Source organism: Nicotiana tomentosiformis, chromosome 4 (assembly GCF_000390325.3).
Source record: "Nicotiana tomentosiformis chromosome 4, ASM39032v3, whole genome shotgun sequence".
NCBI classification, from domain to species: domain Eukaryota; kingdom Viridiplantae; phylum Streptophyta; class Magnoliopsida; order Solanales; family Solanaceae; genus Nicotiana; species Nicotiana tomentosiformis.
In genome coordinates this window covers 49,754,817-49,826,905 of record NC_090815.1, presented here as the reverse complement: position 1 = coordinate 49,826,905, position 72,089 = coordinate 49,754,817, and the positions used below count along the sequence as shown (strand labels likewise).

Here is a 72,089-nt window from a genome sequence, read left to right as displayed (position 1 = left end):
CAGCAGATAAATGTTTTTCTCCGCGATCGCGAAGCACTACCCCGCACCAGCAAATCAGAAACTATAAAACATAAGAAATTGGCCCAAAACCATTCTGAATCACACCCGAACCCCCCGAGACCCCGTCCAATCATACCAACTAGTCCAAATAAATAACACAAACTTATCCAAGGGCTTGAAACACCACAAATAGCATCATAACCAAGAATCAAAGATCAAAATCCTTCTCTTAACTTTTAAATATTCCTACTTCGTCGCACGCGTCTGAATCACACTTAGACATTTCGGAGCATAACCAAACTTTGCACACAATTTTCACTCAACTAAATGAACCTATCCAAGGTCTAAAAATAATAATTAGAGTCCTATAACACCAAAATTGACTCTGGTCAAACTTAAGAACTCCCCAATTCTTCACATTACTAACTTTCGGCAAATAGAGCCAAAACCTTCTAGGAACTTTGAATCCAAAATTCGAACATACGGCCAAATTAATGTACTAACTTGTTGAAGCCATAAAACCCCAAATTAATATACTGGGTTTGTTGTTGTTGTTATTGTATTGCGTGTGGATATAGATCTATCCCTCATGAGTCACCCTCCCATGTCTCTCTCTAGGTAGCGTACATGCAGTTTTGGTTATGATACTATTTGTTGAGTTTGAGCATCAAGGTAGAAGCTTTATATGGTTTAAGTGATCTTTGTGCTTAATTATGCTTTCTTTTATGCTTTACTTATAATCTATATATGTTGATTTAATGCTATTTACATGAATTAGATTGTTTTAGTCGAGATAGGTTATTTGTATCGCATGCTTTATTTGTGCACATCCTATTATGATGTTTCTATGTATCTTCTATATCACTGTTATGTATATGAACTACACTAATAATTAAAGTGAGTATCTTTGAACTAAATCATCACTACTACTTCGTTGGAGTAAGTGTCAGTGACAGTTACTGAGTACTATGTCGGTATACTCATACTATACTTTTACATAATTTTTATGTGCATATTTATCCAGTATGGGCAGTACTTAGGAAGGTTCTTAGGAGCAGTCCGTGACTATCAGGATGAGCTACTTGGATTATATTGTAGTTCTTTGGGGTCATCTTACTATGTTGTTATTGTTTCATGTTTCGAACGGTGAAGTACTTATTTAGACTTATGTAGTATTTGATTGTAGTAGATTATGGCTCAGTAATACCAGTTTGATATTTTGCACTTATTTATTGTTAGTCCTAGACTCATATTATTTTATTATCCATGTTTTAGACTTATTTATGTCCTTATGGATTACAGATTATGCTTGTTGGTTTACCTAGTGGGTTGCGTTAGGTGCCATCACGACCTTGGTATAATTTCGGATCTTGACAAAGTGGTATCAGAGTTCTAGGTTCACTGGCCGTACGAGCCATGCGCAATGTCTAGTAGAGTCTTGCAGATTGGTATACCAAAGTTTATAATTATATTCGAGAGGCTACAGTACATTTAGGAAATATCCCTTTCTTTATTTCCTTATCGTGTTTGTTTTAGCTTAAACTTTGAATTTCTTTTCACTCTCTCACAATAGGGAGGACACATGCATTAGTGACTAGTGAGTAGGAGATAGTTCTCGAGGTTACATCCGTATTTCGAGGTAGACTCAAGGGCAGAGGATGGGCTGGAGTTCAGGCTAAAGCTTGCATAGTTTCACCCACTTAGGGTGGATCACCTACAAATGATCGTAGTCTAACACTAATTCTTGAGGGTTTCACTGCTACCCTTGTGCTTCAGGAGACTTGGTTTGTATTATGGGGTTCTTAGACAGCATGACTCCGGCAGGAGTGATTCCTAAATTTTCGTCTACTTTCAGGCTAGAGGGGGAGCCCAAACGTCAGCTACTCCAACTCCAAATTATTAGCATGCTCCTATGTTTCAAACCTAGGAGTCGAGCCTATTGTAGCACTGCAACCTATAGTTTTCCCACAGACTATTAGTGCACCACAGTCAATAGATCAAGGTGGTGTGACTAGGGAGATAAGGGGGTTTATTTCGGGGCACAATTATTATTAGTCTTGGTAGGACTCAAAAGACAGAGGCTAGAGTAACCCTTGCTCGAGCTATGGAGAAGCCTAGGAGTGTAGAGCACAGATACATCTGTAGGTAAGATAAGAAGGAGTGTAGGGACTTGAAGCCTAGTGGCTCCGGTGGACTCAGGGATGCATTAGTTTGTGGTAACGTCTATCATGGTAGAGGCCATCATACCAGGCCAGTTCAGTCATCTCTCTAGACTTCTCATGGTTCTCCAGCATGTTAGAGTACTTATAGTGCTCCCACAGGATATATAACCTATTACGAGTACCCTGGGTGCCAGGGGAAGTCCCAACTGTCTTGTCAACATATAAAGGAGGTTCCCCGACTAGTAGAGGATGTGGCAGAGATGGAAGCCATGTGAAGGGGGTTGTGCTCTCCTCTATGATTTTCAAAGCAAGCAAGAGGTGGTAGCATCTAATGCAATTATACAAGTATGGTTTCAAGTATATAATCAAAGTGGTTCTATATTATATTATTTGAGTTCTACTTATTCCTATGTCTAATATTATTTTTCATGAAATTTGGGTATGCTTCATGATTCACTTGATATTAACATTTATGTGTTTAGGCCAATCAGGGAGTCAATTATTATGGATTGGTTTATTGGTTTTGTATAGTTACCATAAATGGATATGACACATTGGTTGATCTATTATTATTAGATATGATGGATTTGAGGTTATTCTTGGCATGGACTAGCTATCTCTGTATCATGTTATCTTAGATTGACATGATAAAATTATTACATTGGCTATGCTAGGATTGCCTAGGTTGTACTACAAGTGGACACTTAGTAACTCCACAAGTAAGGCGGTCTCGTTCTTGAAGGCATATCATATGGTTGAGAAGGGGTATTTAGCTTACCTAGCCTACATTTGAGATAATAGTGGAGAGGTCCCTACTGTTGACTCCATACCGGTTATAAGAGAATTTTTGGATGTGTTTCCAATAGATTTTCCGTAGATTCCAGCATACAAGGATATAGATTGGAATTACCCATATCTATTTCACCATATCGTAAGGCACCAACAGATTGAAGGAGGTGAAAGCACAACTACAAGATTTGTTGAGCAAGGGGTTCACTAAACCAAGTGTTTCCCCATGGGGTGCACCGGTTGTTTATGAATAAGAAGGATGGGTTGGTGCAGATGTGTATCAACTATTGATAGTTGAATAAGGTTACCATCAAGAACAAGTATCCATTTATTTCCATGCATTGATAATTTATTAGATCAATTTTCGGGCGCCAAGGTGTTCTCAAAAATGGATTTGAGATTTGACCATCATTAGTTGAAGATTAAGGCTTCTGACATTCCTTCGACAACTTCTAGGACTCATTATGGGCATTATGAATTTTTAGTTATGTCCTTTGATTGACTAATGCTCCAGCGGCATTCATGAAATTGATAAATTAGATGTTCAAGCCTACTTTGATTCTTTTTTCATTATGTTCATTATTGAAATCTTAATTTACTCACGTTTTACAAAGGAGCATGAGCAACATTTGAAGATTGTACTTCATATTTTGAGGGAACACAAGCTCTATACTATGTTCTCCAAATGTGAGATTTGGTTGGATTCAAATTCTTCCTGGGGTCATGTTTTGTCTAGTGAAGGTATTAAGGTTGATTCTAAGAAGATTGAGTTGGTTCAAAATTAGCCTAGACCTACTAATGCTACTAAGATTCGGAGTTTCTTGGGTTTGGCAAGTACTACTGTGGTTTTGTTGAGGGTTTTTTGCTATTGCATTAATATTGACTAAGTTGACTCAGAATGTTGTTCCTTCTAGATGGTCTGATGAGTGTAAGGAGAGCTATCATAAGCTAAAGACTGCATTGACTACATCTCCAATGTTAGTGTTACCACGGGTTCAGGATTACACATGGTGTATTGTGATGCTTCGTGCATTGGTCTTTGGAGTGTGTTGATGCAAGATGGTTGAGTGATTGCTTATGCGTCACGGCAGTTAAAGATTTATGAGAAGAACTATCCTAACTATAATCTCGAGTTGACAGCAATTGTGGTTACATTGCAGATTTGGAGGCAGTACTTGTATGATGTGTCCTGTGAGATTTACACTAATCATCATAGTTTGTAGCATTTATTCAAGGAGAAGGATTTAAGTTTGAGATAGTGGAAGCAGCTTGAATTGCTTAAGGATTATGATATCACTATTTTGTATCATTCGAGGAAGGCTAATGTGGTAGCTGATGCTTTGAGTAGAAAGGTAAAGAGTATGGGTAATTTGGAATAGATTCAAATTGACGAGCATCCTATGGTTATGGATGTTCAAGCCTTGGCTAACAGATTTATGGGATTAGATATTTTTGAGCATAGCAAGGTTCTTACTTGTGTTGTTGTCCAATCCTCATTGTTTGAGAGATTAAGGTATGTCAATATGATGATCTACATTTGCTTTTACTTAAGGATATGGTGTATCAAGATGGTGCCAAGAAGGTTGTCATAGGTGATGTTGATGTTATGCGACTTTGTGTGCCAAATGTTGATGTCTTAAGAGAGTAGATTCTTGAGAAGGCTCATGGTTTGTAGTTATTTATCTAGTGTTTACAAAGATGTTTCATGAGTTTAAACAACACTATTGGTGGAGTAAAATTTAGAAGAACATTATTGGGCATGTATCACGATGTTTGAATTTCTAGTAGCCCAAGTTTGAACATCAGAATTCGGGTAGTCTGACTCGGACGATGTTGTACCGAAGAGGAGGTGGGGGTATATAGCTATGAACTTTGTGGTAGGCTTACCACGTAACTTGAGGAAGTTTTATGCAGTTTGGGTTATTATTGATAGGTTAACTAAGCCCGCACAATACATACCAGTCTTGACTACCTACTCGTATGAGAAGCTGGCTCATATTTATATCCGTAAGATGGTTATTTTGCATAGAATGCGTATTTTTGTCATTTCAGATTCAAGGTATACAATTTACATCTCACTTTTAGAGAGTTGTGCAGACAAGAGTGGGTTGATCTAGTGGTTAGTACCCTCCACTTCCAACCAAGTGGTTGTGAGTTCGAGTCACCCCAATAGCAAGGTGGGGAGTTCTTGGAGGGAGAGAGCCGAGGGTCTATCGGAAACAGCCTCTCTACCTCAGGGTAGGGGTAAGGTCTACGTACACTACCCTCCCCAGACCTCACTAGTGGGATTATACTGGGTTGTTGTTGTTGTTATTTTAGAGAGTTGTGTAGCGTGACTTAGGCATAGGTTCAGATTAGTTTTCACCCACCTACTAATGGCCAGTCCTATCAGACTATCTAGATTCTAGAAGACATGTTGAAAGTATGTGTGATTGACTTTTAAGGTCATTTATCACGACCCAAAATCCTACAAAAGATCGTGATGGAACCTAATATGTCGGCTAGGCGAACAAACTGTTGTGACTACCCAATATTTAGTGACAATAGAAAGAGCTACATAAATACTCTAAAGTAGATTCATGTTATAGATAATAAATCCAAAACTGAAGTAAAAGTACGGAACAACATACAACCCCTAGAACTAGTGTCATTGATTACATGAGCTCTAAAGAGTGCTAAACACAAAGGTCTGACGTAAGTATAATACTGTTTGAATCAAGTTACAGTAATAAAGATAAAAGAGGTGACTCCACAGCCGACGAACAAATGTACAGCACTATCTCGAGTCTCCAATATTCATAGCTAAGCACCTCTCGGAACTCTGCCTGCACCAATACCTGAATCTGCATAAGAAGTGAAGAAGTTTAGTACGAGTACAACCTATCCAATATACTCAATAAGTATTGATCCTAACCTCAACGAAGTTAGTGACGAGGCTTTTAAAGAACTTTTGTCCAAAAAGATTAATCAATCAATCGATGTTTGGCCGAATCCGAATCCGAAGCCGAAGCCGAGCCGAGCCGAGCGAGCGACGATGATGAGGCAATTCTTGCTTTCTTTCCAACCCATTTAACACCAAGAGAAGTGCTTTCTCAATATAAGCGCATTCACTTTTCTTTCCACCACCAATAAGGGACACTTTTCTCTTTTCAAAGAAAAAGGGAGTTCACTTTCCCTTCACTTTCTTCCTTCCATTTCCCATTCACCAATATTTTAATCCCAACAATCCCCCACATGAATGGGGAATGGCTATAAGACAAAGGAATGCACGGACGAGTGTTTGATTTACATGCAAGGATTAATTGCATCTGGATAAGTAGGTTTCCCTTTGAACTTTCCGTAGTGAACTTATATCGGATATACTCGGTCAATCGGTAGATTTGATATCTTTGAACTGTAAAGCTTTGTTGTATACATAAACAACATAAGTCACACAATCAACCCTTAATCATCTATGGTTCTCATGGTTGTGTTCGTTTCACCCATGAACACCGCCTGGTTTCATGAGTGCTTAGAGAATGGGCCTTTACATTCATTCCCCTTGAAGCGGCTTACACTTCACACTCACATAGGTGATTTCTAGTCGTGTAATCCTAGAGACACACTATCTGAACATTTCCTGCCACACTTAGCAAATCATTAAAAAGCTTTAAGTTTTATTGACTCGTCAAAAAGCCTTAATGCTTTACCTTGATTTTTGAACATTGTCTTCGTCACCAGAATGGGTTGAGTTATTTGACAATGTTGAACCGTCATTCATAACTTTGTTTGATCTCTTTGAACCTAGCTCTTGGGATCTTCAGTCTGCTAGGTAGAGTTACCGCTATGATGACTTGTCCTAGGCCTTAACCCCATTCCCTTCGATGATCTTTCAACTGCCTCTCTAGATAGGCCTTTTGTAAGTGCATCTGACACGTTATCTCTTGACTTTACGTAGTCAATCGTGATAACACCACTAGAGAGTAGTTGTCTAACGATATTGTATCTCTGTCGAATGTGACGAGATTTTCCGTTATACATAATGCTCCATGCCCTGCCTATTGCCGCTTGACTATCACAATGTATACATATAGGTGCCAAAGGTTTGGGCCAAAATGGAATATCTTCCAAGAAATTCTGGAGCCATTCAGCTTCTTCACCGGCCTTGTCTAAAGTTATGAATTCAGATTTCATTGTAGAGATGGTGATGCACGTTTGTTTGGATGATTTCCAAGACACTACTCCACCCCTAATTATGAAAACATATCCCCTCGTGGATTTAACTTCAGATGATCCGGTGATCCAATTTGTATCACTATATCCCTCGATCACTGAGGGATAATTGTTATAATGCAAAGCATAATTTTGGGTATGTTTCAGATACCCCAAAACTCGTTTCATTGCCATCCAATGTATTTGATTTGGATTACTTGTAAACCGACTCAATTTGCTAATAGCACATGCTATATTTGGTCGCGTACAATTCATGATATACATCAAACTTCCCAATACTCTTGCATAGTCCAGTTGTGAGTCACTTTTACTTCAAAGTTCCCAATACTCTTGCATAGTCCAGTTGTGAGTCACTTTTACCTTCATTCTTTTGAAGTGCATAACTCACGTCAATTGGAGTCTTGGCAATCTTGAAATCCAAATACTTGAACTTGTCAAGTACTTTTTCAATGTAGTGAGACTGTGATAATGCTAGACCTTGTGGAGTCTTGTGAATTTTGATTCCTAAGATCACATCAGCAACTCCTAAGTCTTTCATGTCGAATTTGCTAGCCAACATGCGCTTAGTAGCATTTATATCTACCATATTTTTGCTCATTATCAACATGTCATCAACATATAAACAAACAATGACTTCATGACCTGGAGTGTTTTTAATGAAAATACATTTGTCACACTCATTGATTTTAAACCCACTTGCCAACATTGTTTGGTCAAATTTGGCATGCCATTGTTTGGGTGCTTGTTTAAGTCCATAAAGCGACTTAACCAGTTTGCACACTTTATTTTCTTTACCCTGAACCACAAAACCCTTAGGTTGTTCCATGTAAATCTCTTCCTCCAATTCTCCACTTAAGAAAGTTGTTTTAACATCAATTTGATGGATTTCAAGACCATACACGGCCGCCAGTGCCACTAACACCCTAATAGATGTTATCCTTGTTACTAGCGAGTAAGTGTCAAAGTAATCAAGGTCTTCCTTTTTGTCACGCCCCGAACTCGGGGAGCGCGACTTGCGCTCAACCGAGTGGACCCGACCGAGCAAGCATATTAGATTTTCTTCTACCCAAACTCATCCATGAACAAAGAGAGTACATATTTTCGTTAATTAGACAATAAGGAGACCATCTATCCAATTTCTTACCATTAGTTACTTCATTTTAAAGTCTCAAATTTCACGCACATTTTTCATAGTCTGAAGTGGAAATAGTAATTCAAACATAACATAACTAGTTTGACTTCCCCAGCACTAATATACAACCCACACTATATCTACGAAGCCTCTATAGATACAGAAGAGTACTATGATAATGCCGGCAACAAGCCCCCGGCTATACCTCAAACACAATACACAAGGAACAAAAGATACATGACCCCGAAATGAAGTGGGGCTCACCAAGTATGCTGGGAAGAGAGTGTACCGCTATCAGTGATCAGTGTCTCCTGCTGTGGAACCACCTGCATCCATTGAAGATGCAGCGCCCCCGGCAAAAGGGATGTTAGTACATATGGAATAGTACTAGAATGAATGATAAAATACCTTCCCAATAGAATAATAAATAATACGAGAAAGTACAATCATAATATCAGTGAAGCCTCAAACAACATCAAACCTCAAATTAGGATCAAGACAATGTTCAAATAAATTTCCATATTTTAAGTTGGGAGGTCTTTAGTACCAATATGCCACCATTCACGATTCCAATATTCACAATACCAATACCACCGTATTTTTAGCACGGAGTCCGATCACGACCCGATCGGCTAGGCCATCTCATTAGAGACATCAACCACAATCATAATTTCCAGCACAATCACCACCATGTGTGTGGCATGGCATCCGATCACGACCCGATCATCTAGGTCGTCTCAATAGAGACATCATCCATCCTACACCAATCATCTCATTTCATATTTCTTTCATATCTTTTCATTTCATTGGCACTAGTGCCCACAATAATAAAATCATTATTGGCACGTCGGCCGTATTTAATATTTCATGCTCACCTTATTCATTTTCAAACATCATCATCATCATCCACAACAAGGAATTTCAAATCAATATTTCTAGTACACCTGTGAGCAATTAAGAATCTTAGGCACATAGAGAATTTTCACAAAAATTGGCATAATAGCCTTCATTTGAACTTGACTTGAAGTCGCGACATTATTATTGCACAGCCCACACTTTGAACATATTCCCAATGATAACATAACATGATAAAAGCATTTTGGGATACATATTGAACATATATCTTTCAACACAAGCTTATTCGGAATAGCAAATTTTATAATTAACAACTTGAAACTTACAAGGATAATGTGGGGTTTAATCCTAAGAGAAAGGTTTAGCCGACATGCCTCAAGGGAGCTTCCTTAAACTCTAAAATATTTCGAAATTCTTAGCAACTTCAATCTATTTGATAAACATAACAAATTGAACCAAAATTAGGAAGATGTTCATGGTTCTAGCTCATTCGAGTATTTTATCAAACCCTAGGTGTGTATGAAGGTTTCAAAGTCCTTTTATGGAGGATTCCATCATCCCATAACCCATTCTTTACTATTTTTAGCTCAACAATCTTCCTACACCCCTTGATAATACATGCATGCAAAATTATCAACTCTCAGACCCAAGAATTATCTAACTAATTACCCAATTCCAGATAAAATTCGAGATAGAGGGTTAGGGTGTAGAATCTTACCTCTAGGATGAAGACCTTGTGAGTTTTCCTTGTGAATTTCCCCAAATATTAATCAAAGATTGATGAAAAATTAGCGTATGGTTTCCTCTCTCTCTAAAACACTCTCACTTCTCTCTAAAATATCAGATTTTAGCTCAAAAATGGTCTGTTGCGTCTATTTAACTAAGTAGGGTCGGGTTATAAGAACCCAAAAATGAAGCTCCAGAATAGGATATGTGGTCGCATATGCGACCGCAGAATGGATATGTGGTCCGCATATCGTCCGCACAATTTGGCCCCTAAGCTATTATCGGTTGCCTGGGTCTGCGGTGATTATGCGGCCCGCAGACCTGTTCTGTGGTCACATAATGCACCGCATAACTGGTCTGTGGTCGCATAATGTACCGCATACTTCCCCTAGATCTTGCCCCGCATCTGCTTCACTATACGACCATTATGCGGTCCGCATAGTGATTCTGCGACCACATAGTGGGCCGCAGAAATGCCCTCTTCTACCGAAAATTTTCTTTACTCCTCAGTGCATTGTTTAACCCTAAAATCCTCAAACACATAAGCTTACTCTGGCACCACGAAACGTTAAATTCCTTATGCAAAATTTTATGGGGACTTACAATTTTGTCCATAACCTTTGACAACAAGTCTTGCTTTATATTTGTCAATAGTGCCATCAATATTCATTTTCCGTTTAAAGATCCATTTCGAACCTAAAAGCTTATTTCCTAGAGGAAGATCAACCAATTCCCATGTATGGTTATCCAAAATTAATTGAATCTCAGTATTGACTGCCTCTTTCCAAAATGTTAAATCAGAAGATGACATAGCTGCTTTGAATGTTTGAGGCTCATTTTCAAGCAAGAATGTCACAAAATCTGGTGCAAAGGAAGTAGATGTTCTTTGACGTTTACTACACCTTGGATCTTCATTACTTGTAGTATTTTCCTTTGGTTCTTCTCGTGGTCGTTTAGGTCTTTCACTTAAACTCACATTTAGTTTTATACGGACAAAGATTTCAGCATTATCTGATTCAATTACCGTATTAACATGAATTTCGGGATTATCAAATTTATGAACCAAAAACGACATGCTTTACTGCTTGTAGCATATCCAATGAAAACGCAACTCACAGTTTTTGGTCTGATTTTTACCCTTTTGGGTAAAGGTACTTGTACCTTTGCTAAACACCCCCACACTTTGAAATATTTCAAGTTGGGTTTCTTCCTTTTCATTTTTCATATGGAATAGATTGCGTTTTGCTGTGGGTTATTCTATTAAGTATTCAGTTAGCTGTAAGGATAGCCTCCCCCCCCCCCCCCCATACAAACTCTGCAGTAATATGAAACTTATTAATAAAGAATTCATCATTTTCTTTAATGTCCGATTTTTCCTTTCCGCAATTCCATTGGATTGAGGTTAGTAGGGGACAGTAGTTTGATGGATAATTCCATATTCCAAACATATTTATGCAAACGCAGATTCATATTCTCCACCCCTATCACTTCTAATTATTTTGATCTTTTTATTTAATTGATTCTCCACTTCATTCTTGTATTGCTTAAATACTTCAATTGCTTCATCCTTACTATTAAGCAAATAAACATAACAATATCGAGTACAATCATCAATAAAAGTTATAAAATACTGTTTTCCATCTCGAGATGGTGTCGACTTCATATCACAAATGTCAGTATGAATTAAGTCTATAGGATTTGAATTCCTTTTAACAGACTTATAAGGATGTTTTACAAACATAGATTCAACACATATTTTATATTTTGATTTATTACACTCGAATTTAGGCAATACTTCTAAATTAATTAACTTCTGCAAGGTTTTGTAATTGACATGTCCTAAACGAATATGCCATAAATCATTTGACACCAATAAATAAGAAGAAGCTGAAATTTTATTAATACTGTCAACAACCATTACATTGAGTTTGAAAAGGCCCTCTGTGATGTAGCCCTTTCCAACATACATTTCATTCTTGCTTACAACAACTTTGTCAGATACAAATACGCATTTGAATCCATTCTTAACTTGTAAAGAAGTTGAAACTAAATTCTTCCTAATAGTAGGAACATGAAGAACATTGTTGAGCGTTAACACCTTGCCGGAAGTCATCTTCAGGAATATCTTCCCATAACCCTCAATCTTGGTTGTTGCAGCATTTCCCATGGAAAGCACTTCTTCGAGACCAGCAGTAGAGTAAGTCGCAAATGCTTCTTTCACAGAACAAACATGTCGAGTGGCTCCAGAGTCAATCCATCACTCCTTCGGATTTCCAACTAGGTTGCATTCCGAAAGCATTGCACACAGATCATCGATGTCATCATTCTTCTCCACTATGTTGGCTTGTCCCTTTTTCCTATCCTTTTTCAGGAGACGACAATCAGGGGCTTTGTAACCAGCTTTTCCACAATTGTAGAAGTTGCCCTTGAATTTCTTCTTATTCTACTCCTTAGTCTGTCCAGAAGACCTCCTCCTCTTCTTACTTTTTGGAGCAGTCTCCTCAACGATATTAGCTCCCATATTCGTTGAATTTTCATGAGACTTCTTCTCGACTGTTTTGTTGTCTTCCTCAATCTTGAGACGAATCACAAGATCTTCCAACTTTATTTCTTTGCACTTGTGCTTAAGATAGTTTTTGAAATCTTTACACGAAGGAGGCAATTTTTCAATCATTGCAGCCACTTGAAAAGCTTCATTCACTACCATACCTTCAGCAATAAGGTCGTGAAAAATAAGTTGAAGCTCTTGAACTTGGGTTCCTACAGTTTTGTTGTCTATCATTTTATAGTCTAGAAACTTGGCAACCACAAACTTTTTTAAGCATGCATCTTTAGTCTTGTACTTCTTCTCAAGTGCGTCCCATAATTCTTTCAAAGTTTTCATAAAACTGTAGACATTTTACAAGTCATCCTTCAAAGCACGTGGGATGTATCCTTTGCAAAGAAAGTCTGCATGTTTCTACGCTTCAACAATCATAAACTTCTTATTGTCCGACATGTCAGCGGTACGCACTGGAGGGTCTTTACTGGTGAACTTCTGCATACCAATCATGGTAAGCCAGAAAAATACCCTTTGTTACCATCCTTTGAAGTTGGCTCCAGAAAATTTCTCCGATTTCTCGGCCGGTGGCACAGCAGTTCGACTTGACGAGGCTATCGTCGTTGCCACAACAGTCGCAGAACGATTTCCATTATCAATTGCCATTTCTCACTGTCAACAACAGAAGATTCCAATTAATGGCAAAAAATAGAACAGTAAACAATACTGTAATTAATGATAAATAATACGTTTAATAAATAAAAATCGAAATTTTTATATATTGTTTCACAGTAAACGATGAAGTTTTTATATCTTCAAATCAAAATAGAAAAATTCAGAAGGAGTAGAAAATCACACAGGTTTTAATCTCCAAAAATAGAATACAGATTATAATTTAAAAACTAATTTCCTTAAGATTGTTAGTCAATCTGCATTACTATAATAAATAATGAAATAGTAAACTTTCTTAAATAGAAAGTTAGCAGCAACAGAATATCGAAATAATATCTGAAAATAATTTCGGAATAAATCGAGCCCACTGAATGCACAGTGTGACCTTAAGAAAATTATTTTCCTCAAGTACCCGAGGTGCTGGAATATTATCCTCCCAGAATAGAACGATTTAGCTCACCAGTGTATTGGTACCAAAAACTCGGATGAACTGCGAACCACTCAATGGTTGTAAAACACACTCGAATTTTTTTGTGCAGAAGAAGAAGAAGAAGATTAGAAAATTTTGGAAGGAAAGATTCTGGGATCAAGCCATATTTATAGCCATTTTCTGGCACTGTTTCTGAAAATGTTTGCAACCTTTCAGAAACAACCATGGTTGTTGGAACAGGTGGGAACATTTCACGTTTGAAATATTCTGGGAAAAAGGATTTAAATAATCCGGGAAAGAACCGGAACGGGTCGGGTTGCGGGTCCTGAGTTATTCCGGGTTGAATTTTCGTTAATTAATTAAATAATTGAAAAATATTTTGTCCAAAAAGATTAATCAATCAATCTTTGACCAAATCCGAAGCTCAAAAGCGAGCGACGACGGCGCTAGGCCTACTTTTTTTCAACTCATTTAACACCAAGAGAAGTGTTTTCTCAATATAAGCACATTCACTTTTTTTCCATCACCAATGAAGGACACTTTGCTCTTTTCAAAGTAAAAGGGAGCTCACTTTCCCTCTATTTCCCATTCACCAATCTTTTAATTCCAACACTATGGATAGAGTTGGTGAGGTTAGCTAGCTTGCACATATCGAGGGCGATCCAGCAGTTGAGCATTAATTCCAGCTTGTTCAGTCTTATCCAGCTTAAGTGAGCCACCACCAGTCCTGGAGGTTATTTCAGTTTCTATCTTTTTATTCAGTATAATTATGTATTCGGGCTATGCCCAGAGAGATGTACTAGTACTTTAAAGTTTGCTCCATGACATAGTCTCTTTTGCATTTAATGGGATGTTATACCTAGACTGTTGTATTTCCGCATTTATTAGCATGAGACATCTTTATTATTACCTTCATCATGTTCATTTCATATTATCAGTATGTTCAGCTTACTAGTTTCACCTAACGGGGGTAATGGCTTGTTGGATGCCCTATTGCGGTCTAGATACTAGATTTGGATCGTGACATGCTCGATCAAATCCATCGGTTTTTAAAGAGTCATTGACACAGCTAAGTCTCGTTGAAAAGCCGGAGGAGATATTGTTTCATAAGCATCAAACGTTAAAGGGTTAAACTGAACTTTACTCCAATTAAAGATGAAGTGCCAATCAACATAGTGCAAAATGCAAAATTCATTAAATGAATACATAGTAGTTCGTTTTAAACACACACATACGCATACAATATATAGAATAAGACGAAAAATAGCAAACAGCAGTAAAGAGTTTAGCTAGCGTTCAATTACTAGCTAGTACATTTCAGTTGCAAAAGCATTGAAGCGAAAATTATTGCAATTACACTAAACAAATCCATAAAAACAACAAGTTTGATAGAGTTCACTGCAGATTGATGTCGACAACCTAGACAAATTTGTTGTAGTACTCGTCGACGGTTGTGTATTTCACTTTCGGATATAGCTCAGTGGCTTCGACACCTGTAGAAGGTTGAATCTCAAAGTTTGCAGAATCTCCATTAACAAAAACTGAATGGCATATGGCCAAATTGACTCTTAACGGCATAGGTCCCTCTGTGAAACAAGTTAAGATGGATTTTATCAGCACAAGTATTAGAGAGATATAGAATGTAGAAATAGTGGCAGATAAAGCCTTTGGTTTGTACCATATTTGAAAAATATATAATATTACAAAAACTCATTCCTTATCGTTTCAATTTATATTGTAATGTAATATTTGACTGAACAGTGATTTAAGAAAAAGAAAAACTTGGGTTTTTTTTAACAATGTACGTATTAAGAGGTGCTTGTTATGTTACCTTGTACAATGTGGAGAATATCTTCCTCTGATAGATATAACTTCTCGAGGGTCTTCCCAATTTTCTCCTCCCACAAGGACACTATCTCGTTGAAGGATAGGATATTGGCAGGTGGTCTCATGTGAAGAGTCTTATTCAATGTCCGTGGATCATCTACTGCTTTCATAGTGTATGTTGCTATGTCTTCTTCCTTCACATATATTGCTAATTACATTGTGAAATAGAATGAATGAACTCGTCAGCCTCACTATTAGAGTAGTTAATTTTCATTTAAATACAAATCAGATTTTTATCTATTCGATGTCATCAAAACACAGAGGGCTTTAGATTAAGTCAGTACCTTTGGGATTTCCATCGCCAAAAATGACAACTTTGTCTCTAGGAGGGGTTTTGGCCTCTAACTGCCCCAAGTTGGGCAAGAAGAAATCTGCAAACCAATTGCAGATTACATATGTGTATGGAATTCCTTCTGCCTCTATCATCCTCCTAATTTTTACCTTGAGAGCGAAGAGTGATGCAGCTGGCTCAATTGCATGGGCATGATCCACATCGAATCCAAATTCTGAAGGAAGAAATCTCTGCAACTCACAAATGATTTTTGCTATTAAAACAAACTTCATATGTAGAAAGTTGGTTTAGAATATATATGATCATGCACATTTTAATTATTTTTTATATATATAAACATAGTTTGAACCAAAAGCAACATGTTCATTTGATTCATAGAACCTGTCCTAAATTTGTCTCTTTCGTATGGTATATATTTATATCAAGAAGCTATTTCCTTGCCTTGATATTTCCAGCTTCTTTAATTGCTTTGATGATGTTCACTTGATCAGCAAATTGCTGTCCTCCGACAGTGGAAATCACCACATCAACTTGCTTGATTGCCTTGAGTAAGCTTTCTTGATTGGATATATCTCCCTAGTTATCAGCAAGTTAGAATATCAGAATAAAAGTATTAACGTCACATAAAAAATATAATATGTCACGTAAAAGATAATCGCATGTAACTTTCCATTATAAATAGTAGAATTAATAATCTAGAATATACGATAAGTTACTTATTAGTATAACAAGTTATATTGTCGATGTATATAATTTAAATTTTAAAATACAAAAAAGATAGTGCAGAAAAAGAGTAGTTTGTGAGTACATACAAAAAGTAGCGTAACCCCATAACTCTTGAATGTGTCGATGAGTTTTGATTTCTCGGGGTTTACGAGTGTGCTTTCTCTGATAAGAACGAAAGTTGGATGCCCAGATTTTGCACTTGTCTCCACCAAGTATTTTCCTATGTAGCCTGTGCCTCCAATTATTAAGATCTTGCTTTTCTCTGATACAACCATTTTACTCCTTGGAGAAGAAAAAAAGTAGCTTCGGGTTAAGGTGGAGGGGCTAGAAACTAGAAATTAAATCGGATTTTGGTATGAAATGCTGTAGAGAATCTGATATTAACGCGGGTACTTATAGGCAAATTCAGCTAGGGAATTTTGCACAATTAGCCTAACACAAGGAATTACGATATCATAACATTAATAAATTTATGATGATCTGTCCTAGTATGTTCATCCATTCCACGATTATAGTACTTAATTTGCGTCTAAATGTGTCATTACCTACTAGATGAGCATGTAAGAAAATAATTGAAAAATATATTATATATAGCGAGCCGCATATAAGGGGAGGGTTGGATCCCCTACATCGCAAAATTATATTATTTAATATTGTAAAAATAAATGTATTTTATATATATATATATATATATATATATATAAGAATTTAATTAGTTACACGGTTAGCGTAAAGTATTTTGTACACTATCAAGTCACATTTACCTACATAACAGGTAACATACTTTATTTTAAGATTACAAACCTTACTTTTTATAGAGGCTTATTTGTAAATACTCTTTGGGCGATTTTGTAAATTCTTTTTACAATATATAACTTTGATTTTCCAATCTCATGAAATAAACAAAGTTTTTAGAGTAGGGGATAGTGGTTCAAAAATAATACGTAACAATTGATTTTAAATATTTTATCTTGCTGGAAGGTGGTGCTAATATAAAGAATTATATATTGACATAATATAACGAAATGATAGTTTGTCCTATTTGTTTTAATATTAAATATTTATCTCGTGCTGCCAAAGTGGTGCTAGTGTAGAAAATCGAATCTCGTCAAAATATATAGAACTACATTTTGTCATTTTGTTGTTGTATCAAAGAACTAATTATTAAGAATTATATATTGCCATAATATAGAGAAATAATGCTTTGTCATATTTGTTTTAGTATTAAATATTTATCTCTTGCTGCCAAAGTGGTGCTAGTATAAAAAATGGAATCTTGTCATAAAGTGGTGCTAGTATAAAAAATGGAATCTTGTCATAATATAAAGAATTACATTTTGTCATATGGTCTTGTATTAAAGAACTAATTATTAGAGTATTTTTATATTTTTATCTTTCTGTCAAAGTGGGTCTAATATTTCGATCCAATGTTCCCACCTATTGAATTCAGAGGAATCAGATACCGATAAGAGCAAAAGCAAAAACTTGTTGCACTTTTCTTACGTGTAGAGAACAACATTCAGTTTATTTTAAAGAAATTTAATTTTGAAAAGATCTTCATTCTCTTTTTCTTTTTATATTTTATTGCTATTCACTGTAATAAAGATAATGCAGGACGGAAATGTTGAATTCGGTTTGTTATTTATTTAATCCAGACTTCTCACCTACTACATTTAAATAGTAATAAGAAAACAATAAAATAAAAACTTGTTATTTATTCTTTCACGTGCATGAAACATGAGAGTTAGATCTAGATTTAGCCCTGACGAATCAATTGAAAGGAACATAATTGAGGAGGCATGTTACTTACCTAAAATATTAAATAATATAATAAAGTGATTGCGTTAGATATAATAATACTTATTTCATGCAATATGAAAATAGGGCCGTATGAGAGAAATCTGGGACTAGAATTTAAATTAAGTGGCAGCGAAATTACTAAAAGCATTAAAAAAGGAACAGTGACTTTTAAAAGTTTTACATTACTTGTATATAAAAATATCATTTTCTGTTAATATTTTTTTGAAGCAAATCAATGAATTAATCAGTTTCAGATACTTACAAGTTTTAACTTGCGTAAGTATACCATTGAAGCCACTACTTAAATTATCAGTAGTTGAGGATAAATTTATAATTTTCACAGTTTAAAAATCCTCTTATTATGCAAGAAATATTTTTGTAATTAACCATAGTCGTTATCTCTTGGTGAAAACTCGTATTTTTTTCAACAGCCATAATAGTACAATTATATGTTATAATTAGCACCTCTTGTTGGTGGATCCGATACATTAGCAAATTTTCAATATATTTAGTGTGGAAACCCAACCCCTCATTTTGAGTATATGCGTTTCATATCATGCTTTGATACCTTGGATAGGTTGATATTATTTTTGGTACTTCTTGGAATAGTTCGGGTTGGAACGAGACTCGAGTGAGTTTCGGCACGTTTTTTAGCTTAAGACAATGTTATTGCAAATCTGATGTGCTTAAGACAATGTTATTGCAAATCTGATGTTGGTTCATCGCAATCGCAGTCACCAGGTTACAATTGCGAATAGTTGTATCACCTCTGCTAAACTTGCCCCAGTAACATGCCACTCTAAGAATATAAAATTACCTCATTGAGAAAGCGAGGCTAGTCAAATTATAATATAATTAAAATAAAAGTATTTCAAGTATCGAACCTACAGGGATAAAGATGTAAACTTACCTATTTCCTAAAACTAAGCATAGTAGAAAAATATGCAACAAGTAAGGCATGAAGCAAACATAACATAAAGAGGCCTAACAAACTACCTCAGGCACGGATAAATTTTGGCATCCATATATATGCTCGTCACCTAGCATATACGTTACCCCAAATACGTAACACGTACCAACATTCTCATTGTAGAAAAATTTTCTCAAGTCAAAGTTAAACAAGATACTTACCTTTTTCAAACAAGCTTCTATCTTCAAGAACACCTTTATCTAGTTGTGTGGCCTCCAAACATCCACAATTTAGCCAAAGAATGTTTAACAAGGTCAAATATAGCCATGTCTCATTTTCATAAGCAAATAATAGGGCTAGGTCAAAGTAAACAAAAGCTAACGGAAGCCCACATGGTCAAATCCCAAAACGAGAGTCTAATCTTGGTTAATCATAACCTTGTGAGTCCACATATGTAGTTTATTTCTAAATCTGAATTTAAATTGATGTTCAAAACCTCAAAATTTAATTTCTTAAGTTTTAATTCAAAATTCTCTTTTCCCTCTTTGAAATCCTTGATTCTAAGGAAAAATCAAAGATAAATTTATATAATAATCATAGATTCAAGTTATAATTATTTACCCTAATGAAATAGATTAAAAATTCCTCAAATATCACCTCAATTCGAGCTCTCTAACTCCCAAAATGGTAAAATAAACTCTAAGTATGAAAAGTAGCTATAAATAAAAGTGTTGAAAGATGGCTAAAATTACATATACACTACTAGAAAACTGCCTAAAACCGTCCAGAAATACCGACCGAAATCGGTCAAAAAATTTAAAAAACTGACAGATTTTCGATCAACTTTAATCCGTCGAAATTTAGTTGGTCAGTAAAAAATAGCGACCAAAATCAGTCGCAATTTTCGACCGATTTCGGTCAGTAAATTAATTTTCACAAACGACCCAAAAAGAAAAAACTGCCGAAACAACCGACCGAAGTCGGTCGGTATTTTTAATTATGCAATTACAAAATGCACCGTCTAGGACTCGAACCAGGTTCTGTACTATGGCAGGATACTATTCTACCACTAGACTATTGGTACATTTTGATTTATGACTTTCTTTTAATTTATTTGTACTCTTTAATTGTATTTTCGCGCGAAAATAACTGACCGATTTCGGTCGGTTTTATTTAAAATATAAAATTTCCGACCAAAATCGATCGGATTTTAAAAATGACTTACTGAAATAACCGACCGAAATCGGTCGGTTTTTTTAATATTAATTTTAATTTATTTTATATGAAAAAATGACCCATTTCGGTCGGTTTCGTAAAAAATAACTTTCGTGGGATGCTAAAATAGTTTCCCGCATTTTTGCGCCAAAAAAAAAAAACCCGACCAAAGTCGATCGGTTTTGGCCGAATTTCTAGTAGTGATATTTTATTGTTGGATTTTTCCTTAAAACCCTTTCCAAACATCCTCAAACTCACTCGAGCCTCTGGGAACCCTTTCAAACCATCAAAACAAGTCCTAATAGCCTATATGGACTTATCCAAAGGCTTGAAATACAAAGCAAAACGCCAACTCAAATCAACTTAAGAATCTAAAACTTTCAATTTGGATGCAATAGTGCTGAAATGCACCGAGCCCCTCAGGTCCTAATCAGAACGTACATACAAGTCCAAAATCATCATACGAACCTATTAGAAGCTTCAAACAAAATTTTAGCTCATTTACTCAAATTGTTAACCTTGGTCAATTCTATGAACTTTAAGGATTCAAGTTAAAAATCATGTCTCTCAAAATACCTTAGAATTCTTTTGGACCCAAACCACTCATATCTGCAAGTAACAAATTATTAAATGAATCACGGATAGTCTCAAACAAGGAACGAGGTACTAGAACTCAAAATGACTAATTGTGTCGTTACAAGATTCGAGTTAGAATCACTTACTCCATTGCCGTAGATATTAATCTTTCTCAAAATCTCCTAAACTCAAGCTCCCAAGCTCCAAAAATAGTAAAGAATGGACTAAAAAGAGGAGCTATTTATACCAATAGAGAAACAATTTCACTACACAAAGGCAGGCATGCCGCCCCCCTGGGCTGCACCTAGCTTAGGCACGATAGTCAGAGAGTCGCTGCCGAAATTTAGGTGCGATGCCCAGTGCAATACGGCCTTCTTTCATCTAGTGTAGCTTTCCTGATTTGTGTCTACCCCCATCCCCCCTCCCCCCCTCCCTGAATGTGTCAAAACTCACATAAGCCCCTAAGACCCCATCGAGCCATCCCGTTAAGTACCGCACAACCATCAGGAAGGACTGGCTTATGCTTTGGGAGTGTGCTACATATGATGTAGCACAAGGGTTATTCTCTACTAAGTCTAAATAGTTCCAATTCATGATTTTATTTCATTTTTCATCGTGTTAAGGACTTAGAAGCTCGGGTTTTGACCAAGGATTACATCTAAAAATTTTGTGCAAGTAATTTAATCGTAAATTCGAATTCATATGTCATGATCCAAAATCTATCTAGTCATGATGGCACCTAACCCACCCCGCTAGATAAGCCAAATAACAGTCAACACAACTCTAATAAAAATAATAAGAAATTAATAAGTGAAATAACTAAATTTCCATACAATAACCCAAGGAATGGTAGTACAAGTCATGAGCCACTAAGACTTATATTTACAAAACTAGTATGAAATAAATACAACATCTGTTCGACATGTACATAAACAGATTACAAATCTAAAATTACCAAGGAAAAGTGGTAGCTACGTCCGAGAAAACGGGTACATCTTCAATGCCAGCTCAGGCCATGAACAACAACATCAGCTCCAAAACCTGCACGCAAGGTGCAGAAGTGTAGTATGAGTACAATCGACCACATGTATTCAATAAATAAAAAACCAAACCTCAGGTTGAAAGTAGTGACGAACTCGGAAGAAGGTCAGTGCCCAACACCAGTGATCAACAACAATACAGGATATAATAATAACAATAACAGTAAATAACTCAAAAGATATCATGTTCAACTCGTTCACAAATGAGGAAAATTAGACATGCTTTACAAGTGTAATATTTAAAGCCCAAATCTTTCACTAAATTCACTAAAATATGAGTTTATCGGAGAACTGTGATTTTTTCAAACTTTCAACAGCAGATAAGACTTTTCATCTACCAGTTAGCATGAGAAAAATACATCTCTATGCCTACGTGTCAAGTACAGTGTCAAGTCGGTAACACCATATTTCCATCTAGCACGAGCATGATATATCTCTATGCCTACATGTCAAGTCAATACTATCATAGTGAAATCATCAAGTACACTCACTCGCAGCACACTCAAGGTTCCTGGCTCAATTGCCTATCCCCATCACACACCCAATTACTCAGCACTATACGGGTGCTTGGCATAAATGCACATACCAGAGCACATATATATCTGTGCTTGCGCTCACTGTAATATTAGACTCCGAAGGAGCAGATCCTGGCTCAAGCTCTAATTAATAGTCAATATAACCTACTTTACCCGATCTAAATAACAATCCGTTGCGGCGTGCAACCCGATCCAAATATTAATCCATTGCGGCGTGCAACCCGATCCAAATATCAATCCGTTGTTGCGTGTAATCCGATCCAAACATCAAACTATTGTGGCGTGCAACCCAATCCAACGTATCTCACAACAAGACTCTATGGCCCACATCAGTCATAAATCCGCTCAAGTCTCCATATGCCAATATCACACAGAAACATAATCAAATTAAACAACACAGAATATCACAATGTGCCACAAATTCAGCTCAAACTCGCATCACGTACAAGGACACTAATAACATGTGAGACAACATATTAAAAGTGCACAGAGACATTGATATAACATATGGATATAACTATCATGACTGAACAATATGACTACGATTGAGGCAAAAGCTCAATCGTGGAAAAAATAGTTTTATCATGTCGCAAACAATTAAGCAGATAGCCTAGACATGATTTCTAGTATGAATAATACTCATGTAGTCATACAAATGGAGAAAGCACGATATCAGAAAAGAATGATAGAAAAATAAGGCATATATTATCCTAAGAACAACCCGGATTATAAACACCTCGGTGTACGCACACACGCTCATCACTAGCACGTGCGGCATCCCCAACACATCTTAATATCATAGTTTTTAGGAATAAATACCCTCAATTCTATGTTTAGATATGTTACTTACCTCTAACAAGCTAAGACAATATCGAACAAGACAAAACAATACACTAGAAACGCCATCCCGTGTGAATCAAACTCCGAACGGCTCGAAACTAGCCAAAAGCAACTCAAAAATATCAAATAATTCCATAGGAAATAAACTCAAACGATAAAGGTCGAATCTTTAATCAAATACTCAAATTCAACCAAAATGACAATCCGGACCGCACCCCGGAACCCGATAAAACTCCCAAATTCCGACAACCCATACAAACACAAGCCCAACCATACTATTCTCATCAAAATCCGACTCTGAATAGATATTCAAAACTCAATTATTCACTTTTGAAAAGTTTTGACAAAAATCCCCAATTTCTTTTTTAGATTTATCAATAAAATACCAAAATCAAAGATGGAAACATGTAATATAATCAAATCTGAGTAAAATGTACTTACACCAATCCAAATCGTGAAAATCGCCTCCAAAATCGCCCAAAGCCGAGCTCTAGATCTCAAAATATGATAAAATAACTGAACCCTCGAAATATATAAAATCTACCCAGGGATGTCATATCTACGACCCAATATCCGCTTCTGCGGAATCACATATGCGGCCACCAACCCCCTTCTGCGAGATGACTCACCTCAGCCATTGTCGCTTCCGCGACCACAAATGAGCTTTTGCGCTCAAGGATCCATTTCTGCGGGAGCGCAGGTGCGCTTAGGACTCCGTATCTGCGGACAACTCAGCCTCCAGCCATCTTCGCAGGTGAGACAAACCATGCACTTTTGCAAACACCCGCACCTGTGCAAGAACAACCATAGATGCGTAACACTAGAAGCAGACCTGCCAAACCACTCCTAAATGATCTGAAATCAATCCCAGACACACTTGAACCCCTCGGGACCCCATCTGAACATACTAACAAGTCCCAATACATAATACAGACCTATTCAAGGCCTCAATTCACTCATAACAACATCAAATTTACGAATCACACATCAAATCGAGCCTAAAGAACTATTTCAAATTTTCAAACTTACGCCGAACACAACTAAATAACTCGCAATCACCTCAAATTTTGCACAACAGTTTCAAATGATATAACGAACCTATTCCAACTCTCGGAACCACAATCTGAATCCAATAAAACTAAAGTTAACTCTCGGTCAAACCTATGAACTTTCCAAACCTTCAAATTGTCAACTTTTGCCAAATATAACCAAAACCTTTAAGAAGCATCAAAATGTAAATCCGAGCATATGCCCAAGTCCAAAATTACCACCTGGACCTAATGGAACCATCAATATCTAGATCTGATCTCCAATACACAAAAGTCAAACTTGGTCAAGTCTTCCAATTTAAAGTTTCCAAATTGAGAATCATTCTTCCAAACCAAATCTCGAACTAATCGAAACCAAAACCGATAATATACATAAGTCACAATATATCATATGAAGCTACTCAAGACCTCAAACCATCGAACAAAATACAAATGCTCAAAACAACCGATACGAACTGTAACTGCCATAATCTGGAACTGTAATTCAACTAGATCCTTCATAAGCTCACGTAGCACCAACCATAGAATACCTTAAATATTTTGCTAAGTGCATATCCATCATTGTGATAGTCGTGAGAACTTCCTCAAGCGATACAAACTCAAATTTGCAGCACATACACATTCCACTAGGCAAGAAGAAAACTCTTAACTGAAACATCACAAGGATCACACATCCGTAGATCATCCCGCAGGAGATAACCCACCTACTCAGCCTCAAACTGGCATCTCTCTATGACCCCACCATGGTCACAGCCCTATGCAATAGCTAAATTCTCCCGAGTCTGAACTCGTTAACAAAAAATACGAATATACTTCATCCCACAAATGTGCAACTGAAAGATCCCTAACACACTCGAAACTCGAGATAGTACAACACATTAAGACAGAAATAAAGTACCCATAGTCCTTTCACCTCCAAAGCAAAATTCTTCTTGATACATCCAAATCGTCTAAGCACATCCCGTAATCACATAATACTCATCATATAGCTATCCAACCACTTGTTGAGGCATCAATCTCAGTCCTAGGGACACTATCGGACATATAAGTCTAAAAGCACATGCCCACACAACTGAAACTACCAAGCCCAAGCCGCGGTTTGAACCTGGCCTAAAGTCCTCCAGACTGGCCTATCTCCACAACACAAACAACACATCTCGCACCTTATCTATGACATCACAAGTTGTCAATACACAGCTGATATCGAGCGCTCAACATATCATACGAGTGAGTGAAAGGAATTCAAAAAGATACAATTCAAGCTAAATCAATGCCGCACAATCAGGAAAGAAAGATGGGAAATTTCCTAGATGCCTTGTACCCTCTCGAAGATAAGTATGGACATCATCATACCGATCCGCAAGACACTTGCTCATGACTCGTAGAAGCTATGAACCTAGGGCTCTGATACAAAGTGTCACGACCCAAAATCTACCTAGTCGTGATGGCTCCTAACCCAACCCTCTAGGTAAGCCAAATAACAATCAACACAACTCTAATGAAAATAATAAGAAATTAATAATTGAAATAACTGAATTTACATACAATAACCCAAGGATTGGTAGTACAAGTCATGAGCCAATAAGACTTAGATTTACAAAGCTAGTATGAAATAAATACAATATCTGTTCGGAATGTACATAAACAGATTAAAAAACTAAAACTACCAAGGACAAGTGGTAGCTAAGTCCGAGAAAACGGGTACATCTTCGATGTCAGTTCCAGGTATGAATAGCAGCATCAACTCCAAAATATGCACGCAAGGTGCAGAAGTGTAGTATGAGTACAACCAACCTCATGTACTCAATACGTAACAAACCTAACCTTAGATTGAAAGCAGTGACAAGCTCAAAAGAAGGTCAGTGCCCAACACCAGTGATCAACAATAACACGGGATATAATGATGACAGTAACAGTAAATAACTCAAAAGATATCATGTTTAACGCTTTCACAAATACGAAAAATTAGACATACTTTACAAGTGTAACGGTTAAAGCCCAAATCTTTCACTGAAATCACTAAAAATATGAGTTTATCTTAGAACTATGATTTTTCCAAACTTTCAACAACAAATAAGACTTTTCATCTACCAGTTAGCATGAGGAAAATACATCTTTATCACTACATGTCAAGTATACATGTCAAGTCTACGACACCATATTGCCATCTAGCATGAGGATGATACATCTTTATGCCTACATGTCAAATATACATGTCAAGTCAACACTATCATAGTGAAATCATCAAGTACACTCACTCTCAGTATACTCAAGGTGCCTGGCTCAAATGCCCCTCACTATCACACACACAATCACTCAGCACTGTACGGGTGCCTGGCTTAAAGGCCCCACCCAAAAGCACATATATATATATATATATATATATATATATATATATATATATATATATATATATCTGTTCCTGCACTCATTATAATATCAAACTCCGGAGGGGCGGATCCTGGCCCAAGTGCTAATTAATAGTCAATATGACCTATTGCGGCGTGCAACCCGATTCAAATAACAATTTGTTGCGGCGGTCCAACCCGATCCAAATATCAATTCATTGCGGCATGCAATACAATCCAAATAATAATTCATTGCAACGTGGAACTCGATCCAATATAACTCACAACACGGATCTACGTCCCATATAATCTTCAATCCCCTAAAGTCTCCATATGCCAACATCTCACAGAAACGTAATCAAATTATACAATACCGAATATCACAATGTGCCACAAATGCAGCTCAAACTCGTGTCACGTACAAGGACACCAATAACATGTGATATAACATAATCAAAAGTGTACATAGATAGAGATATAACATACAGATATAACTATAATGACTTAACAGTATGACTACGGCGAAGGCAAAATCTCAATCATGGCAAGATTAGCCCTATCATGCCTCAAACAGTTAAGTAAATAGCCTAGATATGATTTTTAGCATGAATAATAACTCACATAGTCATACAAATGGAGAAAGCATGATATCAAAGAAGCATGATAGCAAAACAAAGCATATATTGGCGTAAGAACTACCCGGATCATGAATATCTTGGTGCACGCACACACGCACGTCACTAGCATGTGCGGTAATAAATACCCTCAATTCCAAATCTAGATATGTTACTTACCTCGAGCAAGCCAAGACAATACCGAACAAGAAAAAATAAAACTCTAGAAATGCCATCCCGCGCGAATCGACCTCCGAACGGCACGAAACTAGCCAAAAGCAACTCAAAAACATCAAATGATGCCATAGAAAACAAACCCAAACGATAAAGGTTGAATCCTTAATCAAATACTCAATGTCAACCAAAATGTCAACCCGGGACCGCACCCCGGAACCTGACTAAACGCACAAATTCCAACAACTCAGTCGAACACGGGTCCAACCAAACTAATCTCATCCAAATCCTACTGCGAATCGATGTTCAAAACTCAATTATTCATTTTAGGAATGTTTTGACAGAAATCCCCAATTTCTCTTTTAGATTCATCAATAAAATGCCAAAATCAAAAGTGAAAACATGTAATATAATCAAATCCATGTCAAGAGTACTTACCCAATCCAAATTGTGAAAATCGTCTCCAAAATCATCCAAAGCTGAGCTCTAGATCTCAAAATATGATAAATAACTCAACCCTTAAAATATAATAAATCTGCCCAAGAATGTCGCATTTGCGACCCAATATCCGCTTCTGCGGAATTTCGTATGTGGCCACATACCCGCCTATGCAAGATGCCTCGCCTCAGCCACTGTCGCTTCTGCGACCACAAATGTGCTTCTACGCTCGCGCTTCTGCGCCCTAGGATCCGCTCCTGCGAACGTGCATGTGCGCCCAGGACTCCGCATCTGTGGAAAACTCAGCCTCTAGCCATTTTCGCAGGTGCGATAACCCATGCGCTTCTTCAACCCCCACACATGCGCAAGAACAACTGCAGATACGTAACACCATATGTAGACATGCCAAATCACTCCTAAATGATCTGAAATCAATCTGAAACTCACCCGAGCCCCTTGGGACCTTGTTCGAACATATCAACAAGTCCCAAAATATATCACAGACCTACTCGAGGCCTCAAATCACTCATAATAACATTAAAATCATGAATCACACCTCAAATTGAGCTTAAAGAACAATTTCAAATTTCCAAATTTCAAACTTACGCCGAACACATCTAAACAACTCGAAATCACTTCAAATTTTGCATACCAATTCCAAATAACATAATAAACTTATTCCAACTCCCGAAACCACAATCTGAACACGATAACAATGAAGTCAATGCCCGGTCAAACCTATGAGCTTTCTAAACCTTCAAATCGCCCATTTTTGCCAAATAGAGCCAAAACCTTCTAGAAGCATCCAAATGCAAATCCGGGCATACGCCCAAGTCCAAAATCACCACCCATACCTAAAGAAATAATCAAAACCCCGATCCGAGGTCCAATTCACAAAAGTCAAACTTGGTAAACTCTTCCAACTTAAAATTTCCAAAATGAGAATCATTCTTCCAGACCAAATCCCGAACTACTCAAAAATAAAAATAGACGATACACGCAAGTCATAACACACCATATGAAGCTACTCAAGACCTAAAACCATCGACAAAATGCAGATGCTCAAAACGACCGGTCGGTTCGTTACATCATATCATGAATTTGTCTTTGGATCTATCATTTAAACATAAAATTTGAAGGGTGAAATTAAGCATATAACATAACTTCTAAGATCACTTAATTGATGATTTGAATATATAACTGGACTTCAAATGAAAATCTAAGCATAAACGTAAACTCATAGGGTTGTGGGTAACTCGAGTTTGACTTTGGTTATTAGATTTGACCATGAGAGCTCAAAGGGTTATGGGTAACCCGAGTTTGACTTTGGTTCTTGGATTTGACCATTTATGAAATTGAATCAATTGATCTTGTTTGAAAACATTTAGTATTCTTTTGAATAAATTAGAGTCATTTGGTCGGGTCAAATTCTAAAAAACCTATTCTTGAAGGTTTAGTTTCACTAGGCCGAGGTAAATTAAGACTTTATTTTTCAAAACTAAAAGTATTCTACATATACATAAGGTACTCCATATATATATATATATATATATATATATATATATATAAGCGGATATCAGGATAATATATGAAATATATTAGTTCTACTTGAAGTTGTAACTTCATTTACCTGTGAAATGACTAATTATGCATACTATAGATGCTAGTATAGTATTTATGCATTTTCTACATAGTTTAACATTATGAATTAGATATATATTGTATTACATGGTTGAAGTGATTTAGTCGTGCATTGTACATATGTATGTGTTTATCCTAAAACTTGAGTAACAATTAAACTTATATTGTAGTTTTAAGGATATGTGATTTAAACTAGCACCAATTGATAAAGAACGAATTAAATAGATAAATTGGACAATAAAATAAATCAAACCGGTCTGCAAACAATGCCTCGACCTCGATTAGAGATAGTCTCGAAGTTAGTTAATAAGAACAACAGAGGATGGAACAAGCAGTGATGAATAGTAAGTAAGACAAAGAAAGCAGCGTATATGTATATTCTTATCAGTGAATCATGATCCTCTACAAATGATTGGAACTCCTCTTTATATAGTAGAGAAAACCTAATTATGGTATGTCTCTAATTATAGAAGGAAATCGTATAAACATCTAGTTAACCGCTTCTGATTTGGTCCGTTCTGAGATTCACGCCATGATCCTCGACCAATCACGGATATCCGTTCCGATATTCACGCCGTGATCTTCGATCGGTTACTGATATCTCGCTATTCCGTTATTATGCTCCCCTTGAAGTCGGTCATACTTGATCTTGATTGTTGCTGGCCTCGGTCTCAAAGTACACTTCGATCTCTAGGCTTGATGTCTCATCTTCGAGCTCGGGTCTGATTTATTACGAGGCTACCCCCGATGCAACTCCCTTGTCTCGATCAAACATCAAAATTGGGTAGGCCCGATTTTGACCGTATACAGACAGTCCCCTCGTTTCTTGGAGTGTAACGAGAAGAAACGAACTGAGCCTTTGATTTAGTACCTCGATCAATTATGATGTCAACATCGTGACGTAAGCGACATAAGCGATTGAAGCGCGCATCTGCGTAGTTCCCAAGGTCATTAATTAACGCCAGTTGATGGTCGGCTACCAGTACTTTCAAATCTCCAAAGTGGCTATTATAAATAGACCACCTTCATAATCTTTTCAAACTTTACTTTCAAACTTCTTCTAATCTTCAAAAGCTCTTCTATTCTCTTAAAATCCATCAACTTTGTCGGTTTCCGTTTGCCAATCTCTTATTAAAATGCAAATTCCACCATTTCCTTCCTTAAACCTCATATAGCAATGGCAAAAACATCAAAGACCATTCCTCAAGAAGAAAAAGTCTCCTCATCGCGGCCGGCCGGTGGAAAAACATCGGTGGAGCCACTTATCGAAGAGTGTATCCCCGGGCCATGTGAACTTACTTCCGACTTTAAAGTCGAAAAACCCTCTTCGGTTCCTGGCCGATGCGAGCCCATGTCTAGATTCATCTGTTCGATATCCGAAGGCGATCTCGAGCAGGTGAAAAAGGACTGCCACTGGGAGAATAAAGAAGTGGTGATTCCTACCACCGAAGAGGACATCACCACTTATGTGAAAGGGTTATTAAGTGTGTATACCTACCCTTTTACGCTGGGTTCCATCGATCCCGTCATAATCGACTTCTGCCTCCAATACCGGGTAACCCTAGGCCAAATCTACCCCCCTTTTTGGCGTATTGTCATTTTGCTCACATTCTTCTCGAGAAAGATCGAGGGGATGTCTTTCACCCTCGATCATCTCATTAGGCTATACAGCCCCCGTCTTTATCGGAGCGGACTGATAAGGCTTCAGCGCCGGGCCACAAAGGTGCTATTCTCGAACATAGACGAGGATAAGGACCGAGGATGGATGTTCCGATTTGTTCGAGTCAGGACCTCCGATTTAATCCCCGCCGAGAAGATGCCATTCCCCGAAGAATGGAACATGAAGCGTACGTAGAACTTCACCGATAACATTTGATTACTTGTTATGTTTTCTTTTACCTCTTCTCATCTATATTCTTCTTTATGGTGCAGCTTCCCCTTGGTTTCCTGGTGCAGTCTCGGACCATGCATGTTGGGTTCGACAACTGGTTTCAACCTCTTCGTAGGGTGAGCGCTCGTGGCGTGATTTGGCCAAGGGTCGATGGCAGGCCAAAAATCATGGTAAGTTCCCTTGTTCGTGTTTGATGCTTTCATGTGAAATACTTCCTTTTAACTTGATTTCTTCTCATACAGGTCTTGGAGATAATGTCGTTATGAGGCGCCTGCCTCACCTTGGGTAAGAGGAGGTCCCGAAGATGACCAAAGATAAGAAAAGGAGAAGGGTCTCGCCACCAGATACCCCCAAGGCCCAAGAAAAGTAGGGCTCGAAAGTCAAAGACTGATCTCGTTGTTCTGCCTGCCGATTTAGTCCAAACTCTACGAGATAAAGACGAGTAGGGAGAAGATACCGACTGCCTGCTGGTGGCTCAGAAGAGGGAAAGCATCGAAGCTTCGAAAGCTGCTGAGTCGGTGACGGTCGAAGGGGTTAGGCCGCAGACCGAGGTGTTCTCGGGGGAAGGTTCGAGCAGAGTCCCCAAATCATCGGGTGTTGATGATGCCGCCTGCCGTGATGAGCAACCGGTGGGTATACCCGAAGGGTCTAGTTCTGAGGCCCTTAAAAGAGAAGAGAATGCCCCAAGTGACTCGCTCGGGGAAATTAATATTGACGATTCGCCGCCCGGCCCCACGTTCTCTAAGGGGCAGTTTTGGGATGCCCGGTCCATGGGGACCCCTGATGTGGGGACGGCTCCCAAAGGGGATGATATATTTTATGGTTGCTTTACGGGGGTCGATGATGTTTCCGACCTTGACGCATCACTCATTTTTTATGAGGCTGAGCGGCTTCTGAACCAAGTGAGTTTTAGCCTATGCTACCATGCTTGCGTTTGTTCTTATTTCTCTAAGTCTGATTTCCTTTCTTTCTGTACAGGCTACAACGCTCCATCGAGAAGCGTCTTCCAAGTACCGAGCTGAGCTGGCCCGATGTGAGGCTGATCTCAAAAAGCTTACGGAGGAGAGAAATGCCCTCAAACTCCCTTATGTGCAAAACAAAGAGTAGATCATGAGCATTCGAACCGAGCTGACAAGAACTCGTCGAGATCAGACCGAGCTCATTGAACGGGTAATGTAAATTCTTGGTAGCTTATTATGTATTAACTTGATATTGGCAACTAACACTTTGATCCTGTAGGTTCAGCAAAAGGCCGAATTGGTTGAGCAGCTTCGTGAGGAGGACAAGATGAAAGAGGCAGAGACTTTGGGGTGGAAGCAAAACCTGGACCGTCTCGCCTCGGAGAAAGAAATGGTTCGGTCCTAACTGTCTTCGTTTGAGTGTCAACTCCAAAGTGTGAAGGAGGAGAACTTGGCCCGAGCCCAGAAGGTTGAAGAGCTCGAGACTCGGTTGGCCGCTGAGCTTGCAAGGGCCACATCCGAGGAAGAGGCGCTCGTGGCCTCCTACCGAGCTGACGCCGAAACCGCTAACACTCGGGCAAAGGAAATTTCTGATGCTGCTAAGGTTAGATTATCCCGTGTTGCCGATCATGCTAGGTGCCAGTCTCGAAGAGAGACTCTTGAGGAGGTACATGCTCGTGGCTTCGACCTCACGGCTGATATCGAGAATGCGAAGGTTTTGGAGGATGAGGCAGGAGCTTTGCTTTCCGATGAAGAAGACTCTGCGAGTGGATTCGAGAGTGGAGATGAAGATGAAGCTCCCGAAGATGCGGCTCCCGAGGCGGACTAGGCACTTAGGATTTTTTCTCCTTTTGATTTTTGTGCAAGACCCTGAGTGGTCTTTGTAAATTCTTTGCATATATGAAAGATTTCTTTTCTTTCCGTTTCGTCTCCGATTTCTGATTTATGATATATTCTGTTTTGCCTTTTCCTTGTGAAAATTTTGTTGCAATCAGGTTACTGTAGCCTCTATAATCGAGTGAGCACTAGCTCGAACTCAGAGTAGAACAAACCCTTAGGTTTTTTAGTTAAGCAAGGGCGAGTCCCCGAGCTTAACAACATGTTCGGGATTTTAACTTCGGATGGCTTGATCGAAGCCGTAAATGTACTGCTTTTATAGCCGAGTTCGAGTAAGTTTCGAACTCACAGTAACATACCCCTTAAGGTTTTATATCAAATAATGATGAATCCCCGAGCTATATTTTATTTGACCTCGGAATAGTGGAACCCTTAGGTCCGAATTGAGTGAGAACAAAATCTTGAACTCTAAGAGTATTGGCCCTTAGGCTCTTTAGATTGGGCCGATATGGCCTCTAAAAGATGGCTATTTTTGCCTTTTTTGGCTTAGAAGACTTAGTAAAAAAAGAATTCTTTATGTCTTAACACGTATTCTTTACCCATTTGGTTTGTTGAGGGTTCGATATCGATTGAAACCCCTTTGCTTTTTGTGCCTTAGCACGTTTGTGTTAAGATAATTTAATACCTCTTAAGGTTTTTCGAGGGCTGATTTTATCCAAGCCCTTTTGATTACATGCCTAGGGTGGCCTTTTTTAACCAGTTTTTCAAATAATTTGAAGGCCTATTTTTATTGCGAAATTCGAATGTCTCCGAGCAGCTTTAATTTGGCCTTAGCCTTTGGGTATGCCTCTTGGGCTTATTTCCCAATAACACTTCGAAGTTGTTCGAAGTGTTAGTCCACGAGAGTGATGCCCTTGGCCTATAGATCGAGGGGTGCCTCTTTGAGGTCTTATGAATTTGAGTTAAGATTACTCGAATATGTCGATCGTCGACGGCAGTCCCCGAGTGTACGAGGTATATTTGCACTTGGCCTTTGAGCCATTTCTCATAAAATCATAAGTATGAAGCTTGTATAGTAGAAAATTTTCTTTGAGACACAAGATGTTTGATATAGAAAGAATGCTTCTTTGTATAATTTATACATGCGTGCATGTTTTTCCATCAGGGTTCCACTAATCTATACGGACACGGTTCATTCGACTGTTTGGACCATTACAAAGTTTTTCTATCGAGACCCTTTGACACATAGTATTTTCCTCAAAAATGTAACATCTGAGGTTGTTCCCCCCCAGTATTCGAGGTTGATTGTAAAGAAGCCTTGGATACTGTTGAATCGTCCTCAAGTAGCACATAATTGTTGCCTCGTTAAAAACCTCGCCGGAAAAACTCACATGGGACAAAAACCGATCTAAGAGAAAAAGAGTGCAACGCGTGCTTTAAAACCTGAGGTCTCGATATCTTCGATCGATCATCTGCAGTGAGTTAGTGTCGAATATATAAACAAAAAATGGGAATAAAGTCATACCTTAGTAATAATACCGTTTGAGATGCGATATGTTCCAATTATTTGGCAGTTGTTCGTCGTCCATCGTGCCGAGCCTATAAGATCCCTTTCCGACGATGTCGAGGGCTTGGTAGGGTCCTTCCCAATTTGGGCCGAGCTTCCCTTCATTAGGATCTCGAGTGTTGATGGTGACTTTCCTCAAGAATAAGTCCCCGACTCTGAAGTGGCAAAGGTTGGTTCTCCTATTGTAGTATATTTCGATTCGTTGCTTTTGTGCATTTATTAGAACGAGTGCGACTCCTCGTTTTTCATCAAATAATTCGAGGCTAGTATTCATAGCCTCGCGATTTGACTCTTCTATTGTATGTCAAAACCTGGCACTGGGTTCCCCGACTAAGACTGTAATCAGGGCTTCAGAGCCATATACTAAGGAGAACGGGGTTACCCCCGTACTGGATTTTGACGTTGTTCGATATGCCCAAAGGACTTCGGGTAGAATTTCTCTCCATTTCGCCTTAGCGTCGTCCAACCTTTTCTTTAGGTTTTGAATAATATTCTTGTTCGTCGACTCGGCCTGTCCATTCCCACTAGGGTGATACGGCGTTGATAATATCCTTTTTATTTTGTGGTCTTCGAGGAATTTTGTCACTTTGCTGCCGATAAATTGTTTTCCATTGTCACACACTATTTCGGCAGGTATCCCAAATCGACATACAATGTGATCCCAAATGAAGTCTATAACCTCTTTCTCTCTCACTTTCTCGAACGCCTGTGCTTCAACCCATTTAGAGAAATAGTCAGTCATAAATAAAATGAACTTGGCTTTTCCTGGGGCCGATGGCAGAGGGATGATGATATCCATCCCCCATTTCATGAATGGCCATGGGGATAGGATTGAATGAAGTTGTTCTCCTGGATGATGGATCATCAGTGCAAACCTTTGATATTTATCATATTTTCGAACAAACTCCTTCGTGTCTTTTTCCATGTTGTTCCAGTAGTATCCTGCTCTAATGATTTTGTGAATCAGTGATTCGGTGCCGGAGTGGTTCCCACAAGTGCCTTTATGGACCTCTCGTAGAACATAATCGGTGTCTCCTGGTCCTAAGCATACTACCAATGGTCCATCGAATGTCCTTTTGTATAATATTCCATCTTCATCCAATGTGAATCGAGCAGCTCTGGTTCGTAGGGCCCTCGACTCTTTAGGGTCCGATGGGAGCTTTCCGTTCTTCAAGTATTCAATATATTTATCCCTCCAATCCCAAGTTAAGCTTGTAGAGTTTATCTCGGCGCGACCTTTCCCGATCACGGATCTCGAGAGTTGAACAACAGTCCCCGAGCTGATCTCAGCTTCCTCGACCGATGACCCTAAACTTGCAAGTGCATCGACCTCACTTTTTTGTTCTCGAGGTACATGTTGTAAAGTCCATTCATTAAAACAGTGCAAGGTTACCTGCAGTTTGTCCAAATACCTTTGCATTCTATCCTCTCGAACATCGAAAGTTTTGTTTACTTGGTTCACCACCAGTAAAGAGTCACACTTGGCTTCAATGACTTTTGCTCCTAAGCTTTTAGCTAGCTCGAGACCTGCAATCATGGCCTCGTACTCCCTCTCATTATTAGTCAACCTAAAAGTTTTGATAGATTGCCTAATAGTGCTACCCGTGGGCGACTTCAAAACGATGCCTAGCCCGAACCCCTTCACATTCGAAGCACCGTCTGTGAAGAGGGTCCATACTCCCGATGATGAAATCGATTTTAACAAGAGTTCCTTTTGACTTCGGGTATGAGGGTTGGCATGAAATTAGCCATGAAGTCCGCTAAAATTTGAGACTTGATGGCCATCCGGGGTTGATATTCAATATCGTACCCACTGAGTTCGACAGAACATTTTGCCAATCGGCCCGATAGTTCGGGTTTGTGTAAAATATTACGAAATGGGTAAGTGGTTAATACGCATATGGGGTGACATTGAAAGTATGGTCTTAACTTTCTAGAAGCGCTTATCAGTGCAAGTGCCAATTTCTCCAAATGTGGATATCTAGTTTCTGCTTCTCCTAAGGTTCGACTAACATAATAAACAGAAAATTGCGTACCTTGCTCTTCCCGAGCTATGATACCACTTACCGTAATTTTCGATACTTTCAAGTACAAGTAAAGTTTTTCATCTGCCTTTGGAGTGTGAAGCAGTGGTGGGCTTGATAGGTATCGCTTCAATTTCTCTAATTCTTGTTGGCATTTCGGGGTCCAGGTGAAATCGTTCTTCTTTTTAAGAAGATAGAAATATCTGTGGCTTCGATCCGATGACCTCGAAATGAATTGGCCTAAGGCAGCTATCGGTCCAGTTAGCCTCTGCACGACTTTTACACTGTCCACGACGGTGATGTCTTCGATGGCCTTGATTTTTTTGGTGTTGATCTCGATTCCCCGATTCGATCCCATGAAGCCAAGGAACTTGTCTGAACCGACCCCGAAAGCACATTTCTCGAGGTTGAGCTTCATGTTGTATTTCCTTAAAATCTCGAACGTTTCATGCAAATGTGCCAAATGGTCCTCTGCGCGCATGGACTTAAATAGCATGTCATCGATATAAACTTCCATTAATTTACCTATCTGTTCTTCAAACATTTTATTTACTAGGCGTTGGTAAGTAGCTCCTGCATTTTCTAGCTCGAAGGGCATTACATTATAACAATATGTTCCATACTTGGTGATAAATGAAGTCTTTTCTTGGTCCTCCGGGTTCATTTGGATTTGATTGTACCCGGAATAGGCATCAAGAAAAGTAAGGATCTCGTGGCCGGCCGTGGCATCGATCATGCGATCGATGTTAGGCAGTGGAAAAGAATCTTTGGGGAATGCCTTGTTTAAATCCTTATGATCTACACACATTCTAAGTTTGTTCCCTCTTTTAGGGACTACAACTATATTGGCTAACCATTCGGGATATTTCACCTCCCGAATGGACGCTATTTTGAGAAGTTTAGTTATCTCGTCCTTTATGAATGCGTTCTTTACCTCGGACTGGGGTCTTCTTTTTTGCTTCACCGGTTTGAACCTAGGGTCCAGGCTTAGCCGATGCGTCGTTATATTCGGTGGGATCCTTGTCATGTCTAAATGGGACCAAGCAAAACAATCTATGTTATCAATAAGAAATTGAATAAGATTTTTCCTGAGTTCGGGGGTTAATCCCGTTCCCAAGTATACCTTTCGCTCGGGTAGCTATTCGATCAATATAACTTGTTCCAACTCTTTGACCGTTGATTTGGTGGCGTCAGAATCTTCAAGAACAATAAAAGTTCGAGGGGTCAGAAAATCCTCCTCCTCTTCTTCTATCTCCTGCTTCCCTGATTCGGTTGAGGCTGGTGGCTGTGATAGCTATTTGACTTCCTGTTTACTTTTGATGCTCGACCTTTCCGAGGTTGATAGTGTTGATATCGGCGTTACCTCATCGACCGCAAATATTTCTTTTGCAGCATGCTGCTCCCCGTATACTATTTTAACACCAGCTGACGTATGGAATTTCATCATTTGGTGGAGAGTCAAAGGGACTGCCCTCATATTGTGGATCCAAGGCCTTCCGAGTAGTACATTGTACCTCATGTCGCCCTCGATTACGTGGAACTTGGTATCTTGAATGGTTTGAGTCACGTTCACCGGTAGAATAATCTCCCCTTTAGTTGTTTCAGTGGCCATATTGAAGACGTTTAAGACCCGAGCTGCGGGCACAATTTAGGCCGAGCTACTTCACGAACCTAGATCGGATGATATTCGCTGAGCTACTTGGATCCACTAAAACACGCTTAACTTGAACTTTATTTAATAATATAGAAATTACCAAAGCGTCATTGTGGGGCTGAGAAATGCCTTCTGCTTCTTCGTCATTGAATGATAATGTTCCCTCGGGCACATAATCTCGGGCTCATTTTTCCCTAGTAATTGATACCTTAGTGCGTTTAAATATGGGTCCCTATGGAATGTCGACCCCACCGACGATCATATGAATGACATGTTGGGTTCCTCCTGTTTAATTTTCCTATTGGTGTCCCTTTCTCTAAAATGATTCTTGGCTCGATCGCTGAGGAACTCTCGATGGTGGCCCTCATTGAATAGATGGGATACCTCGTTCCTTAATAGCCTGCAATCCTCAATCTTATGACCATGCGTGCCATGATACTTGCACATCAAATTTGGATTTCTTTGGGAAGGATCAGTTTATATGGGTCAGGGCCACCTAGTATCTTTGATCCTTTCGATTGCCGATACAATACCCGATGCATCGATGCTAAAGTTATATTTCGATAACCGAGGTGCCTCTGTGGGATCAGCATACTTGTCAAAACCACTTTTGCTTATAAGTCCCCGAGAATTCTGTCCTCGATCACGTCTTTGATCGCTCCGGGCGGAATCGCGTCCTGAACCATTGTTCCTTCGTTCTATAGTATATGATTGATATCGGTCTTTGTTCGATCTTGGCTCCCTGTCGACGTCCCTCTGGTTTTTAACTGCCGACCTATTTGCATGTACTGAGCTGGAAGGGGCTCCTAATTGGTTGTCCTCAATCCTTATCTTCGATTGATATCGATTGTGCACATCTGCCCAAGTTATAGCTGGATACTCGATAAAATTTTGTTTCAACTGATGTGATGCTATCGAACTCTGCTCGTTCAACCCTTGGGTAAAATCTTGAATGGCCCAATCATCTGTGACCGGTGGCAACTCCATGCGTTCCATCTAAAATCGGGATACGAACTCCCTCAGCATTTCATTATCCCTTTGTTTTACCTTGAAAAGGTCTGATTTCCACGTTGCGACTTTTATGGCCCCGGCGTGTGCCTTTAAGAAAGAATCTGCTAACATGGCAAATGAGTCGATAGAATTTGGTGGCAGGTTGTGATACCAAATCATTGCTCCCTTCGAAAGGGTCTCACCAAATTTTTTCAATAGCACAGATTTGATTTCATCATCTTCTAAATTGTTACCCTTGATGGTGCATGTATATGAAGTAACATGCTCGTTGGGATCGGTGGTCCCATTATATTTGGGTATGTCTGGCATGCGAAACTTCTTTGGAATAGGCTTCGGAGCCGCACTTGGGGGAAATGACTTTTGTACAAACTTCTTCGAATCGATCCCTTTCAAGATTGGCGGTGCCCCCGGTATCTGGTCAACTCGAGAGTTGTATGTTTCCACTTTTTTTATCGTTGGCTTTGATTCTCTTATCCCCCTATTCAATTCTTTTGGTGAGCTCCTCGAGCATTTTCATTACCGCAGGATCAGTCCCTGATTCGTTACCATTCGACCTTTTCGGTATTGTAAGTAATTTCTGGCTCGACCCTATTCGAAGCTCTATGTTGATTTTGTAACTGAGCCATAGCGGCTTGCTGAGCCTGAAGCATTTCAAATATCACTTGGAGACTGACTCATTCGTCTCCTCTGCCCTGTGTTCCTTGGTCACTAGATCGGCCTTCTTTGCGTATGCTCCCATCGAGACCTGCGCCTAGGTCCGCATTTAGAGCAACCTATGAACTGACATCGACTGGGTTGGAAATCAGTGCTCCCCCGAAATTAGCCTGTGGCACCTTGACTCCTGAAGCAATCACATTTTCATTTTTACCGTGGAATCCAAGGCTGTTGTCACCGTGTGTGGATGCGTTTTGTGAGTTTGACATGTTTTAACTTGAAAGCAAAGATACTTGATAAGAACAAGCGTAAAATAGTACATTTTACCAGAATCAGTACTGAACAATCACTATTATCCTTAGCCCCACGGTGGGTGCCAAACTGTTTACCCTAAAAATTGAGTAACAATTAAACTTATATTGTGATTTTAAGGATATGTGATTTAAACCAGCACCAATTGATAAACAACGAATTAAATAGATTAATTGGACAATAAAATAAATTAAACTGGTCTGCAAATAATGCCTCGACCTCGATTCGAGATAGTCTCAAGGTTAGTTAATAAGAACAACACAGGATGGAAGAAGCGGTGATAAACAGTAAGTAAGACAAGAAAGTAGTGTATATGTATATTCTTATCAGTGAATCATGATCCCCTACAAATGTTTGGAACTCCTCTTTATATAGTAGAGGAAACCTAATTATGGTATGTCTCTAATTACAAAAGGAAATCGTATAAACAGCTAGTTAACCGCTTCTGATTTGGTCCGCTCCGAGATTCACGCCATGATCCTCGACCAATCACGGATATCCGTCCCGAGATTCACGTCGTGATCTTCGACCGGTTATTGATATCTCGCCATTCCGTTATTATGCTCCCCTCGAAGTCGGTCATACTTGATCTCGATTGTTTCTGGCCTCGGTCTCAACGTACACTTCGATCTCTAGGCTTGATGTCTCATCTTCGAGCTCGGGTCTGATTTATTACGAGGATACCCCCGATGCAACTCCCTTGTCTCGATCAAACAACAAAATTGGATAGGCCCGATTTTGACCGTATACGGTATGTTAATTTAGATATGTGATTTGCATTAACATATGAGTTTTGGTGTATAAGCTAACCGCTCAAATTGAGTTTGGGAGTGTGAGTTGGTCACGTTCCGGTTACTGAATATTGGACATGCAAGTTGTCCATGTTTCAATTTTGGCATATGGATCGGATTCATCCTTCATGACTTACTTATCTTGGTGAAGCCCAGGACAGTATGTGTGCAGGTTTGAGATATTGAAAATGTTTATTTATGAGTGAAGTTTCAATTTTTATCACGCATATTGATTCTTGAGATTTCCTTTGTGTATTTTTTATTAAATGTTGTACTTGTACATATTTAATTTATGTGATATTTGTGCGTTGAGTTATTATTGTGAGTATAATACTTGCATAGGTTTGGAAATGAGTGTTTTGTATATTTACTCCAACCATTACTTTGTTGGGAGCGATCTATGATATTTACTTAGTGCTCCCCATAATCACTCAACTTTCCTCCACTTTGTGTGTAGATACGGGTCCTAGTGCTGTCACGATCCAAAATTCTACCGGAATCGTGATGGCGCCTAATACCGCGTGCTAGGTAAGCCAACAATTAATAAAAAGAAATGAACTTTAACAATAGTATGAAATAGTATGAACAACGGAATAACATAAATAACTAAAATCAAAATAGCGGTACAACTGAAAACCATCCCAAAATCTAGTGTCATCGAGTACATGAGCTCCATAGAGTATAAAGTACAAGGTCTGACAAAATACAATAATGTCTAGACGACTAACTGTAATAACATGAAATGAGATAAGGGACTTCAAGGCCCCCAAATGGAATATGTAGTGCTACCTCGAAATCTCCACGTCGATACGGATAACAGCTCTCTAGCAATCACCATTACCAGCAACACATGGATATGCATATATAGTGATGAATGTAGTATGGGTACAACTGACTCATGTACTCAATAAGTAACAAGACTAAACTTAGGCTAAAAGCAGTGACGAGCTTGGCAAGGTCCAAAATGCTCATTTTCAATAGCCAACAACACAAAAAATAACATAATAACGGCAAAAGGAAGAACAACTCAAGTAATATCTAGTTCAACTTTATCACAATAAGAGAAGAGATAAGAACGCTTTTGAACTATATTTGTCAAGGCAACGGTTGTTCCACAGAATCACCTAAACATTGATTAACAATTTAAACTATGATTTCAAGCTTTAAACATCAAATAGAGACATCAAGCACCAGTTAGCATTAGAAAAATACAATCATATGCCAGCATGACAAGTTTACATGCCAAAATCAATGACATCGTAGTTTAATCATCAAGTATACCAAGTCGCATCACATGTATAGTTCTTGGCACAAGTACCCCCCAAACATATCTCTCTCTCACACACACACTCTAAGAACTGTAGGGCTTCCTTGCATAAGTCCCTCATCAAGCACATCTTGTGTACCTGCACCGACATATTAATACTTGACTCCGTAGGGGCGGATCCTAGCCCAAGTGCTGATTGCATTAAAAGTCGACGATCAATACCACTCATCCAAAATGGGGACTAGCACATGTGTCATCTCACTATCAAACCACTCAGCCCGATATGGGGCCTAGCGCACGCGTCACTTCACTATCAATATCAACACGGCTCTAAGGCCCAAGATCAGTCATTAATCTCCTCAAGCCTCAATACGCCAACCTCTCACAGTACTGTAATCAAATATCGCACGGAGTATAACAACATACCATAACTCAGCTCAAACCCGTATCACATAAATAAAGACACCAACAACATATGAGATGACATAAAAAGGGCATGCTAAGATAGAGATATGGTACGTGAATATAATATCATGACCAAAAATATTACTACAGTTAAGGCAAAGAGCTCAATATAGGAAAAATAGACATATCATGTCTCAAATAGATAAGCACTTAGCTTATACATGATTTATATCATGAATAACATCTTACGCAGTCATACAAGTGGAGAACACGCAGTCACAAAGAGGTTGATCTACGTCCAATCCACACTCAATAGTGAGTGAAAACGGTCATTGAAAGAATAGTACCCAACAAGAGTCGGGTTCGATTTCCACATGGAGTTTAATATGGGTGTTAGGGGTATACACTTTACGAGAGTAAATGGAACAACTAAATTGCACTTCCAAACAAACGGTTTTGATTTCTACTTATAAATTAACTCTAATAATTATAAGCTAAGGAGAATAAACTAGAAAGCAAATGATTATTTTTGTTATTTTCCAAATGGTTAAAAAGCCTAGGGATGTGACCTTAACCTAGGTGTTCGCCTAATGGGTTAAATATGTTAACACTTATTTTATTGATCAGGGTGTATTATACCTCTCAACTCTAAGTTACCTACTTAATACCTCTCGGTCAATGAGTGATTTTGCCCAATTTGGCTTTCTCAAGACCAAATGGGTATCAAGCTAAATAGTTGATATGAGCTCAAGTCGAGTTCTCACTATCTCTAGCTCAAACCCTTTACTTAAGCTAATCAAACTCTTAATTAGCCCAATTTCTTGTTAGCCAAGTTTTTCTAGACAATGTCTCTCTTTCTCAAGCAAAGGCCAAGTGAAATAGGCATAAATCAATATTTGCAACCATTAATTCTAAAATTAAAGCATAAACAAGGCTAAATAATCAACACCTAATCATAAATAAGCATTAAATTAAATACCCATAAGGTTTACACACTAGGATTGGGTCACAACCCTAGTAAGAGTCTAGCTACTCATAGTGAAAAATGAAGAAAATAAAGAAGAAATACTAATTAAACTCATAATCTAGGATTAAAATGATAAAATATGATGTTTAAATCCTAAAATAGTTACAAACTTCCTAAATTAGCAAAATACAGTGGCTAAGCAGCTCAAACATCTAAACTTGACCTTAAAATATGATTCTCGTCTATTTATAGTGGCCCAAAATTCGCTGACAAAAATGCCCCTCGGAGGTTCTGCGGCCGCACAATTCCATGTGCGGTCCGCAGATTTCTTCAGCTTGTAAGGACTTGGATTCTGCAGCCGTACAATTTTGTTTGTGGCTGCAATGCATCTTCTGCAGCCGCACAAGTCTTGTGTAGTCTACAGTTCAGGCAAGGCTTCAAGTCTTGGTCATTTGCACACTCTCTGAACTTTGAATTTTTTATCAATGCGGACCTTGTTCTACAGCCGCACAATTCATGTGCGGTCCACACATCTGCTAAAAGTATTATGGGCTACTTAACTAGTTTTGCGGCCGTAGAGAAAATTCTGCGATCGCACTTTCTTTTGCGGCCGCAGAAATACCTCTGCGGACCGCACTTATGTTTTGCGCCCCTTCTTGCCTTGTGAGTCAGATCACTCCTTTTGGAGTCGGATTTCTTCGTGGGAGCTCAGATTTCCAACATTCATGCAATTTGCATACTTTCATTAGTATTGGGAACATAAATCAATACTTTCGGACTACAACAAAAGCAAAAAGGTGCTAATAGGTGGTCAAAATTCACACTTATCATAGGCATGATGGAAAGACAAGGCATACAATAGCATAAAGTCTACCCGGGTCATGAATAACCACGGTGTACACATATACGCTCGTCACCCCGCATGTGCGTCACCCCCAACACATAACAAATATCATGACCAACGGGAAAATTACCCTCAAACAAAGCTTAGGGAAGATAATTACCTCAAATGTGCGAGAATCAATACTCTAAAAATCTTTTGCCTCTAGAATCATCCTTCGAACAGTTCAATTCTAGCAAAAAATAGCTCAATAATGTCAAACAAGGCTATAGAACTCAATTCCAAACAATAAAGCTTCGCTTTATCCATTTACACAAAGTAAACCAAAAAGTCAACCTGGGCTTGCTTTGTGAAATCCAACAAAAATCACAAATCTTGACTACTCATTCGAATACGAGTCCAAATATACAAGTTTCATCCAAATCCGACTTCGAATAGGGGTTCAAATCTCAAATATTTATTTCTCAATCCCCCCCCCCCCAACTCCTCTATCAAATCCCATAGTATATGTTTAATAATCCATGAGAAAACAAGATATAACATTAAAATCAAGTAGACATCACTTACCCTCAAGGTGATAATGAAATTCTCCCCAAATATCGCCTCTAGCCGAGCTCCAAAACTCCAAATGGTGAAAGATAGACTAAACCCTCGAATATAAACCTCTGCCCAACGATTACTGTACATACAGACCAAATTGTCGCTTTTGTGACATTGCATCTGTGGAAAATACCTCGCAGATGCGCGACCCGCTTAAAACACTGACCATTCACTTCTGCGTCCTAATATCCGCTTCTGCGGAGCCGCTGGTGTGATCAATTTCCTCTTCTGCGCAAGTGCTTCTGGGCTGCAAGTTCCGCATCTGCGGACTCCCCCTCCCCCTGGCCAAGTTTCGCTTTTGCGGACTCGTCTACGCACATGTGATCTTGCACCTGTGTCCAAAATTCCGCAGGTGCGACACACCAAAACTTGTTCTATCAACATTCACTCAAATGATCTGATATCTATCCGAAACACTGTCGAGCCTCCAGGATCTCATTCAACCAAGTCTTAAAATATGACATGGACCTAATCGAGGTCTCAAATTGTACCAAGTAACATAAAAATCACAAATCGCCCTTCAATTTAAACTTCATGAACTAATCAAACTTCCAACTTCCAAACCCTTGCAAAACAACGTCTAACCAACTCGAAATGCCACCAAATTTTGCACGCAAATCATAAATTAACAAATGAACCTATCCCAAGACTCGAAATCCCAAATGGATCTCGATAACCAAAAAGTCAACTATGGTTCAAACTTACCAATTTTCCAAACCTTCAATTTTCTAACTTTCGACAATTAGAGTCAAAATATCCTAGGAACCTCCAAATCCAAATCCGGACATACTCCTAAATCCAAAATCAACATTCAATCCTATCAAAACCATAAAAATACCATTCTGAGGTTGTTTATACAAAAGTCAAACCTTGATCAACTCGTACAGCTTAAACTTCGGACAATATAACTATGTGTTCCAATACATTGCCAAACCTTCCCGAAACCAAACCATCCATCCGCACAAGTCACAAAATATCAAACAAACATACGGGAATCATCAAATAGGGGAACAAAGCTCAAATACACAAAACGATCGACTGGATAGTTATATTTTCTCCATCTTAAACAAAATTTTGTCCTCGAATGGGTTTAGAATCATACTTGGGATATCAAAAAGATGAGGATATCTTCTCCTCATATCATGCTCGATCTCCCAAGTCGCCCCCTGGACCGGTTGATCTCTCCACTGAACCTTCACTGATGCAATATCTTTAGACCCCAGCTTCAGAACTTGCCTATCTAGAATGGCCACCTGCTCCTCCTCATAAGCCAGATTCTCACCCGACTGTACAGTATTAAAATCCAACACATGTGACGGATCCTCATAATACTTCTGAAGCATGTAAACCTGAAAGATTGGGTGAACTCCCGACAAGTTGGGTGGCAAAACAAATCTGTAGACAACCTCACCCACTCTCTCTACCACCTCAAAAGGACCAATATATCGAGGGCTTAACTTGCCCTTCTTCCCAAACCCCATCACACCCTTCATAGGTGAACTCAGAGAATAACCTTCTCACCCTCCATGAAAGCCACATCACGAACCTTCCTATCAACATAACGTTTTTGCCTGGACTGGCTGTACGAAGCTACTTCTAAATCAATTTCACCTTCTCCAAAGCATCACGAACTAAATCTGTGCCCAACAACCTAGCCTCACCCGGCTCAAACCAACCATCTGGAGAACGACATTGCCTCTTATATAATGCCTCATACAAAGCCATCTGGATGTTTAACTGATAGATGTTGTTGTATGCAAACTCCGCTAATGGAATAAACTGATCCCATTGGCCCCCGAAATCTATGATACATACCCTCAATATATCCTCCAAAATCTGAATGGTTTGCTGGACTGTCCGTCCGTCTGAGGGTGAAGTACAGTACATAACTCAACCTGTGTGTCCAACTCATGCCGAACAGCCCTCCAGAAGTGTGAAGTAAACTGAGTGCCTCGATCTGAGATGATAGACACAGGCACGCCGTGCAAGCTGACAATCTCTCTAATGTAGATCTTATCCAACTGCTCTGAAATGTTGGAAGTCATGATCATAATGAAATGCATAGACTTGATCAGTCTATCCACAATGACCCAAACAATGTCAAATCTCCTCAAAGTCCGTGGCAAACCTACCACAAATTCCATAGTGATACGCTCCCATTTCCACTGCAATCTATCTAATCTTTGAAGCAAATCACCTTGTCTTTGATGCTCATACTTGACCCTCTAACAATTTAAACACCATGTATCATGCCCAACAATGTCTTTTTTCATTATCCGCCACCAGTAATGTTGTTTCAATTCACGATACATCTTCGTAGCACCTATGTAAATATAATATCATGAACTGCGAGCCTATTCAAGAATCAACTCCCTCAAACCATCCACATTAGGAACACAAATCCAACCCTAAAGCCTAAATACACCATCATCACCAATAGTCACCTCCTTAGCACCATCTCGTTGCACCATGTCCTTAAGGACAAGGATATGGGGATCATTATACCGGCGAGCCTTAATGTGCTCAAATAAGTATTAATGTGATACAAACCAAGCAAGAACCCTGCTAGGCTCCGAAATATCCAACCTCACCAACCTATTGGCCAATGCTTGAACGTCCATAGATAAAGGTCTTTCCACATGCGGGTTGAATGCCAAACTTTCCATACTCTCCACCTTTCTACTCAAGGCATCCGCCACCATATTAGCCTTCCTCGGAAGATAAAGAATAGTGATATCATAATCCTTCAATAGCTCCAACCATCTCAGCTACCTCAAATTCAAATCTTTTGATTTAAACAGATGCTAGAGACTTTGATGATCAGTATACACCTCACAAGACACGCCATATAAGTAATGCCTCCAAATCTTGAGCGCGTGTACAATAGATACTAACTCTAAATCAAGCACCGGATAGTTCTTCTCATGGGGCTTCAACTGGCCCGACGCATAGGCAATCACCCTATCATCCTGCATCAACACACACCCAAAGACAACCTACGAAGCATCATAATAAAAAGTATACAACCCAAATCCTGAAGGCAATACCAAAATTGAAGCCGTAGTCAAAGCAGTCTTGCGCTTCTGAAAGATTTTCTCACACTCATTAGACCATCTAAACGAAGTGCCCTCCTGAGTCAACTTAGTCAATGAGGCTGCAATAGATGAAAATCCCCTTACAAAGCGACGGTAGTAACTAGCCAAACCTAAGAAGCTCCTGATCTCTATAGAGGTAGAAGGTCTGGGTCAACTCTAAACTACCTCAATCTTCTTTGGGTCCACCTTGATCCCATCACTAGATACCATATGACCGAAGAACACCACCGAGCCCAACCAAATCTCGCACTTGAAGAACTTAGCATACTACTTCTCTCTCAAAATTTGAAGCACAATCCTCAAATGTTGCTCGAGCTCCTCAGCGCAATAGGAATACACCAAGATATCATCAATGAACACAATGACAAAAGAATCCAAATACGGTTGGAACACATTGTTCATCAAGTGCATGAAATCTGATGGGGCATTAGTCAATCCAAACGATATCACCAAAAACTCATAATGGCCATAACGAGTCCTGAAAGCCGTCTTAGGGATGTCTGAAGCCCTAATATTCAACTGGTGATACCCCTCCCCGATCTCAAGTCAATCTTTGAGAACACCCTAGCCCTTGAAGCTGATCAAATAATTCATCCATGTGTGTTAGTGGATACTTGTTCTTGATAGTAACCTTGTTCAACTGCTAGTAGTCAATACACATTCTCACAGAATCATCCTTTTTATTTACAAATAACACTGATGCACCCCAAGGTAATACAATAGGCCTGATGAACGCCTTATCTAGCAACTTCTGCAATTGTTCCTTCAATTTTTTCAACTCCACTAGAGCCATGCAATATAGAGGAATAGATATGGGATGCGTGACCAACACCAAATCAAATACCAAAATCAATATTCTTATCAGATGGCATGCCCAATAGATCTGCAGGGAACATATCCGGAAACTCCGTCACTACTAGGACTTAATCAATAGTATGAGTATCAAACTAAAATCTCGGAAAAAAGCCAGAGACGCCAAACACCTCTTCGTAAACATCTATTGATCCTTCAGAAACAAAATCACTCTACTAAGAGTGTGACCAAGACAACCTCTCCATTCCAACCTCGGCAAACCTAGCATAGCCAACATCACCGTCTTAGCGTGACAATCAAGAATAGTATGGAATGAAGACAACCAATCCATACCCAAGATCACATCAAAATCCACCATATCCAACAAAAGAAAGTCGACCCTCGTCCTAAAACCACACATAGTGACCACGCAAGATCTATAAACTCGATCCACCAAAATAGAATCCCAACTGGTGTAGATACATGAACTGGGATAGTAAGTGAATCACGTGGCATATCTAGACAAGAAGCAAAGTATGATGACATATATGAATAAGTAGAGTCAAGATCAATCAACACTGAAGCATCTCTATGGCACACATAAACAATACCTATAATTATTGCATCAGAAGTAAACATGCTTTCAATGGGAAACTATAGACTCTGGCCTCGGTCCTTCCTTGGAATGCATAACATCTAGCGTGATTTCCACTAGACTGAGCTCCCTCTCTAGGACGACCATATCATATATGACCTCCACCACATGCAAGCTGAGCGGGTGGTGAAGCAATCGGCGTAGGAATAATAGTTTGAACCTCGTGATGCCCTGAACCTATGCGAAGACGGGGGAAGTATTTCCTAGACCTAGGTCTCCACACTCATAGCAACCTCTGATCGATGACTGCGGGGCCTGAGTTAGACCCCATGAACCATAATACCAACCAAAAGAAACTGGTATTAATAAACCTTGAATGCCTGGAGCGCTATGAGAACTCTGCGCTGGAAGTGCACTGAATGAAGACTTTATAGAAGCTCCTCGACTAGGAGATGGTGTATAATAATTTGGCCTGCTAGAATGGCCTCTCCTAAATCAACCCCAGCCTCCAGACGAGGAAACACCGAAGCTACCTGAATGTCGGGACCTCTTATCCCTACCCTGCACCATCTCCATAGTCTCACTGCGGATGCGCTCAACATGACGCGCTATCTCACTTCGGATGCACTCAACACGACACGCTATCTCCACAACCTAGTGAAATAAAGTCTGGTCTCAACTTCTCTAGCCATAGCAAGACGAATACTAGGGAGACGACCATAGATGAATCTTCTCAATCTCTCATCCTTAGAGGGAATAAAAACCATAATATGACAGGACAACTCAGTAAACTTCATCTCATACTCGGTAACTGATATCTGACCTGATGAAGTTGCTCAAACAACCTCCTCAGCTCCTCTCTTCTGGTGTGGGCACAGACTGCTCCAAAAAGACCCTGGAGAACTGAGCCTAGGTAAGAGGAGATGATGTTGTTGGTCTGCCCAGCTTATAAACCTACCACCACCTATTTGCTGGACCTTGCATCTGGAAGGCGGTAAAGTCAACTCCATTCGATCTTCCTTGCATACGCTACCTTCGGGATCAGCGCCCAAATTTGTATTTAGGGAGATATATGAACTGACGTCGATAGGGTTTGCAATCGGTACTCCCTCGAGATCAGCCTGAGGCACCTCGATTTTTGGGGCGACTATATTGTCGTTTTCCCCGTGAAATCCGAAACCGTTGTTACCGTGTGTGGGTGTTGTATGTGAGTTTGACATATTTTTTCCTCAAAACAAAAATACTTACAAGAACAAGCGTAAAGTAGTGTGTGTTATCGAAATCAGTGTTAAGCAATCACTATCATCCTTAGCCCCACGGTGGGCATCAAACTGTTTACCCTCAAAATTAGATAACAATTAAACTTATAATGTGGATTTAAGAACATGTGATCTCACTTAATACCGATTGATAAATATGAAGATTAAAGATAGAATTATACAATAAAGTAAATCAAACCAGTATTTGAGTAGCACTCAACCCTTGAGTTAAAGTATCCTCGAACTGATTGATGCAAGGACAATAAAAACACAATAAGCTGAAGAACAAGAGCGTGAGCGAGGAAGAGAATTATATTGCTTTGTTATCAGTCGTGGCTACAAATGGTTAGAACTCCTCTTTATATAGTAGAAGAATTCTATATATGGTATAATTCTAATTACAGAAGGAAATTCCATGATTAACTAAACAACCGTTCTTGATTCGATCCGTTCCGAGATTTCCGCCATGATCTTCGACCGGTTGCGGATATCTCGCTTTTCCGTTATTACGCAATTTTCGGTATTGCTCGATACCTGTCTCGTTCGGTCTCGATCTTGGCAGGTGCCTCGAATCCCGATCTCGGTACCTTGTCTTCGTGCCTCGATCTGATCTACTTCGGAGTCGTCCTTCGATGCAAATCTCGGTCTCGGTCAAACAGTAAAATCGGGCAGGTCCGATTTTAACCGTATACATTCTACTTATTCTTAATCTTTTGTAGATAAAAGTAAAAGAGAAATATGAACTAAATCAATAAATAGAAGTATGTGATAATGTTCATCCCTCCGTTAGTTTTCTGTCAAGAAGCTAACGGCATCAAACATAAAATGTGCCGTGCACGTGACATATCCCTACAAATCCACCAATGTTGAAAAGGGAAGATGTAAGATATATATATATATATATATTTGTTTTGTTGAGAAATATATATCTTTTAGCCACTCCCAAAATAATAGCCGACAAAATATATATTTTGCATATATATATATATATACATAAAATATACATATTTTGTATACTTTTTGGTTGCCGACTAGCCAATTTTGTATTTTGCTCAAATTTGTTTGGACATTTATGTCATCAGCATATTGGAACACATAAGTGGAGATATGCATATGAGCTGAATTTTTATTTACTGCAACTCATGAGCAGACAATGTATTGATTTGATATTGAGAGGTTAAGCATGTGCTGAATTTTTATTTACGTCAGCTCGCACTGCAACAGAGTTGGTGCTTCTGTGGAATAGTCATGTGCTTCTGGTTGAACTCGTTATAACAGAAAACTAACAGAAGGGTGTAATTTCTCATTTTTGGGATAGTTTAGGGATGTGCTTTGCTCATTGTGATAGTACAAGGATGTAGTTTAAGTCTTGGGTATAGCTGAGGGATATTTCTGGCCATTTTCTCTAGATTATTTTTATTATTTAAACGTGTGAGATGTTGCTTTTTCTTCTTGCCTTTTGTCTGTGAACTCAAAAGTGAAGTACAAGCAACTAATTATCTTCTCGTCATTCCAACTGAAAAAACCAGTGTACTTTTGACTTACTAACATGGAACCTGCAGTGTTTTGGCACACCTGCTTAACAATTTGTATCTTCTTTTCTGGTTTCATGGTGTCATGTCATCAAACAGAAAATCCAAACCAAGTTTCATTGTCAAGCAATTTCTTGTTTGGAACGGCCTCTTCATATTACCAGGTTCTTCTCACAGTTCTTTCCCCTTTATGTTTTTACCTTTTCCCGATATTCTTGTTTTTAACCGCTCTTCTTTCTTCTTTCTTTTTTTCCCGCAGTATGAAGGAGCTTTCCTCAGTGATGGGAAAGGCCTCAGCAACTGGGACGTTTTTACTCATGAAGCTGGTGAGCTTTCAGAATGCCAATTTCTTTCAATGTTTGCAACAAGAATTCTATTTACTGTGTTTTTAGGCTACCAAATCAAGCAACTCATGGGTAAATAGAGAAAAGGAACTCATGTAGTTTATTATTTTGGTCTTGTTGCAGGTCATGTTAAGGATGGAAGCAATGGAGATGTTGCTGTTGATCACTACCATCGTTATTTGGTAATGCTCAGCCTTTTTTTGTTTTTTTTAAATGCTTCAAAAATTAAGTAATTTCTGAAAATACAGAACCCGTAGGCCCCTTAGTCAGGGATTACTGGCTTCTTAGCATTTTAAGGGCATTTCAGAAGGCTAACATTTTCTTGGATGTTTATCTCGAATTCTTAACTACTACATTGAATATTTCCTTTTCTTTCTTGAATCATATGCTGCTTGTTTTACCTTTTTGTCCTCATCTTAGACTAAGAACGCCTTTCCATATATTTTAATCTTTCTCTTTCCTAAAATATAAACAAGTTTATTCTATACTAGACCCTACTTCACGTGAAATTAGAAATAAAGAATGATTTCAGCAGGAATTTATTTGTTTGATTAATATCTTTTTTCTTTCTCTAAATATTCATTTGGTTCTTTCCTTGTAAGGTAGTGTGTGTTATAGGGCTTCTTTCCTTATAAGACTGATGCTCAATTCGAACTATAAGATTGTTGTTTCAAATACTTTAAGGTCCCATATAAAATTGATCTTCTGGTTGTATGATTGGTAATTTATAATTTTTACATACTAGATTAATTTAAAAGGGAAAATGCTTTAAAGGCAATATAGGCAGAGGCATCAATATAGAATTAAATAGTTTTCTTTAATTTTACTAAGAACGGTAACGTAACTATTGCTTAATTTAGTAAAATCGTATACACTCATTCTAAATGTAAATACTTCCGATATATCATGTAAAGTTTCTACTATTGCACTGAGAATAATTTTCTGCCTTCTTCTTGATTACATGTGTTTAATAGCTTGTTTGGCCAAGTTTCTCCAAAGCCACAGGTACTTTTTTTTTTCAAAATAATATTTTTTTAAAAAAATTGTAGTGTTTGGCCAAGCTTTTAGAAGAAAAAAAAAGTGTTTTTGAGTAGAAGTAGAAGCAACTTTGGAGAAGTAGAAAAAAATAGTTTATCTCCAAAAGTACTTTTTTGAAAAGTATTTTTGAGAAAAATACACTTAGAAACACTTTTTAAAAGCTTGTCAAACACTAAATGTTGCTCAGAAAATGCTTTTCAAGTTGATTAGCCAAACACAAACTGTTTCTCAGCAAATGTACTTTTTGAGAAAAAGTACTTCTCAAAATAAGTTAATTTTTGCCGTTCGGCCAAACAGACTATAAATCAGATTCACTACATTGGCAGGAGGCAACTGTTACACCCATACCCACTACCTTTAAGAAATTTATGGTTATATAAAGTTCACGTCCATTATTACAAAGGGTAGTAAATAATAAGTGTAGTGTCAGTAGGGACGGCAAAAACGGGGAAGGTTTATCCACCGCTTATTGAGTTAGGATTGGTAATTAAATGAATGAAAAAAGAAGGATGAACTTGTAAAAGAGAGAATTAAGAAATAAGTATATATAGCTGGGAGAGGTGTTAGTGGGGGGACAATGTATTTATGAACCTTGCACAACTTGTATTTTATCCGGAGTGAAATGCCAGACCTGTTGATATGAATCTAAAGTGAGGGACATTGAAATTAGGTAGATGATTTTTGCTAAATAGTTTTTGCCTACTGAAACTCACTCAAAACGTTTTCATGGTATTATGAAATACTGCTCCCACAACAATAAACTAGATAGGAGGTACTTAAAAAAAACAATTTGACTTTAGGAGACCAGCATCATATGAAAGCAAATAAGAACATAATTTCGAAGCAGATTGGATGAAGGGAATTTGTAAGATGTTAATATGACTAATGCAGTGTATTAGCAATAATATAAAAGCGTAAATCATGAAATGGAAGAGTTCTGATCTGTTTGGTATTAAAATATAAACAGGAGGACATCAAACTCATGGCAGATATGGGTGTGAATAGCTTTCGTTTCTCTATCTCATGGGCAAGAATTCTGCCTAGTAAGTTATAACTGTCACTGCTCTCTTTCATTCATCTTAAACAAATAAACTCCTAATTGTCATTTACGATGAGAATATTTATTTATTTTTTTAATTCAGAGGGGATATTTGGAGAAGTTAATATGGCCGGAATTGAGCACTACAGTAAGCTCATTGATGCACTCCTACAGAAAGGTCAACTCTGCTTCTCTTGCTAACAGTTTCATGCTTTAATTAGATAATCCAAAATGTAGAAAAAGAAGTAAAAATTTGGGCTAAGACGAGTTCCTTATTTGCTATGACTTCAGGGATCCAGCCGTTTGTCACATTAACACATTATGACATACCACAAGAACTTGAGGACAGATATGGTGGTTGGCTAAGTTCACAGATACGGTAAGTGTCACAGCCCAATTTTAGAGGAGCCCAATGCTTTAAACTGTGTACAAGTGAAAAACCTGAACATTTATTCATGACATGAACATGCATTCTACATATCTTAAAACATTTATAAGAACATGCATTCTACAAATAAGCATTTCTAAACATTTTCTATATCTTAGGAAATATGTATTTTTCATAAAAATACCTTAAAGGGACATACATCTCAGCTTACATCTACCTCGCACTCCAAATACTTAAATGACGTCAAGCACGTCCAATTAAATCAGCCAACATGATTTGTATATCAATACTTGTTATAACAATTTCTAACTTACTCCATTTAGGTTCACAATTGGTTACAAGCCATCCAAATCCCATTCCATTTGATTACTCCAGTAATTTATAAAGTCTCCATCTCAAGGTATATATTAACTCAATGAAGTTATTAGAGTCATTAATTAATTCAATTTTTAACTTCTTTGCCATACTTTATCACTTCCTACTACTTCTAACTAGTAAGTACTATAAATACGTTCACGCATCCCAATGAACTCAGAACTCTCTTGTGCACCAGGGTACAACTCATGCCCACTTTAATTGCATCATTAAGATTTTAATTAGTCCAAATAATTGTCCATAACTTACGGGACTTTACCATAAGTAGTTGGGCCCCTCTTATACTTAAAGGTAGTTGTAGATTCTATCGAAAACCAAAATGATGAACAAGTTACATTCGTGTTGGTGGACTTTGTTTCAGGGATGATTTCAGCTATTTTGCGAATATATGCTTCAAATACTTGGGAGATAGAGTTAAATACTGGGTAACGATGAATGAGCCTAGCTTCGTGGCCATTAGTGGCTATAGAGATGGGACTTACCCTCCAGCTCGATGCTCTGGTATATTTGGGAATTGTAGTGCTGGTGGGGATTCAGAAAGGGAACCCTTCACTGCAGCTCACAATATGATCCTATCTCATGCAGCTGCTGTTCGCATTTACCGCACCAGATATCAGGTTTTTTCGACGGCTCTTTCCCTTTTCTCCATTATTATGTCAACTCTCAGCATGGCATGATCTTGCACAACTTGTTCGAATAGTAATTACTCTTCTAGTGCAATGCTAGTGTTGGCTTGTCTAAAGAAAGGAAAGGGAACACGAGGTAAAACAGGATATCATCATGACTCTCTAACTATTTTTGGTGAAGTAAAACAGGGAAATTGTATATTTAAAAGACTAGAAGTGAAAAATTTATCCTTGGAAACTCCCTCCTTTATGCTATCTATCAAATCACCATAATATAGTAATCCCACTTTCTTTCTTTTCTTCTTGTTTGGGGTCTTTTACTTCTGATTCCTTCATTTCAATCGACTCTGGAATTGTAAGTTCGTTAGAAGACCCAAAAAGATATCAGTAATATATATAGTCTATTATCTGCCGCTTTTCAGAAATGTCAAGGAGGCATGATTGGCATTACTATGGGTATCGAATGGTATGAACCGTTTAGCAATTCCTCAGAAGACATAGCTGCAACTCATAGAGCTCGATCATTCTATGGCAATTGGTAAGCCTTCTATATAAGTAATTTGGTTCTACGATCTGGTATTTATGCATCGGAAAGAGAGTAAATAAATGTTTTTGACTAAGTACCCCCATGCAGGTTTTTAGACCCTATTATATTAGGAAGATATCCTAAAGAAATGGTACAAATTTTGGGATCTAATCTTCCAGAATTTTCAATGAGTGATTTGAGCTTGTTGAGTTATGGCCTAGATTTCATTGGCATCAATCATTATTCGGCTGTCTATATCAAAGATTGCTTATATTCTGCCTGTGAACATGGAAACTCTTGGTCAGAGGGTTCTTATTTAACGACTACACAAAGAGACGGTATCTACATCGGGGAACCTGTATGTTTCCTTAAATCACATCAGTATTCTCATCTTAATCTCATTCTATAAATTATTACTTGCACTTTCTACACTGCTAAAGTAATTTTTTTAATGAATCAGGGGGAAGTGGACTGGCAATTTGTGTACCCACAAGGGATTGAAAAAGTTGTGATGTATATGAAGGAAAGATTCAATAATACTCCTATGTTTATCACTGAAAATGGTAAGAAAAATATTTCACATTCTTGTCCTTTAATTTAGAATGGGATACATTTCATCAACAAATTACTTGAGCGATCGAGATGCAATTTGATATGATCTGCCGGGATACAGCTACTAACATAACTAGCAATGTTGCAGGCTTTGCTGGGAACAGTTCTTCTATAGAGGATACCTTGAACGATGTTCATAGAGTGAAATACTTGCATAGCTACTTATATTCATTGGCAAATGCCATCAAGAAAGGTGCAGATGTAAGGGGGTACTTTATTTGGTCCCTTCTTGATAACTTTGAGTGGCTAGATGGATATACCATAAGATTTGGACTTTACTATGTCAACTATACTAATCTCCAGAGAACTCCAAAATTATCAGCCACCAAGTATCAACAGCTCATTTGTAACTTTCACATAGAGCTTGAAACACATACTGCCCAGAAATAGACGAGGCTTGTAGAAGATTTTTATCTAGGTCTCTGTTGTTGGAAGGCAGTTACTGGGCAATTATAGTATAATTGTTCAGTCCCTTCCTTTATATTGCACGAATTAGGCTCAGGCCTAATCTTTTTATTCACTCTAATAACGTAATTAAAATTTATTGTTTAAGTAGAAATATTCTGTTGAAAGCTGAATTTTGTCCATTAGTTCCACTTTCTTCTGTTAGGTCAATTTAATGTTCCAGAACTCTACCAAATGTGGGTAAACTCATGCTTGTTTACAAAGTAAACGGTTCCATGAAAGCTCATGATTAATACTAAAGCAGATGGGATGGAAAAGTTATATTCATGAAATATAGACCATAATAACAAACTCTTGGACGCGACTCCCTGCATGGTTTGCTTACTACCTCAGAAAGTTGTTGCTACAATATCAGCCAAAAAAAATGCCATAGAAATAGATTATACGAACATAAATTATCAAACTAATTAGCATTGATGGGAAGCATGATAACAAATCATATTTACATTAAACAACTACTAAACATAAAGCCCAAGCTAGTTAGGGTTACTTATATAAATTAGCACTATCCATATCGCTCATTTAAACCTCATCTTAGTAAATCATATTTTTATTCTTCAAAATAGAAACGGATAGAGCTTGCTAAGCCCCAACAGTGAGTATTACTACCAGTCTAGAGATCATAAAGCATGAGCCTAAAATATCAATGACCTGCTCTACCAGTAAATTAAAATCCACCATTATAGGGGGGATGGTTTTGACTCTTTCTCTAGGGAAGACTAGCATATCTGCTGACCATTGCTTCAGAAACTCTGAGAGTAGTGTAAGATATGAAGTGCCTTCCAATGACCCAAATATGCAAGACTATTCCATAATAACACAAGGTAATTCAATAAGTGAGCCTTCTCCTTACTGCTCATGCTATGATCCTGCACAGACTACTGTCGATATATACAGAAGTGTGTATCAGCTATAAGCACAAAAAATGTCTTCTCTCGATGGAAGATAGCACACTGTAATCACTATAAGGATAAACAACAACTAAAAGAAGAACATTTCCTCTCTAGAAAAAGAGGTTTTTTTTTTTTTTGGGAGGGGTGGTTAAGTTAGTAGTAACTCAGTTCTTTTGCTTGTAGAGATGGAAACAAGTCCAAACAACTAGCTCATTGTATACGGTCGAAATGGATTTGGCATGTCCGGTACGGTTCGAAGGGTGATATATCGAAGTAAGATCCCGAAGGGGGGGCACGAACTAATCTAGAGCCTGGGAAGGCCGGTCCGTGTTGAGATCGATATCATAATCAAACTCGAACAAGAATCGAACCATGGCGCGGATAGATCTATCGTGTAGATAATCCAAAAACCAACCTACATCGACCAGGAATCCGTTCGAGGGTTCTAAGCAAGATCGGGCTCGCAGACAAAAGTTGTTGTAATCCCACTAGAGGGAATCTTGGCAGAAATTATGGAAAAGCTGATTTATCATAGGTTTCCCACTGAATGTTTATTTTATTATGCTTGGAGCCAAACTCCTTCACTATAAAAGGACTTGTTTATCATTTTTGTAAGGCACCTATTGCAGGACTTACACTATCACAAATTGTATTATCCCCTCTACAAGCAAGAGTAATCTTTCTAGTTTCTTAGATTGATTCTACTTTTGTTAAATCCTAAATTTCACTGTTCATAATTGATTAGCCTAGATTACGTTTTTCTCCTATCAATATTCATACTTTTATTTATCCTAGCATTCTGTATTAAGTTGTATCACGTATCTTCGGAACTGCGCATAAATTCAACTCTATCCTTTTTTTCGGGTAAACAGTTTGGCGCCCACCGTGGGGCCGAGGATAATAGTGGTCACTTATTTCCGAAAATAACCTTCAATTCAGGTTCGGCTACGAATAGTCACCGACCAAATGGCTTCGCCGACCGATTACGAAGCTGGCCTTCAAGATGAAACCAACAACTTAGCACTACCCGAGATTCGAGCCGGAATACCACTAGATGTCAATTCACAAATTGCTTTGGAAGCAAACCAGCGTTCCGAACCGGAAAGAAGCATTCAGGGCGGTGCTCGATCCGTAGCCCAAGACACCCAAAACCCGGAAGAGATCGGGGCCAGCTTACGCATGATCTTCGAGATGTTACAAGCCCAACAATTAGCAATAGCTCAGCTACAGAGCCAAACTCGAGCACAAAGCAAGCCGGTTTCCAGCCCACTTCGAGAGGTCACCCCCAGAACAGAGCCTGTCATAGTAAAGTCTAACGAGCAGGAATCGGGGACTAATCCCGGAATTACTAAACTACTCGAGGAACTCACGAAACGAGTCGAAACCAACGACAAGAGGGTGGAGACGTATAATGCCAGGGTCGATCAAATCCCAGGAGCTCCGCCAATGATAAAAGGGCTTGATTCAAAAAAAATCATACAAAAGCCTTTTCCATCGAGTGCGGCACCGAAGCCAATCCCCAAAAAGTTCCGTATGCCCGAAATTCCCAAATGCAACGGTACGAACGATCCTAACGAACATGTCACCTCTTACACGTGTGCCATAAAAGTCAACGATTTGGAAGATGACGAGATTGAATCCGTGCTATTGAAAAAGTTCGGGGAGACCCTCTCGAAAGGAGCTATGATTTGGTACCATAATCTACCACCAAATTCCATCGATTCTTTTGCCATGTTGGCAGATTCGTTCGTAAAAGCACATGCTGGTGCCATAAAGGTCACAACGAGAAAATCAGACCTCTTCAAAGTAAAGCAAAGGCAGGGAGAAATGCTGAGGGAATTCATATCCCGATTTCAAATGGAACGCATGGAATTACCCCCGGTCACCGAAGACTGGGCCGTACAAGCTTTCACCTAAGGATTGAACGAGCTAAGTTCGACAGCATCACATCGGCTGAAGCAAAATTTGATCGAGTACCCGGCGGTAACTTGGGCAGATGTACATAACCGATATCAATCGAAAATTAGGGTCGAGGATGATCAGTCGGGGACCCCATACGGACCTGTTCATCAGAACAGGAAAGTTATTAATCAAAAGCAGATCGACAGAGAACAAAGGTCAAACAGAGACCGATATCGATCATACATCACCGATCGGGTAAATAATGGTTCAACATGCAACGTAGTTCGGAACAGTCAAAGAATTGATCGGGGATAAAATTCTCGGGGGCTTATGAGTAAGAGCGGCTTCGACAAACATGCCGAGCCTATAGAAGCACCTCGATTATCAGAGTATAACTTCAGCGTTGACGCATCCGCTCTCGTATCGGCCATCGGACGCATCGAAGACACTAAATGGCCCCGACCAATACAAACCAATCCTGCCCGGAGAAATCCCAATCAAACGTGTGAATACCATGGAACCCATGGCCATAGAACGGAAGATTGCAAGCAACTAAGAGAGGAAATAGCTCGCCTATTTAACAAAGGGAACCTTCGGGGGTTTCTGAGTGATAGAGCAAAGAGCCATTTTAGAAGTAGGGATGTCAGCAAGCAGAACGAGTAAGAACCACAGCACGTTATCCACATGATCATCGGCGGCACCGATACCCCCCGGGGACCGATGCTTAAGCGCACTAAAACATCGATGGTGAGGGAAAGGCGATCTCGGACTCAAGAGTACGCACCCATGGGGACTTTGTCCTTTGGTGATAAAGATGCAGAAGGGGTCATCCAACCTCACAACGACGCCCTGGTAATATCCGTACTCGTAAATAAAACTAAGATTAAGCGTGTGTTGATCGATCCAGGTAGCTCGGCCAATATCATCCGTTTAAAGGTAGTAGAGCAGCTCGGCCTGCAAGATCGAATCGTGCCTACAACTCTGGTCCTAAACGGGTTCAATATGGCATGCGAAACCACCAAAGGGGAGATAGCCTTGCCAATAAACATGGCCGGAACTATCCAGGAAACAAAGTTTCACGTGATCGAAGGCGATATGAGGTATAACGCCCTTTTCGGAAGGCCATGGATCCACAACATGAGAGTCGTGCCTTCGACCCTGCACCAGGTCCTCAAATTTCCAGCGTCGGGAGAAGTCAAAACGGTATACGGAGAGCAGCCATCCGCAAAAGAAATGTTCGCCGTCAATGAAGCCAAACCAATGTCCTCACTTTCGCCGATAAAGGGATCGGGCCCGGAAGGAGAACGGGACACCAAATAGCAATCACAGACAGTGACTCCAACCCAGCCTGACAACCAGAAAGTCGAAGAGAATGAAGACCAAAGGGTCCCTCGATCTTTTGTAACTCCTGATGACTCCGATGCCACAAAATCAACGATCGAGGAGCTAGAACAAGTCGTATTAATCGAGCGCCGGCCCGAGCAAAAGGTATACTTGGGAATGGGGTTGAGCCCTGAACTCAGGAAGAAACTCGTTCAATTTTTTATTAATAACATCGATTGTTTCGCCTGGTCCCATTTAGATATAACAGGGATCCCGCCGGACATAACGACGCATCAGCTAAGTTTGGACCATCAGTTCAGACCGGTGAAGCAAAAAAGAAGACCCCAGTCCGATAGAAAGAACGCCTTCATAAAGGACGAGGTAACCAAACTTCTCAATATAGGGTCTATTCGGGAGGTAAAATACCCCGAATGGTTAGCCAACGTAGTCGTAGTCCCTAAAAAGGGGACAAACTTAGGATGTGTGTGGACTATAAGGATTTGAACAAAGCATGCCCCAAGGATTCTTTTCCATTGCCCAACATCGATCGCATGATCGATGCCACGGCCGGCCACGAGATCCTCACTTTTCTCGATGCCTATTCCGGGTATAATCAAATACAGGTGAACCCGGAGGACCAGGAGAAAACCTCGTTTGTCACCAAATACGGAACGTATTGTTATAATGTGATGCCCTTCGGGCTAAAAAATGCAGGGGCCACTTACCAACGCCTAGTGAATAAAATGTTCGAAGAACAAATAGGAAAATCAATGGAGGTTTATATTGATGACATGTTAGTCAAATCCCTACGCGCAGAGGACCATTTAATTCATTTGCAGGAAACGTTCGAGATTCTGAGGAAATACAAAATGAAGCTCAACCCCGAAAAATGTGCCTTCGGTGTCGGTTCGGGCAAGTTCCTCGACTTCATGGTATCACATCGAGGAATAGAGATTAACCCCAATAAAATCAAGGCTGTTGAAGACATCACCGTCGTAGACAGCGTAAAGGCCGTGCAAAGACTAACGGGTCAGATCGCCGCCCTAAGCCGATTCATATCGAGGTCATCCGATCAAAGTCATAAATTTTTTTCTTTACTCAAAAAGAAGAACGATTTTTCGTGCACCCCGGAGTGCCAACAAGCATTAGAAGGACTAAAACGATATCTGTCAAGCGCACCATTGCTTCACACTCCAAAAACTGATGAGAAACTTTGCTTGTACCTAGCAGTGTCGGAAGTCGCCATAAGCGGTGTCCTGGTTCGAGAAGAGCAAGGTACGCAATTCCCAGTTTATTATACAAGTCGAAACTTAGGAGAGGCGAAAACTAGATATCCGCTCCTAGAAAAGTTAGCGCTTGCACTAATAAGCGCCTCGAGGAAGTTAAGGCCGTATTTCCAATGTCATCCTATATGCGTATTGTCTACTTACCCGCTTCGTAATATTTTGCACAAACCCGAGTTATCAGTCCGGCTGGCCAAATGGGCCGTCGAACTCAGTGGGTACGATATCGAATATCGACCCCGTACGACCATCAAGTCTCAAGTCCTAGCAGACTTCATGGCCGATTTCACACCAGCCCTCATACCCAAAGCCAAAAAAGAACTGTTGAAATCAGGTACATCATCGGGGGTATGGGTCATTTTTACAGATGGGGCTTCAAACGTAAAAGGGTCCTGGCTGGGCATAGTTTTGAAACCACCCATGGGTGGCATTATTAGACAATCTATTAAAACTATCAGATTGACTAACAACGAGGCCGAGTACGAAGCCGTGATTGCAGGTCTCGAGCTAGCTAGAAATTTGGGAGCAGAAATCATTGAAGCCAACTGCGATTCCTTGTTGGTGGTGAGTCAAGTAAACAAAACTTTCAAAGTTCGAGAAGGTAGAATGCAGAGGTATTTAGATAAACTGCTTATCACTTTGCGCCATTTCAAACAATGGACTTTACGGCATGTACCACGGGAACAGAATAATGAGGCCGACGCACTGGCAAATTTGGGGTCATCGGTCGAGGTAGATGATATGGGCTCAGGGAATGTGGTTCAACTTTCAAGATCGGTAGTCGAAGAAGGACACACCGAAATAAATTCTACAAGCTTAACTTGGGATTGGAGAAACAAGTATATCGAATATTTGAAAAACGGAAAACTCCCATTGGACCCTAAAGAGTCCAGAACCCTACGGACCAAGGCTGCTCGATTCACTCTGGCTTCAGATGGAACACTGTACCAAAGAACGTTCGACGGACCATTGGCAGTATGCTTGGGTCCGGGGGATGTCGATTATGTCCTGCGGGAAGTGCAAGAGAGTACTTGCGGGAATCACTCTGGAGCCGACACATTAGTCCAAAAAATAATCAGAGCAGGGTATTATTGGATTGATATGGGCAAAGATACGAAGGAATTTGTTCGTAAATGTGATAAATGTCAAAGGTTCGCGTCAATGATCCACCAGCCCGGAGAACAACTCCACTCGGTCCTATCCCCGTGGCCTTTCATGAAATGGGGAATGGATATCGTCGGCCCTCTGCCATCGACCCCAAGTAAAGCTAAATTCATTTTGTTTATGACTGACTATTTTTCTAAATGGGTTGAAGCGCAGGCGTTCGAGAAAATAAGAGAGAAAGAAGTTATAGACTTTATTTGGGATCATATCATATGCCGGTTCGGGATACCCGCCGAAATAGTATGTGAAAATGGAAAGCAATTCATTGGCGGCAAAGTAACAAGATTCCTCGAAGACCACAAGATAAAAAGGATACTGTCGACGCCGTACCACCCCAGTGGGAATGGGCAGGCCGAATCAACGAATAAAATTTTCATTCAAAACTTAAAGAAGAGGTTGAACGATGATAAAGGGAGATGGAGAGAAATCCTGCCCTAAGTCCTTTGGGCATATCGGACAACATCAAAATCCAGTACGGGGGCGACCCCGTTCTCCTTAGTATATGGATCCGAAGCATTAATACCAGTCGAGGTTGGTGAACCCAGTGCCAGATTTTGATTCTCGATGGAAGAATCAAATAACGAGGCTATGAACACAAGCCTCGAACTATCGGACGAAAGGCGAGAAACTGCCCTCGTCCGAATGGCCGCCCAAAAGCAACGAATCGAAAGGTACTATAACCGAAGAACCAAGCTCCGCCATTTTAAGCCTGGGGACTTAGTGTTAAGAAAAATTACCATCAATACCCAGAATCCGAATGAAGGGAAGCTAGGACCAAACTGGGAAGGACAATATCAGGTACTCGAGGACATCAGAAAGGGATCGTACGGGATCAGCATTATAAATAGCAAACAGTTATCAAGCAACTGGAATGTATCACATCTGAAACGGTACTACTGTTATGGTACAACATTTCCATATTCGTTTACATCTCGAAACTGACCCCTGCAGAAGTCCGAACAGGGGACGGATCTCTCATCAGAAAGCACGCGTTGCACTCTTTTTTCCTTAAGACCGGTTTTTATCCCAAATGGGTTTTTCGGCAAGGTTTTTAATGAGGTAACCACTGGTCGTGCAGCACTTATGATAATATCCAAGGCCCCGTAAGAGATTTATTTCAGAGCAACAGGGTCCCGATAGGAAATCTGTAAAGAGCCAAATTATCGAAGTGAGCCATGCTCGTATAAGTTGGCCCGAACCCAGGCGTGTAATAACATGTGAAGAATTAAGATATAATGCGACCATTAAGCCTACGGGCTATATATTTTTTTATCTCGAGTTCGAGCAAAAACTCACTCGACCAAATAGCCTACGGGCTGCATTAATTCGAGTTCGAATCATTCACTCGACTAAGCCTACGGGCTATTCTTTAATTCGAGTTCGAGCAAACACTCACTCGACCAAATAGCCTACGGGCTGCATTAATTTGAGTTCGAATCATTCACTCGACCAAGCCTACGGGCTATTCTTTAATTTGAGTTCGAGCAAACACTCACTCGACCAAATAACCCACGGGCTGCATTAATTTAAGTTCGAATCATTCACTCGACCAAGCCTACGGGCTATTCTTTAATTCGAGTTTGAGCAAACACTCACTCGACCAAATAGCCTATGGGCTGCATTAATTCGAGTTCGAATCATTCACTCAATCGAGCCTACGGGCTATTCTTTAATTCGAGTTCAAGCAAACACCCACTCGATCAAATAGCCTACGGGCTGCATTAATTCGAGTTCGAATCATTCACTCGATCAAGCCTATGGGCTATTCTTTAATTCAAGTTCGAGCAAACACTCACTCGACCAAATAGCCTATGGGCTGCATTAATTCGAGTTTGAATCATTCACTCGATCAAGCCTACGGGCTATTCTTTAATTCGAGTTCGAGCAAACACTCACTCGACCAAATAGCCTACGGGCTGCATTAATTCGAGTTCGAATCATTCACTCGATCAAGCCTACGGGCTATTCTTTAATTCGAGTTCTAGAAAACACTCACTTGACCAAATAGCCCACGGGCTGCATTAATTCTAGTTCGAATCATTCACTCGATTAAACCTACGATCTATTTTTTTATCTCGAGTTCGAGTAAAAACTCACTCGACCAAATAGCCTACGGGCTGCATTAATTCGAGTTCGAATCATTCACTCGACCAAGCCTACGGGCTACATTAATTCGAGCACAAGAAAACACTCGCTCGACCTCCACGCCCACGGGCTATATTCTCTTCAAAATCGAATCGTTGACAATTAAATCGAGCACAAGTAGACACTCGCTCGGTTGAAGAGACTGCGAGGTTCGAGTTTGATTAATTAGTTTAAAACATTATGGAAATATTCATGAGGCAAATCAAAGCAACCCAGGAAACAGAATCAAAAGCAAGTCGGCAAAAGAAGAGGCCCATACACAAAATTTATTTGTATGGGTGGCTAAAGCAAAAAAAAAAAAAATTTAAACGGGAGCGGTCTTTTCTTTATCAGATTCCCCCCGTTCTCGAATCCGCTTTTGCTCCCATCATCGTCATCATCATCATCGGAAACCAGAGCTTCGGCATCAGCCTCGAGTTCTTTTGCCCTTTTTATCTCTTCTGTGAGATCGAAGTCGCGAGCATGAATCTCCTCGAGGGTTTCTCTCTTGGATCGGTACTTAGCAAGTTCAGCAACCCAATGCGCCCGACCATCGGCAGATTCGGCTGCCTCTCTTGTCTGAACTTGGGCAGCTTCAGCATCAGCCCGATAGACGGCCACGAGCGCGTCCACATAAGTCTTTGCCTTTTCGGCATCGGATTCGGCCTTGGCGAGTACTGAGGCCAACCGAGCCTCAAGCTCCTCGATTTTCTTTGCTTGAACCAGGTTTTTCTCCTTCACTTTCTGAAGTTGGGTTTCAAACGACGATAACTGGGCTCGAGCAGTCTCTTTTTCTGCAGCAAAGCGGTCCATACCTTCTTTCCATCGCAAGGATTCCATCCTTATCACATCGACCTCCTCACGCAGCTTCCCTATCATCTCGATTTTTTGCTGCAGCTGTGAGACCGAAATGTTAGATACTATTCCGGTATCGAACCCATAGGTTTTCAAAAGCATCAATACCTGCTCAGACAAATCATTCTTGTCTCGATAAGCCTTGGACAGCTCGGCCCGGAGATCTTTTATTTCCTCCTATTTCTGTCCTAAGGAAAGTTTGAGAGAGTTCCTCTCATCGATAACGCGTTTCAGGTCAGCCGTGTATCGATGCAGCTCATTCTGGGAACGAGAACATTATTCTCGATAGACTGCCACAGCCTACAAAGAAACAAGGAGCGAAGTTAACGAAAGACGAACATAAAGGCAATACCAACAAAAAGGTTTTCAAAAGACTCACTTGATCCAAAGCCTGCCGCAAACTGTGAAAAAGATCCGATTCATCACCGGCACCGGCAACATCCTCGATACCAGTAAACAGGTCACGAAACGGATCCTCTTCATCGTGAGGCCTATCTAGATTAAGGGCCCCCAGAGCTTGAGCTTCCGGAATCACCCCTGCGGAAAAAGCAGGAAAGAGAGGCGAGTCCTCGATCGCTGCTGCCTCAAGTGAATCGCTCGGAGCATTCACCTCGGCTCGGAGGGGTTCGAAGGGCTCCCTGATTGTAACCCCTGTGGGTTGATTCCGATGAGAGGTTTCTTCGACATCCGGTAGTTCGGGGACTCTGCCGGAACCACTCTCCGGTATATTTTTAGTTCGAGACGGAGCCCCATAGGGCATCATCGATCCAGCCGGCATTGAAGCATCGGTGGCTCTCTTCGTCCGGACCGCCAGCGTGGGCTCATTATATTCTTCTTTTTCTTCTTCTTCTTCTTCTTCATCCGTTAGGCGCAAAACGGATTCTACGGTCAAAGGAATGACATTCTTGTTTGGTTTACGAGCCGTCCTCTTCTTCGGTTTTGGATATTCGGACAACGAAGCTCTCTTCTTTTTATTTTCCTTCACAGGCTTTGGAACGAAGGTCGAGACATCCTCCTCATTAGATACAGGTCTCAAGACCGCATCCTTATGCATATGGGAAACCTTATCAAAAATATATCGAGAAGTGCCTCGGTAGATTCAGAGGAATGAGCTTACCGTGGTTTTTGGCCTCCCACCGACCCTTAGACAAATCACGCCATGAGCGCTCGGCGTATGTGGAAGTCAAAACAAGAGCCCGTACCCAATTCTTGAGGTCGGGAACCGCTCCGGGCATCCAGGGAACCGCTACGTCACGAAAAGGGGAGTGTCGATAAGAGAACAAATGAAAGAACAAAATAGAAACAACAGCAAAATCACACTTACATTTCAAATTCCTCTCCTCGGGAAAGAGCATCTTTTCAGTCAGGATCAGGTCCGAAGTCCTTACTCGAACGAACCTGCTCATCCAACCCCGGTCCCTGTCCTCGTCAATACTCGAGAACAAAGCCTTGGTAGTCCGCCGCTGGAGTTTGATTAACCCTCCCCAAAAAAGTCGGGGACGGTATAGCCGGATAAGATGATCAAGGGTGAATGACATCCCCTCGATTTAGCTCACGAAATATCGGATCAGAATAATGATCCGCCATAAAGAAGGATGGACTTGGCCTAAGGTTACCTGATACTATCGACAGAAGTCGATAATGATGGAATCGAGGGGATGCAAAGTGAAAGGATAGGTATATACGTTCAAAAACCCTTTCACGTAAGAAGAAATGTCTTCGTCAGGGGTAGGTATTATCACTTCTTTTTTCCCCCAATTGCAGTCTTTCTTTAACAGATCGAGGTGCTTCTCAGTAATCAAACACATGTACCTCGATACCGGCTCACACCGGCCAGGGACCGATGAACCTTTATCAACTTTAAAATCTGAAGTAAGGATGCACGCCCCGGGGACACACTCCTCTGGCCGTGGTTCCACCGGTGTCTCATCGGCGACACACTGTGAAGATGAAGCTTTCTCTTTCTGAGGAACTGTTTGCGATGTTTTCGCCATTTTTGAATTCAAAAATAAGGAGCAGAAGGAGGTGATAGAGATTTGGTAGAATTGAGGGATCCTTTCGGAAAGAAATCACAACTTTTTTGTAAGAAGAGATTGAGAAATTTTAAAAGATTGAAGATGTAAAATTGGTAAAAGATAAAGGTGAGAGTGATTTATAGGTTCAAAGCGACAGCGATTCATTATTAGCAGTGGCCGACCACCGCCTGATATGCATTAAATGCCTTGGGAGACTAAACCGACAGGACAGCTATCATGTGCGTCATGATCGAACCTGATGGAATCAACAGAATATAATCCGATCGAGCCGTTGAAAATCATATCGTTTCTCGCCGTTTTTATTTCTAAGAAACGAGGGGACTATCTGTATACGGTCGAAATGGATTTGGCATGTCCGGTACGGTTCGAAGGGTGATATATCAAAGTAAGATCCCGAAGGGGGAGGGGGGGCACGAACTAATCTAGAGCCTGGGAAGGTCGGTCCGTGTTGAGATCGATATCATAATCAAACTCGAACAAGAATCGAACCATGGCGCGGATAGATCTATCGTGCAGATAATCCAAAAACCAACCTACATCGACCAGGAATCCGTTCGAGGGTTCTAAGCAAGATCGGGCTCGCAGACAAAAGGCGTTGTAATCCCACTAGAGGGAATCTTGGCAGAAATTATGGAAAAGCTGATTTATCATGGGTTTTCCACTGAATGTTTATTTTATTATGCTTGGAGCAAAACCCCTTCACTATAAAAGGACTTGTTTATCATTTTTGTAAGGCACCTATTGCAGGACTTACACTATCACAAATTGTATTATCCTCTCTACAAGCAAGAGTAATCTTTCTAGTTTCTTAGATTGATTCTATTTTTGTTAAATCCTAAATTTCACTGTTCATAATTGATTGGCCTAGATTATGTTTTTCTCCAATCTATATTCATATTTTTATTTATCATAGCATTCTGTATTAAGTTGTATCACGTATCTTCGGAACTGCGCATAAATTAAACTTTATTCCTTTTTTCGGGTAAACACTCATATATTTTACATCTTGAGATTATTGTTGGGAAATAATAATAGCACATAGAAATAATACCCATGTTATTTTTTGCTCTCAAATGCACATGCAAATATAACGGCGGTTTCGAACCCCCATAATCTGCATTAATGGCGGCTTTTCAAAACGCCAAAATCTCGTGCGCCAAAAATGTATTACGGCAGTTTTAACATAACCACTGTAACATGTAGCTGAAAAACACCACAATTAAATTGTTTAGTTATGGCATTGTTATGTTGTTTAATATGGCAGTTCATAACTGTCGTAACTGCAAATCTGAAACTGAAATTTTATTGAATAATTGTATGACTGTTAATTCCAACCATCAGTAATATAAAAAAATTTTCATTCCACATTTACATCCCTACGGCACCCATATCCTCAAACTTCCATAACATTTCATATTGGATTTTAACATAAAATATAAAGGATTAAAAAAGTAAAATATTTATGATGTTTTATACTTCAATGCCACACAAAAGGGAGGTGATTTGTGTGGTGTCTAATTTTCGCGTGCACTGATTATAGAAGGACCTGGTTCTTCTAAGTGTTCCTTATACTAATGTTGCAGAAATAGTAAATGCGAAAAGTAAAGAATACAAGTATTTTTACGTGGAAAACACCCGACTCAAAAGATGAAAAAACCACGACCTACTACTCAGTAGAATTTTTCCCAACACTTCACTAAATCACTGAGCCAAAACAACACTTACAAAACTCTTTGTAAACCTAAGGATTACCTCTAATCCCGTTGTAGCAACCAACCTCTAACTGTTGCGACAACTTCAAGTTAACTCTAACTTGAATACTCAGAGTACCTAATATAATTGCCTCTAGATAAATCTGAAAGGTACAATTTGAAAAGCCCTACTGTAATTGAACTAGAATAAAAGATAGACACTTGGAACTGGTTCTTCTATCTGGTTCATATAGCTTTAGGTTCGCATACTTGAATCACACAAGAATTGTTTGCAAAATGCCTTGCTATTTTGCTCTCAACTCACGTTTAACTTCAGCGTTTGTGCATCCCTGTAGAATGAGAACATCTTGCAATATATAAAGTTAGTAGAATAAGAAATAACTAGATTTCTAATGCTATACTCTTCCTTGGTGGAAAAGTTCTAGTTATCTTCAACTTCTAACTCCTTCTTTATCTTGGATAAAGTTCTCTTCGAGTAAGGAGTCCTTCTCCTTATCATTTATGCAACCTTTTCGATCAGGAGATATTAGATATAATAACTTAAGCTTATTTCCTTCACGTGCATCCCTTATGCTCGAATCTGCCCGTGTCTGTGTACACTTTGTATGGGCTTGGTTCATGCTTGAATTCCTTTTTCAATCATCAAAACAAACTTCACTTGGGCCAACAAATTCCCCCTTTTTAATGATGACAAACTCTGTGCTTTTCATAAGCATAGGCCCTGTGTC

The 72,089-nt window shown here is 39.4% G+C and overlaps 3 protein-coding genes across 3 annotated transcripts; 1 reads left to right on the top strand and 2 right to left on the bottom strand.

Moving 5' to 3' along the window:
- Window positions 1-14,690: 14,690 nt before the first annotated feature.
- Window positions 14,691-16,831, bottom strand: LOC104102375 (isoflavone reductase homolog A622-like). The gene is made up of 5 exons (XM_009610079.4): window positions 16,509-16,831; window positions 16,138-16,272; window positions 15,689-15,926; window positions 15,349-15,552; window positions 14,691-15,103 (listed from the first exon to the last, which is right to left on the bottom strand). The coding sequence occupies exons 1-5, from the start codon at window positions 16,695-16,697 to the stop codon at window positions 14,937-14,939; spliced, it is 933 nt and encodes a 310-aa protein (XP_009608374.1). The 5' UTR covers window positions 16,698-16,831; the 3' UTR covers window positions 14,691-14,936.
- A 29,598-nt stretch (window positions 16,832-46,429) lies between these two features.
- On the bottom strand, window positions 46,430-48,688 carry LOC138909647 (uncharacterized). The gene is made up of 5 exons (XM_070200857.1): window positions 48,644-48,688; window positions 48,293-48,352; window positions 47,279-47,608; window positions 46,995-47,120; window positions 46,430-46,732 (listed from the first exon to the last, which is right to left on the bottom strand). Exons 1-5 carry the CDS (start codon window positions 48,686-48,688, stop codon window positions 46,430-46,432), a joined length of 864 nt encoding a protein of 287 aa, XP_070056958.1.
- Window positions 48,689-52,569: 3,881 nt separating this feature from the next.
- LOC104102377 (beta-glucosidase 18-like) lies at window positions 52,570-58,182 on the top strand. The gene is made up of 11 exons (XM_009610080.4): window positions 52,570-52,820; window positions 52,916-52,982; window positions 53,124-53,182; window positions 55,006-55,081; window positions 55,181-55,255; window positions 55,369-55,456; window positions 56,202-56,457; window positions 56,889-57,004; window positions 57,101-57,350; window positions 57,453-57,555; window positions 57,693-58,182. The coding sequence occupies exons 1-11, from the start codon at window positions 52,674-52,676 to the stop codon at window positions 57,992-57,994; spliced, it is 1,539 nt and encodes a 512-aa protein (XP_009608375.1). The 5' UTR covers window positions 52,570-52,673; the 3' UTR covers window positions 57,995-58,182.
- The last annotated feature ends 13,907 nt before the right edge of the window (window positions 58,183-72,089 follow it).

Excerpts from the sequence above, each read along its gene's own strand:
- LOC104102377 (XM_009610080.4), top strand. The coding sequence starts at position 52,674 with ATGGAACCTGCAGTGTTTTGGCACACCTGCTTAACAATTTGTATCTTC. Across the intron at positions 52,821-52,915 it reads CGGCCTCTTCATATTACCAG|TATGAAGGAGCTTTCCTCAG; the intron begins GTTCTTCTCACA and ends TTTTTCCCGCAG. Across the intron at positions 55,256-55,368 it reads TGATGCACTCCTACAGAAAG|GGATCCAGCCGTTTGTCACA; the intron begins GTCAACTCTGCT and ends CTATGACTTCAG.
- LOC104102375 (XM_009610079.4), bottom strand. The coding sequence starts at position 16,697 with ATGGTTGTATCAGAGAAAAGCAAGATCTTAATAATTGGAGGCACAGGC. Across the intron at positions 16,273-16,508 it reads ATGGGGTTACGCTACTTTTT|GGAGATATATCCAATCAAGA; the intron begins GTATGTACTCAC and ends GCTGATAACTAG. Across the intron at positions 15,104-15,348 it reads TATTCTCCACATTGTACAAG|AGGGACCTATGCCGTTAAGA; the intron begins GTAACATAACAA and ends CTTGTTTCACAG.
- LOC138909647 (XM_070200857.1), bottom strand. The coding sequence starts at position 48,688 with ATGGTATCTAGTGATGGGATCAAGGTGGACCCAAAGAAGATTGAG. Across the intron at positions 48,353-48,643 it reads TGGACCCAAAGAAGATTGAG|GATGATAGGGTGATTGCCTA; the intron begins GTAGTTTAGAGT and ends GTGTTGATGCAG. Across the intron at positions 46,733-46,994 it reads TTCGTGATGCTTTGGAGAAG|GTTTACATGCTTCAGAAGTA; the intron begins GTGAAATTGATT and ends CCAATCTTTCAG.